Source organism: Centrocercus urophasianus, unplaced genomic scaffold (assembly GCF_019232065.1).
Source record: "Centrocercus urophasianus isolate 14NV4802_14NV808 unplaced genomic scaffold, USGS_Curo_1.0 seq_31, whole genome shotgun sequence".
Taxonomy (NCBI): Eukaryota; Metazoa; Chordata; class Aves; order Galliformes; family Phasianidae; genus Centrocercus; species Centrocercus urophasianus.
This window is the reverse complement of record NW_024884878.1, coordinates 9710621-9778923: the sequence shown is the minus strand read 5'-3', so window position 1 is coordinate 9778923 and position 68303 is coordinate 9710621. Positions and strand designations below refer to the sequence as shown.

Here is a 68303-nt window from a genome sequence, read left to right as displayed (position 1 = left end):
TGAGCCAGAGAAGATGGAGTTGTGCAGCTGTGCCAAGTGTCCACGTTTGGATGACTGTGGGGATCCATGCAGCTAAAAGAATGAAGGCAGTCACTTGCTTCGGAAGTGTCAGAGCAAAAACTTAGCCAGAAATGATTTGTCTGAGGTCTCTGGATCATAGCAAAGCGTGGAAAACGGATGCTATCAGTCAAAGTCACACTTGTAATTTCAGTCGTGGTGCTGCTCCTCTCCTGCAGTTCTGCTGGAACAGAACTATCACCGGTTTCAGCAGCAGTGCATTTCATATCTATATATATTTCCATGGAAACAACAACAGATACAAAGAGCACAATAATACGAGCAAATTCTCGGCTACAAAGAAAACTGTTTTTCTACATTACCTGAATCACGTGGAGGAACTGCTCAGGACACTTTGTTTTGTGGTATGACAGCTGTACGTGGCTGGAACACGGCTTGTATTTCACATTGCTGTCACCACTGCTGAAACACACCGCCCAGCCCCTCGCTGTGCTCACATTTACTGTTTGGGCTCCATAAGTGTTCAGCAAGCATTGATGAATTTCAGTGGGTGCCATTTTTTCTGCATGAAGGAATGCAATCACACAGCTTGGCCCTGTCCACACTTCCGTGCCAGACACCATTCTCTCCGACTGCCCCTTTGCTGCCACCTGTCACAGAGCAACAGCATGAAATGGGATATTGGTGGGAAGGTCCAGCCTCTGCTGCCTCATCTCCAACATCATCTTCTGATGTCATGGGCCACCAGAACAGGAGGTATTACTTTCGGAGCGGCAGCTGTTGTACTTTTTTTTTTTTTAATTAAAGAAGTGCCACACACAAATGAAGAGAAGCAACGTTGTAAAAGTGCCGATTTTCCATCTTTTGACAAGATCAGCAAAGAAGATCAAAATGTAATTCTTCTGCAAATATCTTGCACTTACTTTAATACTCAGGAAAGCATTTTGCAGTACTTAGCATTCTATAATGCCAAAAAACTCCAGTGATAAAATTCTAGGTCTGGTCAAGAAAAAAATCCTTCATTTTTCTAAGGCTCTTGGCTTGGTAGAGGTGTATTCTGTAATTCATTCCAGCTTTGCAGCTAGATGTCCTGAATCTCTTGTAAGCTCATTCAACTCTTCATATCTAGTGAGAGGAAGCATTTCAACCGGTAGAAGACCTTTAAATACAACTCAGAATTGCAGGTTCTGGTACATCACTCCCTACATTCATGGATTAGGATTAGATAAATCTGATGTTCTGTCAACATGAAATCGTATTTTTATTCTTTAAATAATAGAGTAAACTGTATCTGTGCTTTCTTGACAGGCAGAACAATGAAATCCAGTTACCAAACTCTTTTGTGAAGCAAGTTCACGTTTTATGAAGCAAAAATTGTAAGCAAGCTTCCAAGAACTGACAACAAATAACGAGGGAAGATTGCATAAATGCATTTGACAGCAAAGAGTCAAGATTGCCAGTCCTTGTGATTATAACTTCTGATGAAGGAGCAAGACCAAATGCAGCAACCTAAAATAGGTAGAAGGATATTCTTGAAAGAACATGAATTCTCTTGGCTTTGCCATTTCACTGTTTACCAGGAGAGATCCAAACAGCTTCCTCCACTCCCAGAACAGAGGTAGGGACTGCAAGCATCCCAAAAGTCAGGTGTGCTTATCAAATTTCTATTTCTCTGTGAAGTTTTCTTTACATATTGGTGAGATGTGGTGTCCAATGGTGCATCTGCCTCACAGAGGACTTGCGAGCAAAAGTCCTTTCTAAGCTTAGTCGTAGAATCACAGAACAGCCTGAGTTGAAAGGGACACACAAGTGTCATCAAGTCCTGGCCCCACGCAGGACCACGCAATATTGAAACCCTATGGCTGAGAGCACTGTCCAAACTCTGAGAGCATTCTCTAACTTGGACAGGCTGGGTGCCACAACCACTTCCCTGGGGAGCCTATTCCAGTGCCTGACCACCTTCTTGGGCAAGAATCTTTTCCAAATACCCAACCTGAACCTCCCCTCTCCTCTGGGGCTCCATGAAGAAGAGATGACACTTGTTCATGAGGGCTAGGGGAGGGAACAGAAGGGTGCACATAACCATCAACAATCACCAAAAGGATTGCTGATAGCTGGGTGGTCTGACACATGAGCTTAGCTGGATCTAAGAGTATTGCAGAGTTTTGAGAGTTCTGTTGTCTGAATTTCTTTCCCAACCACTGAAATGCATAACATGAAATATCTGTGCAGGTGGAGCAGCAATGTTTTGTCAGATAAAGACTTTTAAATACAGAGCTTTGAATCAATTCTCCTTCGGCAAGCCAGGAGGAAGGAAGAGCTATGGGGTTTTAAGTTTGGTCTGATTTGCTTTGCTTTACATTAATAAGCACGTCAACATTTGGAATTTGAGGAATAATTCAGTAATAACCACTTATGTATGAGCTGCTTGGGGGGAGGGTGCAAAGAAAACAAACTCTTTTCTGAATTGTCCAGTGATAGAACGAGAGTCAGTGGGCACAAACTGAAACATAGGAAGTTCTGTCTCTGCAGAGATCTGAGAGCAGCCTTTCAGTATCTGAGAGGAGAACGTAAGAAAGAAGGCAGACTCTTTAGCAGAGTCTGTTGTGACAGGACAAGGGGAAATGATTTCAAACTATAAGAGAGATTAAGACTGGAGCTTTTTATAAGGGGCGTTAGACACTGGCACAGGCTGCCCAGAAAGGTGGTGGAAGCCTCATTCCTGGAGGCACTCAGGGTCAGGCTGGACAAGGCTCTGAGCACCTGATGGAGCTGTGGATGTCCCTGTTCATTGCAGGGGAGGTGGACTGGGTGACTTTTCAGGATCCTTTCCAGCTCAAATTGTTCTGTGATTTCTAGGCAGGAGAAGTTTCAGATCTGTGGCTTCTTCACCTCTCCATACTCTCAGCTGGCAGTGTCTGAAACAAAAGCAAGTCCTGGTCACTTAAATGAGATAGCAAATTTAATACTGGCTGAGGACACTGACATTTTCTATCCCCATACTTTTCACAGGCATCAAGTGTGTGCAAAAAAAAAAGCACAACACCTCACAACTGGAGAGATCAGGAAAACATTCCTTCATGCACTCCACTGATTGCAATGGCAAGCAAAAGGGAAACACAGCTCTCAGATCTACACTAGAAAGGATTACCAGTACATAGCTAGTATCTAATTAGTTCTCTTTTTGATTTGTAGTAGCTTCTAGTAGCTTTCTTCCAGACAAGAAAGCTTTCAAGGCAATTACACTAACCACACTAGAAATAAAGTAACTGTCCATGAGCAGGAGAAGCAAAAGCACAGATGTGGTAATTTTGGGCACAGTTTCAGTTTATGCTGGTAAGACAGTTGCTATCCATTTTTTTTTACTGTATTCTTAACAAAGCCAAGTTAAGAGATCACAGCTTTTCAGGTATATGTTAAAATAAACATTTTGTCTGTCCTCTTGTACACCACAGAATTATTTCTCACATATATACTGCGTATATAACACTCCACATATAGTGACTTAAATCAGAAGGAAGTGTTATTTGCTTCAGCTGATGCACACCCACCTACTGTGGGAAAAACCTACCAAGATTACATAATTCAGCTTAATTAAAAAAAATCATTATGATCAGTCTGATTACAGAGTCTACCAAAAACATAGGGGTACAAATCGCAGGCAGACAGAACTGCAGAACTCATGCCATATTTTAACATTTACATTTCTTGCTTTTTCAGGAACATCTCTGGTTCTTCTTACAAAATGGCTACTGCTAAAGGGTAAGATATATCACAGAAAAAAGCATGCAACAGCATGGAGAAGTCAGGAGGTTAAAGTTTTATTCCCAGTCTTCTAGCCAATGTGATGATGAACAAGCAAGGCATTTGTGCTGCAGATTGACTAATTTTAACATTTAAGATCTTATTTCCTGCTCTGTTTGGAATACGTGCTAAAATGAACAACTTCCTGATGGAGCTGAGAGGGCAAAACAACTACAGCAACAACCAACCAACCGAAATAACTGAACAACCTAGCATTTAAAATATTTACTGTGAGGGATTGCTAACTGAATTTATTTAAACATGTTTTGTCTCTGGACCTAGGGAACATAAGTAATTCTTATGAATGGAATAGCTAACTGTGCATTTTGAACTGCCAAGTATGCAGAAATACCCACGTGCAACAGCAGCTTACTATTTCTGCTTGGTAAGACTTGAGAATCCAACCAGAACTGGAAAATAAAGATGTTTTGTTTTGAACGTGATTCTTCTGAGATGAACCGTGAAGAATCTGTGTAGCTGATAATGGTCTTTCTTTCTTAAATTGTAACACTCTCTAGATTGACCAACGTGAGCACTGTGCTGACTGGTAAAATAACTTCTTACTTTAACTTAGAAGTTCTCAATCAAAGAGTCACACACTCAATAACTGAAACAGAACATTTTTTAGCAGATCAAAGCTCTCTTCCCTCCCTTCCCCCTTCTCTCCCCCCCTTTTTTTTTTTTGTTCTTTTTGCTTATCTTCTTCTGTGTTCCTCAGTGAATCTCACTAGAATGAGTTCTGCACAGTGCAGTCCAGACTTGATTTAGAGTAAGATGCATACATTGACTATTAGCAAGAAAATCATTCTACTGACTAATTTAGGGTAGGAGAGCTCTCACCAGAGAGGCATCAACAGGCTCCCAGTGTAGCGGGCACAGCCCCAAGCTGCTTGAATTCAAGAAGCATTTGGGCAATGCTGTCAGACAGACACAGGGCTTGGATTCTGGGTGGTCCTGTGTGAAGCCAGGGCTCGGATTCAGTGATCTTTGTAAGTCTCTTTCAACTTGGGATATTCTGTGATTCTATGATCCTAAGTGCTTTAAAGATCAAATATGCACTGAGTAGTTGCTGAAATTAGGCAATTTCTAAATTAGCTTCATATGAAAAAAAAAAAACAAACAACAGCCTTCAACATCTCTTTTCATTGTGTTAGCATTATGTTTAGGTTGAGAAGGCAGACTTCAGAGTGAGATTTTTGGGTGGCTGGTTTGTGAGTGTACCCAGAGCAGAAAGAATCTGAAATGAGGGTGTTACATTAAGGCGTAGCAAACACTCCTTTGTTCAGTTCCATCTGAATGCTTAATCCAGAACTAAGGGTCTGCAGCTCAAAGGAGCTCTTTTGCAAATGCACCAAGCTGAATTTTGCCAGTGTGATTTTAGGGTGGAGCAGTATCAGCAGATGGGACTCTAGTCTGGGATAGCCTGGTTGAGTCATCATTCTTCAGTAACACATTTACAAACTCTCCAGTATGAACTGCTTTCAGGAAGCAGGCGTTTAAGAGAGGATCAGCCTTGATAAATATTGACAGCACCAAGGAATTAAAGCTGGTTGTGCACAGGAGATGTGATCAGAATACAATAGATTTTCAATGGTTTTGTCAATGAAGATATTGCACCAGAAAAATAAAGGAGAATGGGATTTCACTGTTTGAAATTAAGCCTTCAGAGCTTGGTAGCGTTCAAATTAACATTTCATAGTAAGTTCCACTGAGTTGTTTGCTTTCTGCACGACCACAGCTGTGGAAAATGAGGCAATCTGTTCACAGAACAGTAGCAGAGGATTATTCACTCTGGTGGCACCTAGATGTTGCGCTAAGAAAGAGGATGAAAATCTGTTTTTCTATCACCCTCCATCCTTCAGAGAGATGAGTGAGATTTATTTCCGGATGCTCCCTTCTCCTCCTCCTCTTCCGTCTGCAGAAGATAAAAGCAAGATCCTAGCATTTCATGGCTTTACTTCTGCCTGTTCTGGAAGAAAACCTCTGGTACCTTCGGCTGTGACTGAGTAATCGGTCTGATAGTAAAAATTATACTTTGTAAAGAAGGGCTGTACGAGCACTGAAACTAATGACTGCTGGTGGACTAAATATGCATGTAGATTAGTGACACTTAAGGAAAATGAAATACTTGCTTTCTGCTGCTGTCTTTGTATCTTTCATCAATAATGTAGTAGCTCTTACTTGTTATCAGAATAAGACTGCAAATGCTCCATTTAATATTATCCACAATGAGCTCAAAGAACAAATGTTAACACAGAGCCTTTACTAAGGTTAAAAGACATGTGCAGATGTTTTTTTTTTCTTTTTCTTCACCCTCAGAAATTAGCAACCATGGACACACAAAGAAGAGCACTGTCCTGTCCATCACCAAAGTCTTGAGTTGTTTCAGTGGTGCTGCTGTGCCAAGACACTGGGAAAGACAGCTCTTTTCCTCTTCATTTGTTCCTCAGGTGCTCTTCACTTCCCAAATTTTGCACATAAGTCCACAAAGCAAGTCTCTCACCGCAGGGGAGAAGTGTCATTTGAACAGTTTGTAAAAGGGAAAAGTGACAGCGTGCCTCAGCTGGCTGAAATGAGAACAGCCTCACTTACAGCTGTGCATTTGCAGCCCTGCGGATCCGATCAGGCTCAACCCTAGACTGCAAGTTCCCAGTCAGTGAAAAACTACTTCAGTGTTTGTGGAATTAATTACTCTGAATTATTTTACAGCATTTATTCCTAGTATATTAACGCTTGCAGAATCTATCTGGAAGCTTGTTCTTCTTTCTTTGATAACACTGTGATTTATCTATGAATGGCTTCTGGCCCATTTTTCTACCAGTGACCATCATGAATTTCAGCACATTTTCTTTTTGTCTTAGGTTCCCTTCTTTTCTAACATGTTTTTTTCTCAAAGCATTCTCTCGTGACTTGCTCTCACACTCTACATTTGGAAGACCATTTCAAGATGCTTAGTTTTTATACAATCTGAGAGCTATTGACTTCACAATTACCTTAATTCAATTGCAGATGATTCTGAAATCACCCTTGTGTTCTACAGAAAATCTTCACACTTTGTATCAAACTAATTTTCCATAATTTCTACCAGAGTTTCCATCCCAGCTGAGCAGAGCAATGCAGCAGTAATCCAACAAGATTATATTCTATACTAACGTTTCTCTGCAAAGCAGAAGTTATTCTCACATTTGGGGTGAGGCTGTTACCTCTGTCCAGAACTCTGGATTGCTGGAGCCCTTCCTGGGGAAATCCGTTTTGGATACAGAGAAGCTATTACAAATTCATTAATATTTATCCAGAATAGGTAGGCTTTACACTTCCTGTGGAGTCTCAGGCAGTCTTCTCTTTTCATAAGTAGAGTTCTACTCACTCACTGGTGAACTCAGTTATTTTCCAGGCATTGGGCGGAATAATTTTCCCACTGTTTTAAAAGACTACATTGTTGTTTTTACAAAAATGCAAGGCATTTTAGAAACAATATACAAGTTTTTTAAAAAATATCTCTGAAAAAATCTGCATCTAATATTTTGATGGATGGAGGTAGGATTAATGTGGCATGCATCATTCCCCCTGCTTACACGTCCTGAAGCTAAGCATCTGAAGTAAAGCCCATCCTCACAAGACCTGCACAAAGTGCTGAACTTCACCAGAATATGTGATGTCGAAGATTAAACTCATACTGAGCTAACTGCAAATAACCAGGAATATCAACATTTTACATGTTGTGTAGGCCCTGTGTGAATTGAAAACAGCTGAGACTGGACTCTTAATGTGTGGCACAGGGGCCTGTGCTCCAGAGTTTCCTTACCAACTTTGTGCGTTACTTTCATTCTAGTCTTCCTTCACCCCCTTTCAGTTTTTCAGGTAAATAACATCTCTCACTAGTGTCCCTCAGCAAGGTAACTTCAGTGCAACTGCAGTACAAATTAATACCAGCACAGACACAGCCCGTGTACACTGCACGTACACTAACAATTTAAATAATAAATGCTTTGAGTGGGGCTTGTTTTAGAGTGAGCATGCTCAAGAATCTAGTCCAGGTGAAAGCAGAGAAACACACTCTGCTTTCCTCAGCAAATACTTCTGCATTTACTGCAAGTTGTATTGTTGCTCTTAGTAGAGACAGGACTTGTGCTTACATAATGTACAGAGATTTTCTTTCTGATGCTCAGTACAGTGAGTGCAATCTCATCAGAGGTTTTCATCATCCGTTTCGGAAGGAATTCTGCAGAAGTAATACACAGAGTCTAGTTTTAGCAGCATAATGTTGGCAGTCAGGTTGTCCCTTTCTCACCTCCTTTTTCTTCAGTTCCAGTGTCAAGATCGAACAAATGCTTGTATTCCACAAAAGTGCTGAGGGAGTTCTTTGACATTCCACCTGTGAACTTTAGCTGGGAAGTAAAATCACCATCTGAACTCTATTATTACCCCCATTGTCAGCGAGATACAAAGCTCCTGCTAAACCCCGTTTAACCAACAGATGGCATAAGTTAAATCTTTGTTTCGATACTGAAGCTAAAGTGATGTTCAATAAGCGTCAACCACAGCTCAATGAAGAATCATTTAAAGTAAAACACTTAAGAAAATCACTGCCATGATCAGAAACAAATTATAATGCATTTATTAAAATATGCTGGCCACACAGTTTCCTTTAGAGGATGCACAATCATCCTCTGTGTGTGAAGATAGAGAAGCAGCTGGCAGGCCATCACTTGCTTGAATTCCCAGAACTCACTTTGGTGTTTCTAGCAGGATTTCTGAGAGACTCTAGATTCTCACTTTTCAGAGTTGTACTAGCATTGCACAGCAACAATTCAGACAGCTTAAAATGATGTATTACATAAATATGAGTGCGATTTCCTTCATAAGCAGCTATAAAAATCCTATTCTCCGTAACCTGCAAACTTCCACCTCAGCTGCTCTCAAGCTCTGGGTTTTTGGGGTACTAGTGAGAGCTGGATATATTTGAAAATATTAACTCATATCAGTATCAACTCAGAACTCACAGAATGTAGTATGTAATGTGATAAACCCTTAGATGCTGCCTAGGAGAAACGCAGCACTCTGGAACAAACCAATTTGGTCCATTTCAGAAAGCTGAGACAAGCTGGAGGATGCACCCATATAGTGCTACTGATGGACACTTTTTTCAAATGACTACATTGAAAGGCCAACACTTCCGGATCCTCCAGGCTGACAAGCTCTAAATTACTGTCTCCCTTATCCCACTCTTAGCCTAGTTTGAAACAGGTGGCAGCAGTCAGAGGATTGATGCAACATCAGTGATCAGCTGAAGCTGTGGGTGGAATCTGTGCACCACACAAATCTGCCAAATGCTTTATGCAAAGGCTTTCAAGCTGTAATGAGCTGAAAGCTCCCCCGGGAGAACCCCACTTATTTGTAACTTCTTGACAGGATAAGAACAAATGAGATAAGTTTACAGGTGTGACAGTGAAGCCATAGGACCATACAATGATTTGGGTTGAAAGAAATGTTAAAAAAGGATCCTATAGTTCCACCACCGACTAGACCAGCTTGCTCAAAGCCCCATCCAACCTGGTCTTCCTAATGTCCTAACCTAAATCTATCCTCTTTTAATTTAAAATCATTATAAATTATTCCTTTCACTACATTCCCTGATAATGAGTCCCCATCTTTCCTCTAGGCCCATACTAGAAGGCATCAATGATGTCTGCCCAGAGCCTTCTCTTCCCCAGGCTGCACAGCCACAACTCTTTCAGCCTAGACTTACCACGGAGTGGGGCTTCAGCTCTCTGATCATCCTTGTGTTCCTCCTTTGGACCTGCCCTAATAGGTCCATGACTGTCTTGTGATGTAGGCCCCAGAGCTGAACGCAGTATTAGACTATATGTTGGGTCTCATGAGGATGGAGTATAGGGGAAGAATCTCCTACCTTGCCCAACCAACCCCTCATCCTTCAATGTAGCGCAGTGTACTGGCTTCCTAGGCTGCAACGCACGCTACTAGCTCATAGGTTTGTCCACCAATCCATCAAATCAGCTTGAAATTGAACTGATATGATACACTCTGTGAGCCCCTAGCACATCACTTGGTGAATATCTTCAGAGAACGTTCTTCTAGAAGCAATTTGAAGTTAGAACAGCCTCTTGTAAATTGATTTGCCCAACTATGAGGGAAGGACGAAGTACTGACACACAGTTCCTCATGTTAGGAAATTATTTCATGAAAAACTCTGAAAAACAGGAAGTCACGAGCACTGGGACTCCCAGGATTGCAGTATGAAAAGCATGACACTCCTATTTGTGTCCAGCTTGGGTGCAAGAACTGAAGGAAGTTGCTTTTTTATTTTATTTTATTTTATTCTTACCTTTTTTTTTAACTTTAACCCAGATTCAGTACAATGTACAACTGCGCAAGAAAACTGCTGGAGGTCTTTGCAATCTGCTCACAAAACCAAGAATCTATTTCACTAAATATCTTCCATACAAACAATGGGGTTAACCTACTCAACTTCCTAGCAATCTTTGGAGAGAGACAAAACCACAGTCATTAAACTGAACCACATTACCACCAATTCAACTCTGCTAAGAGGAATAACAGCCTCAAACACTCCTTACTGCAAAAGCCAACCTACAATAACCTTCAGAGAGCATTACTATAAACCCTCGAAGGGACAGCCTATCCTTCAATCCCGTCACAGCCTCTGTGTCATTGCACATAACCAGCAGTGTTGCAGAGGCTTCCCTCCCACTGCACGTCTTGGGGCCTCCTCCACATGGAACAGAAATTACAAACCTTGCAGATTTTGACTGAGGGAAGTTAGAGCTGACAAACAGATTACTCATTTTTGTTGCTGACCTGCTATTTCCCACATTTTGTTTCCCCCCCCCCCCGAGATATCTTAGGTCAATTAGATTTTGCAGCAATTGCTCTGGCATTCTAGGCATGAAGGATTTCATCAATCATTCAAAATTTGGTGCCGAGCATAGATCTTATAATTCTGTTTTGTTGGAAACAACAACAAAAAACACAGTCCTTTTCTTTGAAAGGAAGTGGCCGAAGGGTTATTTCCAGAGTTTATCACAACAAAAGGAAATTATATCATTAATATAATTGAAATGTACAAAAATCAAGAATGCTAACAATTAATGCATGGTCCAAAATCCTAAGGAAGGCAGTATGAGGTTTCAAAAGTTCTCCAGCTTCTCCTACTACCAAAATCATCACTATTTTGTAGTGTCCTAAGAAAAACATTGTCTTTCTCTTTCTACTGTCAAATTACAACTATGAACTATTCATTCTGAAAAACTCAGTTTAGTCTATCTCTCCAGCAAAAGAAGATTATGAATAAATGTCCATCTCCATGTCCAAGCCAATCATATATTCTCAAAAGTCTTTGCATTATAAAAGAGAAGAGGGAGGATGTACATTATTCCACGAGATACTTATGCCAAACACAAAGCAAGTCAGCCTGTAAAAGATTTTGAGAGATAACTCAAAAGTACTATGTTTTGTAGATGAGGGGACATCTAGAGGTATAAATACAACAGCAAGTTTAAATACAGAGAGACCCTAAGAAACATAAGTGCACCACTGAAATCAATATCAAGTGTGCCAGAGCCAGGACTGTAGTATTTGGTTAAAAACAAGAATCAGCATATCTTCTTTGCTAGACCCTGAGATCCTGATATTTATTTTCCCTGGTCTACATGTTCCAGCCTGACAGTCTGTAGGCAGGAGGATCTGCCAGTGCAGGTCAGTACGCAGGAAACTATCCCATAAACAATCAGAAGAGCCATCGCTAGCCTTGCACAAGGTGCCAGCAACCCTTCCCAGCAGAGAACAGTGCTTGTTTTTACTCCTTGCGTCACATCATGCACCTTAGATCTGCTTCTCTCCTGCAGCGTCAGCAGGTAGCCCTCTTCGTTCTTCACAAACTTTTTGCAGGGAAAAATAAAACAAAACAGCAACAACAAAACACTGCTGGCCATCTGTTTCTCCTGGTGTTTAGGCAGCAAGTCTCCTTGTCACTACTCTCCAAGATGCTCTCCAGAGACAGGCAAGACATCCAAGCCCTCTTCACACATGTAAGTGATGAGTCCATCTAAGCTCTTTTTATCCATGTAAGGCACAAGTCCCATGTGACTGAACAGCGAGCCTGTGCAGTGCTCCAAGATACAGTTAAACCCTGGGGAATAGCCTGGTCTTCCTTGGATTTAGTTCGTGTCTCAGCTACTCCAGGAACTGACGCAAGACAAGGATTCAGAATGATGCCTGAGAAACACCCAGCGGGGTCTAGTGTCACTCAACCAATCCTGGAACTGAAGTGAGAGGAGGTTCCATAAATCCAGACACTGAGGCTGGTAAGGAGAGGCGTGTACAAAATGGAGATTTAGACAAGATACTGTTAGGAAATCGTGATAAAGCTCAGGGCGGTGAGGCCCTGGCACAGCTGCCCAGAGCAGCTCTGTTGCCCCATCCCTGAAGGTACTCAAGGCCAGAGTGGATGTGCAGCCCCAGGTGGTGGGGGGCAGCCCTACCCACCGCACGGGGTTGGAACTGGGTGGGCTTTAAGGACTCTTCAGACCCAAGCACTTCCGTGATTCTACACGTATCTATGGACCCAGAGCGCTATTTCACCTTAACCCACACCAGGTGGATTTGTGAATCGAAGTCAGACACCCTCCTTGCTAGAAGGACACGACAGTGCAACCCCTACAGACCTTTATTTCCCTCTTTCCTCTTTATCTAATGCTTTCATTACAATTATATGCATTTTAATACGCTTTATACAAGCCCCAAACGCACCCGTTGTATCACAGGCGCGCTGTACACTTAGAAGGGCCCCACATCGGACAGCTGAAGGACGCTGCACTCCTGCATCTCCTTCAGGGCTGCCGTCACCATCGCGGTCAGCCGGGACAGCGAGCTCCTCCCCTCGTGCCGAGGGCTGCGCTCTGTGTGGACGGCGATCCCGAGAGCGCAGCGCCGAGGGGCAGCGGGCGAAAAACGCCGAGCGACTGCAGAAAGCCAGACCCGCCTCACCGACCGGCCGCCCCGGCGAGGGCGGGGGGTAGGCGGGAAGCCTTTCAGGCTGCGGGCGGAGCCGGCCTGCCCCCGCCCCATCCCTCCCGAGGCCGTCGGCAGCGGCGGGGAAGCGGCGGCGCTGCGTTCCTGCGAGCTCCCCGGTGAGTGCGGCGCTCGGTGGGGCCGCCGTGCCCGCCCGTCGCCCTCCCGCTTAGCCGGGGGGGCGCCACGAGCCGCCCGCCCTTCCTCCGTGCGGCGCCGGGCTCTGCTGGTTGCGCTCGGTGGCGGCGCGGATCCGCCCTGGCGGCCGGCGGACGCGGAGCGGCCATCCTGCGGCCCAGGCCGCGCTGAGGGCGGCACGCCGCTGCGGCGCGGCCCTTAACGGCGGCGGGGGTTCGGCCTCGTCTGCTGGCTGGGAGGAGAGGCGGCCGGGGGAAGGCTGCACTCAGGCTGCCTACGGGCGGAGCTGCCCGCGCTCGGCAGCGGGAACGGGGCTGCGGGCGGATCCGCTCCGGCTTTTGGGTTCCGTGTGTCCGCGGTGCTGCTGCCATTGTTCAGTCTGGCTCGTTACCGGTAGTAGAGGAAGACCACCCTAGGGACAAATATTAACACTGGGATGTTTATTTTGTAATGCTTGGCTTGAAAGCAATTGTGCTTGGTCAGAATGTCCTAATAGACTTCTGGGGATTGTTGGTTCTTCAAAGGGCAGAGGGAGAATTTAATGCACACACAGTAGGAAGTGCGGCTGACTCTTATGCCCTCTGGGTTTTTGATGTGTATGAGGAGTTACTCGAAAACTTGTCAGTATTTTATCCTGGGCTTTGTAAGACAGACAGGATTCTCGTTGTAGAGCTTTTCAGTGTGTGGAGGAGTTTGGACGCTCTCTTACAGAGGATGCAGAACTAAAGGCTTGAGGTCTTTCGAACTTCATTTCGAGTCATACGACGTTTTAATTGGACCCCTGCCTCCCTCTGGTTCCTTTGAATTGAGTGTCAGCCATGAATGATGCACCCCCACTTTGATATTTCCAATAAAGTGTTTCTGGTAATTATGCAAGAGCTTATGCAATAATAGCAGAAAACCTGGAATGGAAGAAATATTATTGATATTTAAGTAGTAAATACAGTGGGAAATTTATTTTGCTAGTGTTCTTTAACACATATTCTCACTGTGAGATTTTAATGTGTAAAACTGGAAATTTTCTCCGTGACACAGTTATGATGCGTCAAATTTCTGAAAGGCTTAGAATTGAAGAGTGATCTGTTTCCCTCAGAGGAACAGTGAGAAGGTAAAGATGAGGCTTTTTCTCCAGGTTCCCCTGTTTGCGTGAATAGAAGATAAGAATTTTTCATGGTTATTGCCTTCAGTGTTGCCTGTGGAGTGGCTACTGCTGTAGGTAGGAACATTTCCTCCAGATATTTGGGACGCTGTCATAGGCATCAGGACATAGAATAATTTTAGGGCAAGGACTCCAGGAACTTGCAAAATACTCTCTACTTTTTTTTTTTTTTTTTTTTTTTTTTTTTTCTTTTTTCTTTCTGGTCTTTTTGTGGAAAACTCTGGAAAAGCTGATTAGAAATGTTTTGTTGAAACTTCAGTTGGTTCCTCAGGGATTGTGGCTAGTAAGCGCTTGTAATGGCTGGCTGGAATTGATGAAATGCTATCAGATACTCAGTTGCTCTGCTTGCAAACTGAAACCAGAGGGTTTAAAAGTTGGATTTGTCTGCATGAATGGTCAAATAGTTGCTGAAATTCTAAGTTGGAGATGTATTAATGAGAAATCTCTTGCTATACTTCCAGAGTGCAATTTGCCGTGACCTGAAAAATTAGGACTTCTTCCTGATGGTGCCAGATTTGTTTCACAACATTAATAATTCTTTCTTCAGTTCTTCATCCTTCCACCTACGCATTTGTGATTGTTCTGAAGCAGTGGCAGTTCACACAGAGGGGCTCCAATGGGTGCAGGACCAGAACTTCACAGAACTCAAATGGTGGTTCTGTAATGAGGAGAGGGCTAATTGACAGTATCCCCAATTTGTTTTCCTTCCTCATGCTCTTTTGCTGCCGTCTTGCCAACCTTCACGTGAGGCTTTCGAAACAAAACCAGTAGCAGAATGTTTTTTTAGTCCCCCATAACGAAATGTCTTTTTTAATTCCCCCGTTCTGAAACTGAATTTCAGGCTAAACTTTTCCAGGTTCTTACTGAGATCTGTGTTTCCAGCTCTCTTGCAGTGCTCCCATGTTCACTTATTGTTGGGAACATGCTTCTGCATGTGCCCCTGGATATATGTATATTTTTTGTCCTAACACTGAAAGCTAATTCTTTGTTAAAACTAGTCCATGCTGCATTTTTATTAATGAGTAGTCTAGGACTGCCAAGATGGGGGAAGTGAGTAGCAAGTTTGTACAGTAGTAGGAAAAAGGTTAAAGTTGTTCTTTAAGGGGAAAAAAAATATTGAAAGCTTCAATTTTCAGTGTGCTATAACCTCAGGTAAGCTTTCCTTTATTCTTAAGTGTAATGTTGCTTGTTTTTCTGCAGGAAAAAAAAAAGTCTGGTTTTAACTAGGGCACTCACTGATGAGTCTGCTGACACAGCATTCCCTTAACACTCTTGCCTGCTTAATTAGGATCTGGATTTTGTTAAGTACATGGTTAGATTGTGTTCTGGAGGCTGTTTGAAGATACTGGATAATGTGTACTCACCTGGATCATCAAAAACTGCTGAGATGTGTGCACGGGAAGTGTTTCAATGATCCCTCGAGCAAAAAGCGTGCTTTGTTAGGTGAGGGAGGAGAAGGTCGCTTTCCAGAGGGATGACTTGAGGGAGTTTACTGTCTTGAAACTGGACATATCTGAACTTCCAGCCTGCTTGGAGCTGGAGTTTCTGTAAAAAGGTGAAGGCTTGATTTCACAAACACGGTCTCTACACGGTACTACAGCACTGCTAACGAAGTGAAATCCTCAGAGTGTTTATGATAGCCAGTGAAATATATCATTTATACGAACACATGCTTCATTGTGCTCTGAAAACGTGTGCGCTTTCATGTTGCAGTCAAAGTTTTAGATATTAGGAGGAAGCAATAAAGTCAGCAGTTCAGGGTCTCACTTGCATTCCAGGACAAAGTTCCTTTTGAGCTTTGAGTTGAAATGGGCTCCCTGAAATGTTGTGCGGAGTGTTTTAAATAAACTCCATTACAGATTGCTGTGTTTTCTTCCAATGCACAATAATGCCATGGTTTATACCAGTGGAATAGTTCCTCAGCTGTCATAAAGTTAGTGCACTTCTCTTTAAGGATCTGTGTAGCTATGGGCTTCACTGTGCAATGGAGAAACATATTCTTTCTGAAGGCTCTAATAGTACTCAAGTGTCACTGCTGGTAGTTCACAGCAGGGCAGCACTGCATGGTTCTTATACAGTGGCCTTATCCGTCACAGGTAGAGCAAGTATTAAACAGTAAGAGCTTTTTTAATCAGAACAAGAAACCTGTGTGTTTATTGCAGCTGTAGTTGTACTCATCTGTTCTGTGTGCTTACAGAACTACAGATGTAATTATAATAGCTAGATACAGTACAAAACAAGACTCTGCTTGTTCTACTGGTGGTGTTGAACTTTATCCAAATGCTGGGCTATTTCTTTTTTTGTTTCGTTTTGTTTTCGTTTTTTTGTTTTGTTTTTGCTGTTCTTTTTTTTTTTTTAATAGATGCCAGGATAACAAAAACATTTTTCTTAAGCAACTTGAATTTTTCAGCTGATTCTTTTCTATCACACAACTATCTGTGTTCCCCCTTCACTCCTCAAACTGACATGAATTGTGAATGGATTTACTTACCAGAGTGTTACTACTGCAGATCCCTGACTCATGCTGAAGAAGCTGTCCTTGATATCAAGCATGGAGACTTCTGCCAACATGCTTAAAACGTTCTTTCAAGCAGGATAGGTACATACAGAACGTGTTGCAATTCCAACATGACTGAAGTTTCTTGCCTACTTGACCTGCTAAGGGATCACAGAACCACAAGGTGGTGTGGGATTAAGAGACCTTGAAGATCATCCAGTTCTAACACGGGCAAGAATGCTTTCCTTGCTCTTCCACTTTCCAAATCTTGATTCATGGGTAAGAAATCTGTAACTTAGGTAAACTGAAAATTGAGTTGTCAATGCCTTCAATTAGGGCCATTGGTGAGCAGAATGTGAAACCATACGTAGAGCTGTGTAAATTGCAGACGCTTACTTTCTGTTAAGGAGGAGAGCAGTAAACCTAGGTTTAAGAAGTGCTCTTCAGCCATGCGTGATTCTTACTAATGTCACAAGTGGCATGCTCAGTATTGTCCTGATGGATTTACAACTCAGTAATATGCTGTTCTGTAGCAGCTCCTCTCAGATTTTTACATCCACATATGCACACAAATGTCAACCAGTTGAGTAGGCAAAACTAAGGTAAATAACTGGTGCTGTTGGAGGGGGAACAGTCATCGCAGTGTTGGTACAGATGTGATCAGGTTGAGCATGGGTGGTATGTGCTGCTGCAGCTGTGAGTGATCCATATGTCTTCTGCCTTTTCCCCAGAGCAGTCCTGCCAACTAACCTCTCCTTTCCCCAGTTTTCAGTTGGAAGTTTCTTCATGGATTCCCGTAATCCTTGCAGGTCTAAGTCTTCCACCATTACATTTGGTGGATTTAACCACTCTCGTGTCCTATAAGGTGCTCATTTTAAACTGCCCAATTGGTGATTCTATGCTAACTCATTCCTCCCACTGGTAACAGTCAATTTACAAGCTGCCAAGGGAAAATAACTTCTACTAATTGATGTCTACGTTAGTCAGTCAAACCATTAGGTGTTTAGTTTTATGAGCTGAGGTTTAAAATCTTAGAATCCTGAGATGGCATAGCTCCAAAAGGAGCTTAGATCATGTAGTTCCAACGCCCTTCTGTCAGCAGGGTTGCCAACCACCAGATCAGGCTGCCCAGGGTCCCATCCAGCCTTGCTTTGAACATCTCCAGGTTTGGGGCATACACAGCTTCTGTGATCAACCTGTTCCGGACCTCACCACCCTCTGGATGAAGAATTTCCTCCTAATATCTAATCAGAATCTCCCCTCCTTCAGTTTAAAACTGTTCTACCTTGTCCAATCACTGTCAGACCACGTGAAAATTTGTTCTCCCTCCAGGTTATAAGATGTACTGGAAGGCCACAGCAAGGTCTTGTCAAAGCCTTCTCCAGGCAGAACAAACACAGCTCCTTCAACCTTTCTTAGATGACAGGTGCTCTATCCTTCCTGTTATGTTTGTGGCCCTCCTCTGGACCTATTCCAAGAAATCCATGCCTTTTCTTGTGTTGCTGGTCCTGGGTTTGGATACTTTACTCCAGGTAAGGCCTCACAAGGGCAGAGCAGAGACAGTCACCTTCCTTGCTCTTTTGGACACTCTTGTTTTGATGCAGCCCATGATACAGTGGGCCTTTTGGGCTACAAGCGTGAACTGTTGGCTCTTTTAAAGCTTTTCATAGAATCACAGAAACACCAAGGTTGGAAAAGACCTACAAGCTCATCCAGTCCGACCATAAAATTCTTCCATCACAACCCCCAGGTCATTTTTCCCAGGGTTACTGTCTGTGAGTTCTTCTCCTGACTTATACACATACTTGGGATTGCCCAGACCCAAGTGCAACACCTATCATGTTGCATTATTGGATCTCAGTAAGATCCTGTGGATCCAACCATGTCTAGGTCCCTTTGGATGGCATTCCTTCAATCTGTTTTGTCGAATGCAGCACTCATCTTGATGTCATCAGAAAACTTGCTGAGGATACACTTGATCCCACTGTCTGTACCATTGATTAAGAAGTTGAACTGGGACACCACTCATCACCTGTATCTACCTGGACATAGAGCCATCGACCACAACCCTCTGGCAGCAAGTATCCAACCAATTCTTTACCCATTGAATAACTATCCAAGTCTCTAATTTAGAGATAAGAATGTGGTGTGGGATGGTATTGAAGGCTTTGCACAAGTCTGGACAGATGACATCAGTTGCTCTTCCTTTGTCCACTGATGCTGTGGCTCCGTCATTGGAGGCCTCCAGGTAGATGAGACTCAATCTGACCTCGGTGAAGCCATGCTGGTTGTCTCAGATCACATCCCTGTGTTGCCTTATTGTAGTTTCCAGGAGAATGTTTTCCATGATTTTCCCAAGCACAGTGGTGAGGCTTACCAGCCTGTAGTTCCCCAGGCCTTCCTTTCTCTCTTAAAACTGCAAGGGACTTTTTCCTGTTTCCAGTCACTGGGAACTTCACCTGACATGCATGACTTTTTGAATTTGATGGAGAGTTTTTTGGCAATCACATTGGCTTGCTGGCCAAAATTATTGGCCATACAGTGCAATAACTGAGATATCAAAGATGAAATAAAAGAGGCAGTGGTTTGTTGTGGCTTTACCCAGCAGGCAGCCGAACACCAGCAAACTGTTCTCTCACTTCCTTGCACTGGGATGGGAGAGAAAATCGAGGGGACAATAACTCTTTGGCTGAGATAAAGGCAATTTGATAAAACAGAAAAGGAAGGGAAAGTAATAGTAATAATAGCTATATACTTATAGAAGAAGTAATGCACAATGCAAGTTCTCACCACCTACTGACCAATGCCCGCTCAGTCCTGCAAAATGGCTGCCTGTTCAGCCAATTCCCCACATTTTTTTATGGTTCATCATCAATTTATATGGTGTGGAACGTGCCTTTGACCTCTTTGGATCAGCTGGACTGATTCTGTTGTCCTCCCAGCTCCTTATGCAGCCCCAGCTCCTCGCTGGCAAGGCAGCATGAGAAACAGAAAAGGTTCATTCAGTGCGAGAACCACTCAGCAACAACTAAAACACCAGTGTGGTATCAGTGTTGTTTTTCTCCTAAATCCAAAGCACAGCATCATACCAACCACTGTGAAGAAAAGTAACCCTAGTCCTGCTGAAACCAGGACAGTGTATTGCTGAGATGGTCATCCAGTGCTGTGGTCTACCACAGAGATCTGCATATACATCACGGCCCATTCTCCTGCTAGTCTGTTGTTGCAAGGACATGTCTGATCTATCATGGTGAATAGAGTTTACTGATCGACTCAATAGAGATAGAAGGAGGGTGATGTACACATATTTTGCTAGTGTGGATGCTTTGGTAGAGCGTCACGATAAAAAGTTTTGTTGCTGGAGAGATATGAACCCTCCTATATCATTTCCAATGGTTGTTTAAGGAGCAGCTGTTCTAGCTACGAGTTCATTCTCTGCTTGGAAGGGCAAGTGTTACATGCATGAAAAACAGCTTCCTTGTTTTATATTTGGAAAGTTATGGCCTAGTCCAAATAAATGTTCCCCTCTTGGTATTCATGGTTTCCATGCCTATGCTGAGAATCTTTCTGCACTTTTGCTTCTGTGAGGGAGAGAGTTCTAGAGCTGGGATACAAGAAAGACTGAAAATACTTCTTGTGAGGAGCTGATGTGCAGTCTGTGTGAAAATTCAAAATACACTCCAATGGGATGTGAAGGTGAGTGACAGAGTGCTGAGCAACTGCATTGGCATAGCACTCTGAATGGGTAACTATTAATAGTGAAGGAGTTGAGATTTAAAGATGTTCAGCGTTAATATAAACAAGACCAGTGTTTGCCAATCTGTGTTGGTTGGCACAGGAAACAGTGAAGTAAAATTGTAGTTCATCTTGTTCACTTTATAGAAATCATACAACCTTTGAAAAGGCTAAAGGAATGAGGATTTGTGTCCTGGCAGATGATATTTGAAAGGGACTGTACAAAGGAAGGAATGTTGCTGCTTTAGTAGATTACGATTGAAGAAAGTGAAATTTACCATACTGCAAACAGGCAGATTTGTACAGGTAATGCTTAAAAGCTAAACATCCTTATTCCAGATTCAGCTTCAAGTATGTAGTCACAAAGGCATGGATTTTGTGAGACAGAAGGAAGCTTTTTGAAGACCTAGCAGTATTTACGCAAGTCATTGGGTTTGTGGTGGTCTTCTCTATCATGGTGCTTTCTGTTAACTTCTGTCTTTTTTCTCTACTCCAAAACTTCTCTTGCTAGTTTTCTCTTTTTCTCTGTGTTTGCCTGAAATTATTTTTGCTACAACTTTCACGGAAAATCTGCCCCCCAGTCTTAACATGCTCGTGCTCTGAAATCTGTTTCTGTAAAGTCATCTGTTTTCTTTGCTTTCTGATCCACTGTACATTTATGTAGCCTTAAAGATGCTAAATCGAGTTTAAAATAGTTTTCTTTTGCTCTGCAAAGCAGGCTGAAGGGAAACTTAATTTGCTTCCCTTCTGACCCATTTTCTCAGATGTGAAGCCACTGAAATCATAGGAGAGCATCCAGAATTGTATAGAGGTGAGGGAATGGGTGTCTAGAGTCGGGCTAGTCAGAGACCTGAGTGTAGGCAGCAGTGAATGCTGTCCTCCGGAGCCAGGAGGAGTGTGGCTTGTGTGGGTGACTTGTGGCTCTTAGCATGAGAAAGCTCTTCATTTGCACTTCTGCCTTCCCAAGGGTGTGCATGCAGATCCCCATTTCAGAAGTGACCTCTGTGCAAACAGTGTGGCGGCCATCAGGCAGCAGATCCAGCGCTTTCTTCAGTCTGCATGTTCAGCTGTTGCTGTGACCGTGCGTTGTGACCCCTGCATACTGAGCCAGTGTTTGGCAGGCAGAGCTGGCTAACCTCACTGCGTATTTACATGAAATGAATAAATACTCTGTGTTGCAATCTCGAGTTAATCAGTATCCACTGCAGCGATTACTTCAGACAGTCTGGTGGCCTTCTGTGATGGAATGAGTGGACAAAGGACGTCACCTACTTGGACTTGCGCAAAGCCTTCAGTATGGGCACACACCACATTCTTATCCCTAAGTTGGAGGGATATGCATTTCATGGGTGAGCTGTTTGATGGAGCAGGAATTGGTTGGATAGTCGCAGGCAGAGGACTGTGGTCAATGGCTGTATGTCCAGGTGGATGTTGGTGATGAGTGGAGTCCCCCAGCATTCTGTCTTGGTCCCAGTGGTTTTCAATATCTTCATCAGAGGCCTAGGTAATGTGATGGAGTACCACATCAGCAAGTTGCTTATGACAGAACCTATGAAGAAAGGTTGAGGGAGCTGGGCTTTTTCTTCCTGGAGAAGGCTTTGGAGAGACCTTGCTGTGGCCTTCCAGTGTTAAAGGGAGCTTGTAGGCAGGAAAGAGACTGATTCTTTTACACGGTCTGATAGTGATAGCACAAGAGGGAATCATAAACTGAGAAAGGACGTTTAGAATTAGGTGTTAGGAGGAAACTCTTTGCTCAGAGGGTGGTGAGACCCTGGCACAGTTGCCCAGAGAAGCTGTGGTGCCCCGTCCCTGAAGGCATTCAAAACCAGAATGGATGGGCCCTGGGCAGCTTGATCTAGTGGGTGGCAGCCCTTCCCACAGGAGGTGTTGGAACTACTTGATCTTTAAGGTCCCTTCCAAGTCAAGCTGTTCTAGGATTCATTCTGTGATTGTATGATTTCTTTTTTAGTGGATTTAACCTATGGAGTATTGCTTCCTCACAACTTTTAGGCAGGTCAGCAACTCGAGTGCAGTGCTTTGGCCATTTTGTTTATAGTTTATTTGGAAATAATAGTAGACTGTTTGTGGATTTGTGCCGTGAAATTTGCAGCAATGTTGTTAAGAATTTCGTATTTATTCTCTATACTTCAATTCTTGCTGGGGGCTCCGTGGAGCTTACGAGGTTGTAAGGTTTGTTTGTGTCACTTTGACCAGGTAAGATAAGAGAACATGCACACGAGCCTTGGCGACCTCACAGTTTGGCACCTTTGTTCAGCTAACTGATGATGGCAAAGAAATGGTAGCAAGTCAGTAATGTGTGATTGAATTGCCTCTGTGGGTTGCCAAGACATTGGCTTAAATGAGAAATGTTCCTAGTTCAGTTTGTACTTAGATAAAAGTGTGTCAGCTGAGTACGGTGGAGTCATATGGTCATACTGAAGTAATGATCTTCTGCTTTATCTGTCAGGCTTTTCCATGAAATGAAATGAGTATTCTATAAAATAAAATTCTCGTCTTGGAAGGCAGAAAATAAAACTCATTAGGATCATAGCATGCAATCAGGGAAAGGAAGAAGTTCGTTTCAATCGTGCTCAGTCCAAGAAGCATTGAGGTTGCTTTAGAAGGGGAATACCTGTGTGAGTCATGGTTACCAAAGAAGAGGACGACCAAAATTTGGTGAGATTGTGTGAGGGAGTGGTATCTGCAAAGCTGGGAAAAGGAATCTCAGCAAATGACTTGTAGTTGGGAATGTGAGAGGTGAGATGTCAGTAGCAGCTGGAATTTTAGGGCAATACAGTGCAGAAAGTAAGTGGTCTTTGGTCTTGTGCAAGGACAAAAAAAAAAATATTGCAAAGAAATCAAGGTAAGTTGTCAGTGAATGCTACAGAGTAAGCTTTTGTTTTTCTTTTTTTTTTTTTTTTTTTTTTTTTTTCCCTGAAAGAGGGAAGCTTCTGTGAATTTCCAAGCACAGATTTGTAGTCTTTAGTAAGCGGTGCCTCATTTTAACTTCAGTTGTTTTGATGGTCGCAATCTGTTAATTTTCTTACCTTTCTAATTTGCTTCTAATTAACTTGTTTAGAAGTTTCCCTTGTTTTGTGTGGCAGAATACAGGGCGTTTTCCTTTCTTGTATTTCTTATCTCAATACTTTATTCCTCAGACCTTCAGTTTTCCCTCTCTCTCCATCTGTGTCACCCCTAACTGTTTTTAACTTGAAAATTTGTGAGATGTGATTTGTGCTGGAGTGCTTTAAGAATCCTACACAAGAGATGGAACACCTCTTGCAAGGACAGGCTGAGAGCCTGGAGGAGACAGGGATCTGCGGGGAGACTGAGTGACCGCTCAGTATCTGTGGAGGGGCTGCAAGAAGGAAGGGGGCAGACTCTTCAGCAGGGTCTGCTGTGGCAGGACAAGGGGAAATGATTTCAAACTAAAGGATGGGAAATTGACATTGGATATAAGGAAAAAGTTTGTTATGATAAGAGTGGTGAAGCACTGGAACTGGTTGCCCAGAGATCTAATGACTGCTCCATCCCTGGAGGCACTCAGGGTCAGGCTGGACCAGGCGCTGATGGAGCTGTAGGCGTCCATGCTCATCCAGAGGAGTTGGACTAGATGGCCTTTAAAGGACCCTTTCAACTCAAATGATTCCGTAATTCTCCGTGTATTTGTATTTCCTGAAGAGTCAATGAGGTCCGATGGGTGAAATAAACTAATTCAGCCTTTGGCCTGACGTTAACACAAATCAGTAACACAACACATTACTACTGACAAGTCTTGGTCTTCGTGCAGCCATTTGCACCAGCCTGTCAAGGAAGCTTGTCAAAGTGGTGCATTTCATACTGTTTTTTTGTTCTTGCTTGTTTGAAAAACTGAGACACAAGGAGATAATGTTACTTGAAAGAAGACAGGAACAGTGATGCGTGAAAACTGAGTTTTATCTCTCTTTTTTTTTTTTTTTGTTAAAGAAAAAGATAATCATGTTGCCTGGCAAAGGATGAAAACAGTGTTCTTTTTCTCAAATTGTTGGCTTGTTCCCAGGCATATGTCAGCCTGAAGTGTTCCCAGAAGTGCTTTGGATAGAATTCAGGTGTTAGTGTCCTACAAACTGTTTCAGCAGGCAGTTCACATGCAGCTAAACTTTTCTGAAGATGGAGAGATGTTTCCAGTATGAATTCAGGCCATTTTGTGCCTTGATGTTGGAGATATTCGTGGACACTTTAACTTGTGTGAGTGTTAAAAGTCCTATATCCTAGTGGAATATTCTGCCCATTGAACTGCGAGGATAGCCACAAAAACCATCTGAAGATGTTCATAGTAGAGTCAGCCTTAATTTTCTTTTTGTGGGGACTGAGATATTGCTGATGGCAAGATGACTCCTTGATTCTCAAATATTCGGATAGGGTTGGTAATCTTACTGTGTCACTCTTTCTAGCTTGAGTAAAATCATCATGTTTGTGTTTGGTTGAATTATGTTAATTTTTAATTTTGAATGCGAATGACTTTCTGTTTAGCTTTCAACAAGATTGCATTGTTGTAGTTACTGCATCACAGGGGCTCAGGGGGCTGTCCAGAAATAGCCCAAAGAAGACAGTAGTGCAAGCAATGTCAGTTCAGACATTAAACTTGTTTTGTAAGTCATGTGATGCCTCTTAAATTTTTACAATGCTCTTATCTTCCTGCACAGCTTTTATCTCTGAGGACATGTTACAAGCGGATTGCAGGGAAAGGGCACTACTAATACAGGCTTTGCTGTGCCTTTTTGTCTTGCATGGGCTTTGCACATACATGGAACAGACATTTTGTGGGGTTATGGAGTGTGTCTTTTGCACGTGGGACACATGCTGTGAAGACAGTGCTAATTCTTTTTCTTTTGTATTTTAGGGACACGAGGTGTCTTTAATAACCATGAGCAACCCTTTTGTACGGATTGTGGAGCCACTAGATGCTACACAGCCTCAGAAGAAGTTCTTTAATCTGAGCAAATTGGAAGACGTGAGATATGGTACGTTGACAACATAGGGGAAGCATTTGATTAGCTTTGATGGACAGTACCAGAGGCACTGCAGCATGGGGTGATAATGAATCTGTGACTGTACAGTCATGGAGAGGATTATGAGTTCAGAAGATATTTCTTGAAAACAGAAAAGCAGAGTTTATTTCTGGAAACTTAGAATTATGGAAGTACCAGCAGTTTGATAGTGTTATTTTTCTCATCATGTTGTGCATGCAAACTGCATGTTGCAGTTGTGTTTTTCCAAAATGAATAAGGAGGGCTAGCCAGATCCAAGTTTTTACTCCACAGCTGTGAAAGGCTGGAAATGACCTGACTGATATAGATAAGTCATCCAGAAAAATTGTTCAAATATAAGAGGAACAATGAATGGAGGTGAGAAATGTTTCCGAAGATGCTTTTTCTCACTGGCAATTCCTGAATATTCTTAGGCAACTTCTGTTTGTCAGTGTTAAAAACCTTACAACCCATGCCACTGACCTAGAAAGCCAGTATCTATAGCTTATAGCTGCCCATGTGGAGTGTTCCTCTTCCTTCAAAGAGAAAACAAGTGATTAGGAAGAATTCAGGAAACAAGCTTGGAAGAGAAGGAACATTTTGTTTGAATGTTAAATGCATTGCAAGCTCAGATACTGTGTAAATGAGGAATGAACTAACTGTGGACCTGGTCTCTGGAAAGCAGAGATGAGTCTTAAGAGACAGGCAGATGCATGTATGCTATTAGCAGTTGTCTTATTTCAAAATCTCAAGAGGAATAAGCTGCATGTTCTGTAAAGAAAAAAACAAAAGGTGAAATTCTCACAGTCCAGCAGAGAGATGGAGTAATGCACCAACTGACTGTGGCGGTGGTGGTGAATTACCAACCAACAAAAAAACCACAAGTGCAAGTGATTCTAAGTGATTAAATGACTTCTGTGTCTCTGGGACCCTGGATAGAACTTTACAACAGACTTCTCAGGTTTTTTTTTTGAATTGAAATATTTAAAGAGAGGATCTCAAACATCCATTATTGCAGATAAGCTTTTATCTTTTCTTCATACCCATTACTTATGGTAGGGCTGTCAAGGCTATTCTAATCTTTGGTAACATCTCACATGCATGAGGATTAAGCCAAAGGTAATGCTTCCTACATTGCTGACTCATTATATCAGGGAAAGATGCTGGTAATATGGCAGTAGAGGTTGAATCTTCCCGCCAATTTTCTCTTACATTTTGTTGTCATGCAATGAATGGCAGCAGAGGGGTGTTCTGACAGAAGGGTGTCTGGCATGGAAGTGCAGATGAAGCAGAGGTGTGTCATTGAATTCCTCCCTGTGGAAAACACTGCATCCATTGACATTCATTGATGCTCTTTGAATGGTTATGGACACCAAATGGTGGACATGAGCACTGCGAGGTGGTGAGTGATGTGTTTCAGCAGTTGCAGCAGTGAAAGACAAGCTATGTTCTGAATGGCCTTGCATGGCTGTCACACCGTGAAATGAAGAGCATCTCGATCAGGTCATCCATGTGAACTGGGGGGATTGCAACCAGGGAGCTGTGTACAGAGCTGAATATCTTCACTGATACATTGGAGATAATGGTGGCAGTGTTGGAATATCACAGGTTTGTGACAGGCAGGTCCCAGGATTACTCAGACAGGAATGGAGAGAACACTGTAAGCAGATCTGTCAGGACCTATTTAACCAGTATGAAGATGAAAGTAACTGTGTCCTGGTTAATAAGCCATAGTCAAAATGGCAGTCCATAGAGGGGTGGCGTGAATGGCCAAAAAAGTTCAAGATGCAGCCCTCAGCAGGTAAAGTGATGTGTGCTGGTGTTTGGAAAAGGAAAGGTTCCAGGATTTCCTGGAACGTGGACATACCGTCAACTCTGTCCACGTTGTGGTGGTGAATAAGCTGAAGGCTCAAGTTTCTACAGTCAGGCCAGAGAGAAGACAGCTTTCTCCTGCAATGGTGTTATTGTTCTCTTTGTATCTGTTGTAGTTTCTGTGGAAATAATTAGGAGGCATTACTTTTGGAGTGGCCTACTTATTTCTGTCTTGAAGTAAAAGTTTAGCAGATGCACAAATTCTGCGGTTCACTTTCATTCTCCATCTCTTGAGGACAAGAAAACGGTTAAATCATCTAAACTGTTTTCAGTCATTCAAGGTAGAAAATTGTATTTTTCCATTGTGTTTATAACCTCTTTATTACCTCCTGCCCATGCAGCACGCCTTCCATTTTCTATTCGAGTCCTCTTGGAAGCAGCAATCCGAAACTGTGATGAGTTCCTAGTGAAGAAGCAAGATGTTGAGAATATTCTCAACTGGAAAGTGGTGCAACACAAGAATGTTGAAGTGCCATTTAAGCCTGCTCGAGTTATTCTGCAAGATTTCACGTGAGTCTGATGCTCTCCACAGCTAGCAAGAGTGGTTTTTGAATCTGCAGGAGTACTACTCAGCTTGGGATGGAGGGGATGAGCTGAGAGAAGCAATAGCAGTGAAATGCTGGGAGTGACTGTGTTCAGCTTTCCTGGATATTAGTGTGCAGACAGCTCTTGGGGAGGCAAATGCTGGTAATAAAAGTGTAGGTGAAGTACCTCTGAGATTCAGAAATAAATATCTTCATGAAGTTCCCCAAAAAAGGAGAGAAAGTAAGATGGATGTGTTTGCGTGCAAATGGAGAAATTTGAAATAGGAGATTTTGCTGGTTTCTTTTTTTTTTTCCTTGTTTTTGGAGAGGCTCTAGCTTTTAATATTGTACACTTCTCAGTCCTCATTTATTAGCCCCACCATTGCTTTCTGTTCTAAATCACTATTATTGCAAGTGTATATTTTTAAAGACTTCTGAAAAAATGCCTACTTTTCCCCAAAAATGTCAGTTGAGATTCCTACCTGATGGACTCTGAGACTGGGCCCATTTATTGCAGTGGTGGTAATACCCATATGTTAGTAAGTCCCTGTTAGATGTGCAAAGTAAATTTTCAGGTGAAACAGTAACTCCTAACTGTTTTTAATAGGGCTTTTGACATGAAAGTCCACGTTACTTTGAACTTTTGTCCTGTACCTTTGTACAGAGCAGAGATCTCAGTTCTTCTGTGGTAAGCCCCGTGCTGCTACTAAGCTGTCACTTTATTTTATTGTTCAGGAGTGTAATGTGTCTTGCCTGTTGTACCTCCTGGTTTGCATTTCCCCATATGGTGGCCACTGGATGGGGGCCCAATACAGCTCAACTTTTGAAGATGTTTGGAAAACTAACAGAGCTTCAATTGAAAAAAAAAAAAAAAGTATTGCTTTCCTAGATACTCATTTTTGTCTGTTGGCTGTTGCAAACCTTAAAAAAAAAAAAAGAGTATGAAGGCAACCAGTTTATAAGCAAGCTTTGTTCCCTTTGTTACTGCTTTTCTTACTCCTTTCTTTCTAGCTGAGTTGTAAAAGTTTTGCTTTAAGTCTGCAGAGCACCTGTATTCAAAAACATGTTCCTGAGTGGGAGCTTTTAGAAAATGGAGCTTTTGGTAGCCTTACAGAAGCCACATAACAATTACATCCATAGATCGTGGATTAGGATTATTGAATTTACTAGATTTCACTGTTCTGCAGGTATGCTGAGTTCCTCTGAGTATATAGATGAGTATTATCTCTGCTTCTTTTCAGTTGCATGAGGTTTGTAAATTGGTAAATGAATCTTCATCTCGCCTTCTTCCACCCCTGCCCTCCCTCAGATCCATCCATAATGCGGCATCAGCTTCTTTCCACAATGTATGCATATTCTGGGGGAAAAACAAAACCAACAACCTGCTTCAAGCTACTGAACATCAACAGCTGGTAGTGCTGAATGCTAGATAATGTGGAGCCTTTTTTGCATGGAGAAAAGAAGGCTCGGGGCAGGGGGTGGGGAGTGGCAGCTCTTACCAGTTTGTTAAAGTACTTGCATGGAGGGTGGAAAGAGAATGAAGTGAGGCTCCTTCAGTGGTGCCAGTGACAGACAGACAAAAAGCAATGGGTTCAAACTGAAAAACAGGAGGTCCCCTCTGAACGTGAGGAAATGCTTTCTTACTTTCTTGAGGGAGGAGAAGCATTGGCACAGATTGCCAGGAGACATTGCAGAGATTCTGTCCTTGGAGATATGTGTAAGCATGGGCAATCTGCTGTAGATGGCCCTGCTTAGGAAGGGTGGCTGGACCAGAGGACCTCCAGATGTTCCTGACACCTCAACCATGATTCTTCCTGCAGGGCTTCTGCTATATTTTAAAATTTTAACAGCATTCTTATAATCAGGAGTTCATAACAAATTCTTGCTACCACATGCTACTCTTGCAGAAGCTCGTTCTTTGTGGGATACTGAATGGTATTAAATCATTACAGACACATCACGGACAACATTTTTGTCTCAGCAAGTAGCACGGTAGGATATATTGATATGCAAGAGGGTTTCCCAAATGAAATCCACTTCTGAAAATAGAGGTGTTCTGTAGTCAGGTCCTTTGTTCTTTAGGAAGTCTTGAATACCTTGCTCTACCCGTAAAACTAGCGGAGGCATGGAAGGCACTTTTCACAGAATCACAGAATGACAGAATTGTAGGGGTTGGAAGGGACCTCCAGAGCTCATCGAGTCCAACCCCCTGCCAAAGCAGGTTCCCTACAGCAGGTCGCACAGGTCGGCATCCAGGCAGGTCTTGAACATCTCCAGAGAAGGAGACTCCCCCCCTCCTCCCTGCAGCCTGTTCCAGTGCTCCTCACCTCACTGTGCAGAAGTTCCTTCGCACATTGGTGCAGAACTTCCTGTGCTGCAGTTTCCAGCTGTTTCCCCTTGTCCTGTCTCCACTCACCACTGAAAAGAGTCCGGCCTCGCCATTCTGCCCCCCACACCTCAGATATTTACAGACCTGGATCAGGTCCCCTCTCAGCCTTCTTTTCTCCAGGCTGAATAGACCCAGTTCACTCAGCCTTTCCTCATTGCAGAGATGCTCCAGGCCCCTCACCATCTTCGTGGCCCTCCACTGGACTCTTTCCAAGAGATCCCTGTCTGTTTTGTACTGGGGAGCCCAGAACTGGACGCAGTGCTCCAGATGAGGCCTCACCAGGGCAGAGCAGAGGGGCAGGATCACCTCCCTCGACCTGCTGGCCACGCTCTTTTAATGCACCCCAGGATGCCATTGGCCCTCTTGGCCACAAGGGCACACTGCTGGCTCATGGCCGACCTGTCGTCCACCAGGACACCCAGGTCCCTCTCTGCAGAGCTCCCCTCCAGCAGCTCATCCCCCAACCTGTACTGGTGCATGCAATTATTCCTCCCCACATGCAAGTCTCTACACTTGCTGTTGTTAAACCTCATCCGGTTTTTTTCTGCCCAGCTCTCAGCCTGTCCAGGTCTCACTGAATGGCAGCACAGCCTTCAGGCTGTCAGCCAATCCTCCCAGCTTCGTATCATCACAAACTTGCTGAGGGTGGCCACCATCCCCTCATCAAGGTCATTGATGAAGATGTTGAACAAGGCCGGACCCAGCACAGACCCCTGAGGAACACCGCTGCTTACAGGCCTCCAACCAGACTCTGCACCGCCAACGACGACCCTCTGCGCTCTGCCAGTCAGCCAGTTCTCAACCCACCTCACTGTCCACTCATCTATCCCACACTTCCTCAGCTTTGTTATAAGGATGTCGTGGGGGACAGTATCAAATGCCTTGCTGAAATCAAGGTAGACTACATCCACTGCTCTCCCCCCATCCACCCAGCCAGAGACAACATCATAGAAGGCTACCAGGTTGGTCAAGCACGACCTCCCCCTGGTGAACCCGTGCTGACTGCTCCTGATCACCTCCTTTTCTTCCAGTTGTCTGGAGATGGCATCCAGCACAGCTGTTCCATCACCTTTCCAGGGACAGAGGTGAGGCTGACTGGCCTATAATTGCCTGGATCTTCCTTCTTGCCCTTTTTGCAGACCGCAGTGACACTGGCTCTCCTCCAGTCTTCAGGCACCTCCCCCGTCCTCCAAGACCTCTCAAAGATAATAGAAAGCGGTTCAGCAATCACCTCTGCCAGCTCCCTCAGCTCCCATGGATGCACCCCATCGGGTCCCATGGATTGGTGAACATTGGTGCTGCCTAGGCGCTCCTGGACCACCTCTTCCCTGACAGAAGGGAGGTCTTCCATTCCCCAGACCCTCTCACTCACCTCCAGGGTCTCGGATTCCCGAGGGGGAGCTTTTTCACTGAAGACAGAAGCAAAGAAGGCATTCAGTATCTCTGCCTTCTCAGCATCCCCTGTTACCAGCACACCCCCGTCACTTAGCAGGGGAGCCACATTGTCCCTACTCTTCCTTTTACTGTTAACGTACTTAAAAAAGCCTTTTTTATTATCCTTTGTCCCCTTTGCCAGATTCAATTCCAGGCGGGCTTTAGCCTTCCTCGTCGCATCCCTGCAGGCCCTGACAACATTCCTGTATTCTTCCCATGTGCTCTGACCCTTTTTCCACATTTCATGGCCTTCTTCTTTCCTTTGAGTTTGTGCACGAGCTCCTTGCTCATCCACACAGCTCTCCTGCCACCCTTCCCCGATTTCTTCCTCACAGGGACACACTGATCTTGAGCTTGGAAGAAGAGCTGCTTAAATGCCGACCAGCTCTCACAGGCCCCCTTCCCTTCTAACACCCTAGCCCACAGGATAGCTCCAAGTAGGTCCAGGAAGAGATCGAAGTTGGCTCTCCTGAAATCCAGGCTAGCAATCCTACTTTTTGCTTTACTTCTTCCACTCAGGATCTTGAACTCCTCCATCTCGTGGTCACTACAACCCAAGCTGCCCCCGACCTTTACTTTCCTGACAAGCCCTTCTCTATTAGTGAGAATAAGGTCCAGCAGTACCCCTCTCCTCGTCGATTCCTCAACCACCTGCGTCAGGAAGTTGTTATCAACACATTGCAGGAACCGTCTGGACCGTGCGTGCCTGGCCACATTGCTTTTCCAGCAAATATCTGCATAATTGAAGTCCCCCAGGGACTTCAGTCCTCCAATCAGGAAGAAGATTCTCATGCATTTTACAAACCTTGGAAGAGATGGCCTTTGCCCTGAAATCAGCTGATAAACATAGCAGAGAATGGAAAGAAGGACACAGTTGTTTTTTTGCTCTGCCTGCCCCAAATTTTTTGTTTTGTTTTTGTTTTTCTTTAAAGCGTACTGGGAAGGAGAGCAGAACAGAGCAAAAGAAGAGAAACAAATTCAAGGACCCAAAGGAATGCTGAATTGAACTATTTTTTCTAGAGTCCCAGCCATATTAATCTCCCTGATGAACTTTGATGAGTTTTGGTTTTAGTTTTTCATTGTTACAGCACTCAGAATGCAGATACAGTTCAGTCTCTCCTGTTCTTCTGAATTCATCTGTCTAAGAATAGAATCATAGAATCACCAAGGTTGGAAAAGACCTCAAAGCTCATCCAGTCCAACTGTTCACCTATTCCCAATAGCTCCCACTGAACCATGTCCCTCAGCACAACATCCAGCCTTTCCTTGAACACCCCCAGGCTCGGTGACTCCACCACCTCCCTGGGCATCCATTGCAGTGCCTGACCACCCTTTCTGAAAAGTAATACTTCCTCATGTCCAGCCTGAATCTCCCCTGCCGTAGCTTGAAGCCATTCCCCCTGGTCCTATCACTGATGACACGAGAGAAGAGGCCGACCCCCAGCTCACTGCAGCCTCCCTTCAGGCAGTCATAGAGAGCAATGAGGTCTCCCCTGAGCCTCCTCTTCTCCAGGCTGAACATTCCCAGCTCCTTCAGCCTCTCCTCATCAGCCCTGTGTTCCAGACCCCTCACCAGCTTTGTTGCCCTCCTTTGAACACGTTCCAGGGCCTCAATATCTTTCTTGCAGTGAGGGGCCCAAAACTGGACACAGTACAGAGAATACTGTCTCTGAAGCAGAGTAATGATCCCAAGACTTAGGGTGAGACCATAGTTTGCTTCCTGTGTGGCTTCAGGTATCTCTTCTGAGTTTCAGGACTTTGGCTGAGTTTGTTTTGCCTTTTTTTTTCCTCCTTTCACATTGCCTAATTATCTTCTATTGTAGTGGGGTACCTGCTGTTGTTGACTTTGCTGCAATGCGTGATGCTGTGAAGAAACTTGGTGGGGACCCTGAAAAAATCAATCCTATCTGTCCTGCTGATCTAGTGATAGATCACTCCATCCAGGTTGATTTTAACAGGCGGTAAGAATCTCAAAACATCTCTTACTTCTTGATATTAGGAAGCTGGTAATGCAATTGGTGATATTCTAAGCATTTGAACGTTGTAGAACTTGAGAAATGATGAAGTCAAAGTGTTGCATCAGTTGCTGTGAACAAAATAGAAATGTTATTCTTTCTGTGATGCCTTTCTCAGCCACACAAGCCTGGACTGAATGTCAGTAGAAACAGGCTCAGTCCAGACCTCTGGTGATCACAGTTTTCCATAATAATACTGCATTATTATTAGTTGTTCAGAAATAGCTTTTTTCCACTTGCACTTTTTGACCTTTGGGGCTTCGTGGAAAGGAGAGGCAAGATTGTCTCCTTTCTTCCTTATTTGTGTAACAGCAGACCTGAGCTGCCCTGACCAGCTGTTTGCTGGTTCTCTGCCTCCACAGGGAAGAGCACAAGATATTGATTAATATGTCTGGTAAAAGTATAGGAAAGAAACATAATGCAGGCTGATCCTGAATGTGCTGCAGGCAGACAGATGCTCGTAGACTCACAGTTAAATCTAAGACCTTTACAGAGGGTTCCTTTTACCTTGATATGTAAACACGAGTCTACCAAAATACTCTTTGGAACAGATCTTGCCAGTGCGTGTTTCTTTGTGGTTTCCTTCTGTGTACCAAACTTCTGAAGTTTGTTGGTCTGCAATTGCCTTGCCTGCAGAAATGCTCTGTATTTATTGCCCTCTGTAAGAGATAGTTTTGAAGCAGGCCTCTTAAATTACAGAAAAAAAAAAAAAAAAGAATAAAAAGCAGAAATAAAAGAACGTTTTAGCAGCGCCAATATTTCAGGGGCTCTGCTAAGCAAAAATAATGAACTTCTGAGCAGAGATGTAACATAGAGCTTATTTCAGAGCGGAATGTTGATGGAAAGTTTTAAATGTAACCATTTTCTTCCTTCCTTTTTTTTTTTTTTTTTAAATATTTTTGGCTAAAGGCTTATAGAGGCACGAGCTCACTGCTTCGGTTTCATAACTGATGGGAGAAAAAAGGCAAAATATTTTGACATACACTCCTGTCAAAAATAAGCTGCCTTCAAATTTTTGTGGAGGTTATTGTGAATCTTAACACTGAAGAATTTAGAAACAGTCACAAAATTAAAAATGAGACTTACCAGTGAGTTTAGTGGGTGTTTTAGCAGCGGTTAAATAAACTAGAAGCCTAACATTTTAAAACTTGTAAATGACATCTGCATCAGTTTTATGAGATCTTTGGAAAATAGTACAATTTTTTTTTCCCCCCACTTTCCCACTGTTTTGATCACTTTTCCTGTCTACTTTAATAACTTTCATCTTATCAGTCCTACTCAGGACTTTACTTAGATAATTTTTGGCTGATAGTTACTTTTTGTCCCAGCGTTGTTCTGATTCTACTAGGACCTTGTAGGTGTGGAGAGAATATTGGCCAGTTCTGGGCGTTAGTTCTTTCAAACTCTTCAGCCCTAGGTTAGGGAGCTGGTATAAGTGGAAAGTTTGTTAACCCTTTCTGTCTTAAAGCATGGGGGTAGCTACTGCTTAATTTAAACTGCAAGGTAGTTGTGTTCCAGTTCGCCTTTCTGCTTTTCTGGTTTCCTTGTATTTATCAAGGCTTTGAAAACTTCACATTGCTCTGATGCAGATGTAGTCTCCCTTTTCCCAAAATACAAGATTCAAGCCAACCATCTGTATGATATGCAGACCAGTGCTCAGATTTAAACTAAACTTCTTAAATAAGCAATATTGCTTACCTTACAAGCAATTTTGATTACCTTCGTTTTGCTGCTGTGATGACATTAAAAGCTGAGATTGATCAGCATTAAAATTAACTAATAACTCTTCTTTCACCATTTTGGCGTATTTGACCACACATATCAGGTGGATCCTTTTGATTGTGACAGATGATTATTTTCACTTGCAGATCAGACAGCTTGCAAAAGAATCAGGATTTGGAATTTGAAAGGAACAAAGAAAGGTTTGAGTTCTTAAAGGTACTGAAGTAGTTAATCTTATTTGCATGACCGAAGATGGAACAGACATAAATTCTTGCAGTGCTCACGTGTGTTAAAAACTTTTGACTCTACTTTTTGTTTCAGTGGGGCTCTCAGGCTTTTAAAAACATGAGGATTATTCCACCAGGCTCCGGGATCATCCACCAAGTGAACCTGGAATACTTAGCAAGAGTGGTGATGGATCAGGATGGCTACTACTATCCCGACAGCGTGGTGGGCACTGACTCACACACCACCATGGTTGATGGCTTGGGAGTACTTGGCTGGGGTATGTGCAGTAGCTCATAGTGAATAGTCTGTTGGCAGAATAGTCTGTATGCTTCAAAATTATGGAATCATAGAATAGTTTGGGTTAGGAATGGATCTTAAGGATAAGCTAGTTCCTACCCAATTCCGTGGGCAGGGAACAACCTACATCTTTGAGTAGAGTAAACTTTCCTTCCTGTAAAACGACTTGTCTGCTTTTGATTGATAACCAGTAGTTACTGTACATTTCACAAACAGCACACCAATGTTCTGTGCCCTGTGAGGGGTTTTGTTCTTTGCTTATTCATGGCATGTTTATGTCTTTAAATGAAACTTTTGCTTGCTCACTGTGAAATCCAAGTTCTGAGTGAATTACTTAGATTTATCTAATATCCCATCTGATGGCCGAGGATCAAGGCTAGAAATATGGAACTAAAGCTTAACCTTGCAAAAAAAAACAGCCTTGCAAAAACTGAAGACAAACATCTGTCAGAGAGGTCTCAGCCGTGTTTTACTGTGTGCCTTCTCAACTTAAGTCAACATAAAATAGTTACCTCGTAGGTTTATTTGACTCTTGTGTGTCTTTCGGATAGTCTGATGGTTTAGTTCTGTTGCTTCCAGGTGTTGGTGGCATTGAAGCAGAAGCAGTGATGTTGGGCCAACCGATCAGCATGGTGCTTCCAGAAGTGGTTGGCTATAAGCTGCTAGGAAACCCTCAGCCCCTGGTAACATCCACTGACATAGTGCTCACCATTACCAAGGTAATGAACATGCCTTTTTTTTTTGGTCATTACTGCTGAAAATGTGCTGTGTACTTAGGATCCCTGTGTACACTTCCATGTAGTTGTTTTGATGCTTCAGACTTATTGCTCTGTGGATTGGAATCAACTACCCAAATTTGTTATGCAAATCTGTTTCCCAAAATGTAGATAAAATAGAGCAGAGTGCTGGTGCCTAAAGGCCTGTTTAATTCCTCACATGTAGGCCCATTTTGGAGCAGCACTGTACAAAGTTCTCAATTCTTTATCATCTCAAAATAAACAGAATGGCTCTCTTTTGAAGGCCACGCTTAGAATGAGGCAATGTAGAAGCTGAAAACAGTAAGTTCTACAGTCTGAGGTCTTTGATTTATGGGCATTTTGCTCACATGCTCATAATATGTTTATTCACTCTGTGGCTTGTGACTGAATTGAGAGTATTAACTGAGTCAGCGGTAATGTTGAGTTGAAGCTCAGCAGTCTGGTAGATACGTTCATCATGGGTTGCTGGCTCTAGAGAGAACCTCCAGCTGGGGAAAGTTAATTTTTTTTTTTAAGTCCATCCAAATGTTGTGTTTTCTAACATTTGCAGTTTGATTCTTGTGGGGATAGCTATTCTTGTTCCCCTGCCTGCAGGAGTTCACTGGCAAAACAGTGCGCGCTGTTTTCTCCTTAGAGAGAGAAGTTAGGATAAATGCAGTTATTCGAAGATAGACACTAATTTAAGTGAGAGGCAGAGTATTTCAGAAGGAGCACCACATGCCTGTGTTTTATCTTCTTGGGAATTTGCAGCTCTCTGCCTTTTTTTTCCTAATGTAGTTTACTATACATAGTTTCCTGCTTTAAAATGTGTGTAGAATTTTTACTCAAGTCTCCTGATACCTATTGATGATGTAGTCACTGTATTTTTATAACAGCACCTTCGCCAAGTTGGAGTTGTGGGTAAATTTGTGGAGTTTTTTGGTCCTGGTGTAGCCCAGCTGTCAATTGCTGACCGAGCCACCATTGCCAATATGTGTCCAGAGTACGGAGCAACAGCTGCCTATTTCCCAGTGGATGATATCAGCATTGGATACCTGGTGCAAACAGGTTAGTTACAGGAAGAGACATGGATCAAAGGCCAAAGTGAATAGAAGCCCAAAGTGTTTATGGTGAAGCCTTGTTAGCTCGAAGCTTTTATCATGTATTTTTATCATGTATTTGCTTATTCAGCTTGTTTCTTGCTTTTAGTGTTAGAAGCCATATTTAGGAAGAGCAGAATTGTAGGTTGTCTTGTATCTGTCTGCTGCTAAGGCCTCCTTGAACACGGGCTGTCCAGATTACAGAAGCAGGAACCTAGGCTGCTTTTGTTCTGCAGAAGCCACTGTCTGCTCAATTAATCTCCTTCTAGGGAGTCCCTAGTACATGTGTTGAAAGAGTCCTTTTGTGCACAGTGCAGTGTGGAATAGTGTTCACAACAGTGTGAAATAGCCTGTTTTGCTTTCTGTCAAATAGTTGTTCCTCAGGTCCACTTGTGTTTTTGTTTTTTTTCCTGTATCTGGCTTTTGCCACAGGCCGTGATAAAGAGAAAGTTCTGTGCACCAAAAAGTATCTTGAGGCTGTGGGAATGCTGAGAGATTTCAAGAACTCCTCTCAGGATCCAGACTTCACACAGGTTAGAAATTACTGTGTTTTGGCTCCTTTTTTTTATGCCCTGCCCTATTTTAATGTGACTGTTGTCTCTTTTTTAAAGTAACTAAAACTAATCAGAGTACTCCTCCTTCTGTTCCTTTGACTTTATCTGTACAGCTGTCTTATTCCACTGAGTTCTGAATTGAGCCAGCTAGCTGAGTCTCCAGATGTGAAAATTTGGTCATCAGTATAGACTGTCAGCTGAACTTTACCTGCTGCAGATAGCATGGCTGGTTCCATGTATTTTTGAGAACTCTGGTCCAGAAATGAACAGAGCTCTTGAAGATAATGCAGATGTGTTCTCTGTAGGCCTTGTCTCATGTTTTTCCCTTGCATGTTCAGCAACTTACTTGACTGCATGATAAGGAGACTCCAAAGCTTTGTTTGCTAACTGGATACCGAACAAGCTTTTTTCTGTGCAACAAAATCAAGATCATAGTCTATATCTAGGTGACTCAAGATTAGTTCAATTTTTTAACTTATGTTAAGTTTTGCATGCTTATTAAAAAAAAAAAATAAAATAGAAAGAAACACTATAAAGACAAAGTTGAAACGTGGGTGGGGAATAAGAAACTATGATAGTATCTTTGTTTTCCTCATAGTTCTCTGAATATTTTCCCTAGGGTACACATAAGTACTCTGTTCTGCTTGATGCCAGTATCAGAATTCCTCCACAGCATTGTTTTCTGAAAAGGATCCTGTTACTAGTATGTGAAAGGATGTAATTCTCTACACCGTCTACATTGTTCAGATGATTCCATCACACATTGAGCTTTCAATGATTGGGCTACTTCTGGGAGCCACACCTGGGAGTGAGCAGGGTCTTAGTGTAGAACTGTTCCTGCTCTTCTGATCTTTCCCTTCTCATATGTCTCTGATGATTCTTACAAACATAACAATGTGCAGGCTTAGCATTAATTCAGCAATGAAGCAAAGCTCACGTGTGACTTAAGTGGCTTCAGCTTGTCATAAGTGCTGAATCCCTCTCTGCTGTTCTTACTGAATAGGTTGTTGAGTTGGATCTTCATACTGTTGTGCCTTGCTGCAGCGGACCGAAAAGACCCCAGGACAAAGTTGCTGTGTCAGATATGAAGAAGGACTTTGAGACTTGTCTGGGAGCAAAGGTGACTGGGAAGATATGTGTCTACAAACTACCGTATGCTTCTGAAATAGTTTAGGAACTACATTCTGGGATTGACTAGTTTGTTCCTTGCTTTGCTGTTGAGAAGTGAGTGAAAGTGCTTGATTGGTGTTTGAAGGCAGGATAGAAAATGATGTCAGTGTTCCTTTTGAACGTTCTTTCACCTGGAACTGTTGGCTGTCTTACTGAAGTAGAGTTCCTTCCGATTTTAGGCCAGTCTTAGGCCTAATGCAGGTTTGTTGTGTGATTGGGATCTCTAAAAAAAAGCTACGTTGGGTACTGTTGTAGTTTGGACAAAGTAGCTGCTGCACTGACCTGTGTGATGGCTGGCCAGCTCCACATCAGGGCTTTCAAAGTGTGTTAAGCCTTGAGATCTGCAAGGTATTTTTGCATTCTCTACTCAAGTTAGGTTCAGCAGTTCAAAGCTAATTCTGTCTATGACTCTTTCACATTGATGTTAGTGACAGAATAAAAGACATTTAGAGAATATTGTGACTTCTCTCTACATCATCCAATGAAAAATTGTCATTGAAAGAAAAGCAAGATTTTAGTTCAAAATATTATGCCCAAACTTGTAAACTTACAAAATCAGTTTGAATCTTTACTTGATATGGTACCCCTCCCTGATAACCTCATAGAATAACTCTACCTGCTAAATAGCAGTGCAGCACTTTAGTGATTTAAATCAAGAAGTTTTAACTGCAGTGATTTGTTACGTTTCTAATTGCACTAAAGGACCTTATCATTCTAAATCTCTAAAATTACTGCTTTATGCTGCCAACAGTGTCTTCTTGCTTTTTATCAACTGTCTCAAATCATTTTGCAACATATGTTTGTGTTTTTTGATTTTTGCAGCTTAAAAGTTGTCCATATTATGCCTAAAATCTCAGACTAGGCTGTGTAGCAAGACTATCTTGGGGAATCTTTGCTTTCCAGTATGTGATCAGGAATCCAGAGCAAGTAGGTCAGAAGCACCTGAGCGTACTAAAGGGGAATACATTCATGCAGGAAGAAAACCCAAACACTTTTGCTTTGAAGACTGTTTTACCAGTAAAAAGAGAATGGAATATAGAGCAATGGAAATTATTTTAGTCCACCACTTTGACCAAAGATGCAAACCTCCAGCACAGTGCAAGCACTGGTGTGACTGCACACACTTCTCATTCAGGAAGTTTGCGGCTGATTTCCAGTCAAATTATTAACATTGGAGGCATCCTTTTTGATTCTTTCTTTTTCCTCTTATAGCAAGGATTCAAAGGATTCCAGATTGCCCCAGATCGACACAACAGCATAGTCAAATTTAACTTTGAGGGCTGTGACTTCGAGCTGTCCCATGGTTCAGTAGTGATTGCTGCCATTACAAGCTGTACTAATACCAGTAACCCCTCAGTCATGCTGGGAGCAGGTAAGTATATCTGCTCGGTTTTATGTGCAGTAGTCTTTCTATGGCTCTGGCTGTGTGTTGTGAAGACAAAGACAACCCTAACTCTGTTTTCATCATTTGGCATGCTAGAATTGAGAGTAGTCCTGAAGGAGTAGCAGAAGAAATTCTGGACATAGTAGCTGGAAATATGGGTTGAAGTTTTTCCTGCACTGTTTTCTCTCCAGGTCAAACTGGAGCTGAATTAACCAGCACCTCTGACACTTGATTAGATGCACAAAAACAGCTCTGTAGATCTGTGATAGAAGCTGAGGAGGGACTACTGAAAGTCAGCACTGCAGGGAAAGGGTCTGTTGGCTTAAATCTGGAGGTGCTCTTATCTATCAGCGGAGTATGAAGCATATGCTTAGCTGTCTGAACAATTGTCTGAGAGTAGGTAAGGACACATAAATGAGGAAAAATGTCCTCTCTGGAATTTCTGTCCCCCAGAGCCTTGTCGTTTTCACTTGAACTGTATCCAAGAAATGGTCCTAAGTGAATTTTTTTCTCCCACTCTCTTGTTTATCACCATTGAAATACTGTCATATAATACAGTTGGTGTGAATGTGAATAGATGAAATTTGAGCTAAGGTAGTTGTACCAAACAAGTTGCCTTATACATTTGTCTGTCAGTAAGATACAGCTCGTGTTTCAACAATGTCCTGTTTCTCTAAGGTGATCTTCAGATGTATTGAAGAGAAGTATTGAAATGATTGAATGTATGGGAAAGATTCCCACCAGTAGGGATCAGCAGTGCCATAGTATAACTCATGGTTGATAGCAGTGTGAATCAGAAAGTATCACTTAAAAGAGTTCATAAGGGAAGCTATCTCTTGAAATCAATAGTATTTGGTTGTTGTTGTTATTTATTTATATGTCTCTACTGCTAAGAATCTAGAAATTGACTCTTACAGAAAGCCGTTCAGTTGATGTTAGAATCATTGCTTCTACTTCCTCTTGAGAGGCAAAACACAAATTCAACCTGAGGTTTCACTATCAAATAAATTAATGAAAGCGTGACTAAAAGGACATGGCAGGTGAAGCCCTTTCATTATTTCACTTTCAGAACCATTAAATAAATAAATTAAAAGGACATGGTGACTGAGAAGGTATATTACTCACACATCTAATTTCCAGAACTATGAATTAGTAACTTAGGAACTTGTAATAGCGTGGCTGTCCCCACTGTTTTCACTGAGGTGCAGGCTCATTACCTGTGTCTGCCCTGTTGGAGCTGCAGGTGCAAGTTGAGCAGTGCTGGGTTGCCCAGGGCTGCCAGGCAGGTGGCATAAGAATGGCAGCTGCCCGCATTGCAAAAGGATTGATTAAGGAAGGACAGGGTGGCCCAGGGAGCTTGCAGCTGTGGTGCTTGTGGGAGCTGGAGAAGCTCCAACGGTGATGGGCCAGTTGTAAAACTGTGTGCTGTGAAAGACAGAGCACTGTGAGGTGGAGGAGCAGGAATAGCAGCCAAGGTCTGGCTGCTGCTTGGTGGCAGCAGGGAGGGGGCTGGTACTTTTCCCTCCCTGCTGCAGCAGCAGGGTTTGGCAGGGTTGGAGTGGTGCTGTATGGGGCTCAGGTGGTGGCTTTCTTGGAGCACTTGAGTGGTGGGGGACCAATGTGTACCACATTGTCCGTGTGCCTTCTTCCTTTTCTGCCACCAGCAGGCTCCTTTTGTGCTCTGCTCTGCTCCCTGTGTGGGGTGGGTACCTGCGCTGCTCCTCAGGTGGTTTGTGTTCAGATCTCTCTGCAAGGCAGACTCAGCCAGGGCATCTCTCTTCTGGGCAACTCTTGGCTTGCGGTGTTCAAGTAGTTGTGGATAATCTCTCTTGAAGCACGGCTTATAGTAGAAGAGTAACTAAAAAATGCAAAGTAGAAGAGCTGCTATCATTTTGAGGTTGACAGACAGCAAGATACAGGAACTAAAACAGATTTCTAAAGACAGGTATTGGTATTAGAGTGTCTGTTGGTCAGTGTAATGCTACACCTTAGGCTGACTAAAACAAGATATGTTGCAGATATATGTGAATAAACAGGCTAATCATATCCTGATTTTTCTATCTTTGATATATTTGATACGACTCAAATATATTTTATCCGTGTTTCTACTACTCAGCAATGCTAGCTACCTTTAAATACCTGAAAACAGACAGAAAGAAATAAAGACCAGAATGTTTTCTGTTGTCCTCATCTCCGATGTTGCCAAGACTTACATTATTGGACCTGCCATCCCTCCCACCAGAATACTGTGGTTCATTTAGGAGCAAGTGATGTACCTTAGTATGAGCAGCAAGTGCTTCTTCCTCTGCTGGAGATTCAGGAAGTGAGGGATGCCTTTTGCAGTCATGTTTTATTTTGGTGAATCTGTGCAGATTAAATCAAGGAATCGAGCTTTTCTTGGTTTCAGTCTGAAAAACTCTCAAAGGTCCTTTCCTACCCAGTACTTCTACCTTAGACATTTATTCAAAGATTGCAGCATAGTAAGTAAGTAAGGCTATCCAGTGGTCTTAAATTCCTCACTTTCAACCAGTAGCCAGAGATTCTGTGAAAAGCTGATGGCTGAGAAGATACTTCATTTGCCAGAGCTCTCCTCAGAAGAAACATGAGGTAAACATTTGTTATCCTCTTCATCTGTAAAAATTTGTGATCTATTTTCTCCCACCTTCAATGCTCCAGCAGCACCACAAGCCATCTCTGTGTCCTGCACCTTTGAGAGGAACAAGGTTAGTGTTTCCCAGTTCACTTGCCCTTAACAGGACAACTGGATCAGGTCCATCCTGATAATGATCACAACTGTTGAGCTGTGTTTCTTCTGAGGATTGAGAAGTGGTTTTCCTGCAGGCAGACCATCTTTGCTCAGTTTTTTTCCTTTAGTTCTAGCTGGGTGTATCCTTCAGTTGTTCCACCAATGCAGCATAGTTTCCCCAAACCTTTAGCTTCCAGGCTAATGGTATGCATTTTACTTCTCTTTGCTGCGGTGTGGAGATTCTGGTCTTTCGGCCTAATTAGCTTACTAGCTTAAATTTGATGCTTAAATTTGAGTTTGATGCACAGAAGTCTCTGCAGTTGCTATCAAGTTAGTGCTCTGAATGCATTCACTGCAGCGTAATACACAGCAGCCTGAAAAATGCAGTGCCAAGGATCTCAGCACACTCACTCAGATTCAGTAGCAGCTGTAACCTTTGCTGCCTTGCTCTTTGGCCTTGTCTAGCAGGGAAAGAATAATTCTCTCGTTCTCTGTTAACTGTTTATACGCTACCTTGTTGAGAACCCTCAGAGATACCCGCAGGAAAGATGATGATTTCTTATTCAAAGTGGAGTTTTAAATAAAACGTACAGTGCTAAAAGAAATCCAAAATACGGACAGTTATTTCAATCTACAGAAGTATGTTCTGTGCTCTAAATGGTATGGGGGGGCTGTATGTTTGTGTGGGCAGTGTGCATATGCTGTAGTAGCCTTGACAGCCTAATCTGATTTTGTGAGAGTTGGATTAAGATTTCTCTGAGTAACTGAAGTTCTGTCATTTCCTTGCCTGGTTTAGAGCTTGATTTTGTGTTTCAGAGCTGATATTTGCAGGAAAGCAGAAGCCAGAGCTTTCAGAGGGGCTGTCAGCCTCTCAGATCTTAGTGTGATCATTTGTTCATGTTTACCGAGTATGCAGGAACTCCAGTTTACAACAGCTGTCTCTGACAGCTAGGTGGCCTCAGCCATTTCAAGAATGGGGCTACTTTTTGATATATAATCTACTGCTAGGCCTCCAAGTCTAATGGTCTGGGCCTTCTCACAAGGTACTCTAAGGGGAGTTCTCCATGGCATGTCTAGTAGTACCGAACAGCTGACAAAAAGCCAATTAGTGTGATGATTATCTTTCTGCTGGAGCTCCTGCTGGATCAAAGCAGAGCTCACGTATACTTTCTCATGCAAGTAGGTGTGTTTTGGAAAAAAAATTACCATTTACAATTGAAAAAAGGTAAAAATTACTTGTTGGGCATTGCCAGCACATATGAACTACTCATTTAAGCGGAAGAAGGTCAGAATCAATACGTGTCTGGCAACATGTCTATTCCACTAGATCATCTCCATGCACATTGCAAATAAGGACTGGTAAAATAGCACTTTAATAATGAATTGTGATGATGACAGCTGCTGCACTCGGAAGCAATTTGTGTGAGTGCACCAATAGGTTGGTTGTTATTTCAGCACTAAGCTGCCAGAGGTGGGAAGGTAACAATCCTTCATTTTTGGTGAGATGTTTGTCTTATGGCTGTTCTTTGTTTAACCATTGGAGTTCTGAATGTCTGCATGCCACTGCTGTGTGAGTGCATTTTGTTGAGTGTAATTTCCCATGAGAAACAGAAATTGCAGACTGGGTTTACAGTTCAACAGTGCGTCTAGCCGGTTACTCTGTAATCAGTGCTGTAGTCCTTTTCGGCTCTCCAGTTATTTAATGACACTGCTGTTAACCTGTTGATCCACCAAACTATTCCACGTCCAGGAAAAACTGCAACTATCCTTTGCATTTTTCAGGATTGCTTGCCAAGAAAGCTGTTGAAGCTGGTTTGACGGTGAAGCCTTACATCAAAACTAGCCTGTCCCCAGGAAGTGGCGTTGTCACTTACTATCTGAGAGAGAGTGGAGTCATGAGTTACCTTTCTCAGCTGGGGTAAGTAAGCCTTTCTTACTGTTGTCCAGTGTGTAACTGTAAGCACTGCCAAGTGTTGCAATGGAATAACTCTTTTTCTGCACAGATTAAAAGATATGGCAGATGCCCTACAACATGCTCCTGCGTGAATTAGGGCATTGCTGTTGTGCTGGCTGACTTAGTTCCAAGCAGGGAAAGGCTTGCTGCCTTCTTGAAGACTCATGTTCCTATACAGGAGAATGGATTCTTTTTCAAGAATAATTGCTTTAAAATAGCATAAATGGCAATATATTGTTGTTCATCTTGCTGGATAGCAGTTTCCCAGCTCTTTGCTCTGTATACATGGAGTGTCACTGCAGTAATAAAAAGTGGTCATTCTGGAAAATGCTGTTTTCAGCAGCAACGGATTTGTTAAAACAGTACATCTTCTGAAAGTAAGCTAAGGAGTTAATTGTGAAGGTGTTAAACACCTAACTCCAAAATAGTTTTTTAATTTCTTGATGATTTCCGTGCTCTGTCTAGGTTTGATGTCGTGGGTTATGGCTGTATGACTTGCATTGGCAATAGCGGACCCCTGCCAGACTCCGTTGTTGAAGCCATCTTACAGGTATGCATCAGTCAGATTTCCATGTGCATTCTATATAGGTAAGTTATTCTCTGTGCAGTATTGAGCTTAACCTTGTCAGGAGTGTACGAAGTAAATGCAGTTTTCTTTGGGAGGTATTTGGGAATCAGTTGGAAGGAGACAGTTCTTTGTCATCTTACTGATGTTGCAGCATGATGCAACTCTGCAAACCTGCTGCACCAGCTTCCTTGTCTCAAACTCTTGCAGGGAGACCTCGTAGCAGTGGGTGTTTTGTCTGGCAACAGGAACTTTGAAGGCCGTGTGCATCCCAACACCCGTGCTAACTACCTAGCCTCCCCACTGCTGGTCATAGCCTACGCAATTGCAGGAACTGTCCGGATTGACTTTGAGAAAGAGCCTTTGGGTAAGACATGGGGTGCTTCTTCTCATACCTCATAAATGGAACTAGTTGGAATTGAGCTCTTAAGAGACGTTTGTCCCAAGGAGATACTCCAAATGTGTGAGCACGTCTGGGATACTAAGCATGCAGTTGTCAAGCAGGAGAGCAAAAATTGGTCTATGTGTTGGAGGGAGGGGAAAACCATGTTTGCCTTATGTTCTAATTCCATGGGAGACATTTTGATTACATATGGGTGGTGGTTTTTCATGAGCAGCCTGATCTAATAGACTTTCTTTGAGTAGGCAATTCAACCTGACGAAGTTTGTAGTCCTTTCTAACCTAAATTATTGTACAAATATTCTGAAAGACCAATAGAGATCACAAAAGTAGGCATATGTACAGGCATCAAGCTCGTGAAGCTATCATCTGTCAGATCCTTGTAGTTGAAAAAGGGTGTTTCTCATGAGTTTTTATTGGGTTAGAAGGAATGCACAGCTGGAAGGCACACTTTTATTTTTCTTAATGGAACATGTATGTAACATGTATATAACATTATCAATTTATACAGGAATAAATGCTTCAGGCAAGAAGATTTTCCTGCAAGACATCTGGCCAACACGAAATGAGATACAGGCTGTTGAGCGTCAGTTTGTTATTCCTGGGATGTTCAAGGAGGTCTACCAAAAAATAGAGGCAAGTTAATCCTTTGGGAAGTGGTTTTATTTATGTGCTGTACCATTCTGAAGATGTTAAGTGAATAGGTTTAGACAGTGAAAAGAATCTTTTCCTTCTGTTTCTGTTGCTCTGGTTGTGGCAATATTCAAGTGAGGTTTTATTTATTATTGCAAATGACTCCTAGCTGTGTAATTAGTTCTTATGGCTGGTCATGTCCTAAATATTGCAGATTATGGGCTTTAAACAATTATTTTAGGCTGAGATGTTCCAGCCTCACAGATATTTTTCTTCAGATGACATAAAATTCATCTGCATTACTTGATAGCATTAATGGCAGAGAAAAACTTGTACTTGGTAAGGTATTCCTGTAAGTCTTCCTCAGGTACTGAAACAAAATGTTCTTGGGGTTTAAGTGGTGGAAAAGTTTCTTTGGGAGTTATAAAATGTTATCTGCCTTCATAACATAGATAAATGCTAGAAAAGTGGGTGAGTAGCTCTTCTTCTGCAATGAAGGGAGTGAGCTTGCATTTCCTTACCCGTTCTTCTAATAGGTAGAGTCATTAAAACAAAGCAAAAAAGAATAGAGTGGCACAAGAACTTCCCAAAAGCCTGAAAAAATACAAGGCTTTTGCAGAAATCAAATCTGTTGCTTCTGCAAACTTAGAGATGGAATGTTTATGTGTTTTTCAGACAGTAAATGAATCTTGGAATGCCTTGGATGCTCCCTCCGACAAGCTGTATACTTGGAATCCAAAGTCAACATACATCAAGTCTCCGCCTTTCTTTGATGGTCTGGTAAGTGTGCACTCCCCCTTTGAATCAGGCCAAACACTACAGCAACCATGACTAACCTGGAAGGTGAAGCAGGGGCGCATCAGGGCGCCCAGAAGCATCCATGATAGCCTGCTGAGACTTCATTTCTGAGCTGTTATCACACTCACTCTATTCATTTTAATACACAGGCACAAGCCACTCTAAAAATTGCAAGGATTCTCTGCTGCTTCAAGATTTTTGAAAATTCCCCTTTCTTGTTAAGCTGGGATAGTTTTAAGTAGTAACAAATGAAGGAAAAAGAAAGGGACCCATATATATTCTTGCCTGCATTTTGCACTAATTAGTTCAGCACTTAGATGCAGTTTCAGCACTGTTTAAAGGAAAATGCAGATTTCAGTGCATGCAGATGTCCAGGAATCGTGGATTTTCCTCTGTGTTCATGCATGTGCTGTTGAAGCCCTCAGCTAGCTTTTTTGCCTCATGCATTTTGTACATATATGAATTTGCTGACAGACAGCCAGGACGTCATACTTGGTTTAAGAATGACTGTATCTTTCATACCATTTTTTTCTTTATCCTAACTTACATGAAAAGGGAGGCTCTATTTTGCAGATTTCTTCTACATATTTTGTCTTTTTGAGAAAGGTAAGGGAATTGTGTACCATTTTAAAATCATGTTCTTTGTACTTGTGGTGGCTTAGACTTTGGCTCTGCAGACGCCCAGAACTATAGAAGATGCTTATGTCCTGTTGAATTTTGGAGATTCTGTGACAACGGACCACATATCTCCAGCTGGGAATATAGCAAGGAATAGTCCTGCAGCCCGTTATTTGACCAGCAGAGGGTAAGTAGTACATTCTTGTTCCTGTTGCAGATTGGGAAGAGGAAACGAGCCACAGTTACTATGCCATGTTATGGACACACATCAGCTGTCTGTTCACAGACGCTTGTGTACCTTGGATGATGCTTGGAGAATACGTAAAAGAAGAAGAGAAAGCATTCCTGTGTTGTTTCAGCATTTGGCACTGGTTCTGAAAGCTTGTGTAGGGTATGCAGATGTATTCAGCTTGAGAACTGAAGATGTTTGTATGGAATATGATGGTTCAGAATGGTCACAGTCCTTGGGGTCAAAAACTGGTTCTGCACTCACTTATAGCACGTACAGCAATTTCATACAGCTAGGATATCACAAACTACAGAGTTTTGGATTTCAGTGCAGCTGCAATGACTGGCACAGCTATTGCCTTCAGCCTAGAAGCTGTTGTAAACTGCTCCTTTGCTGTGGACAGCCTGTCAGTTCAGTACTGTGGGTTCAATGTAAGACAAAACCAGGCCTTACTGAGTCTCCCTATTCACTCTTCAATGTAATGTGATAAGTTGTTTATTCACTGGTTTAGCTTTGCTTACAAATTCTGTGGAGCTTTGAGGAACAGTACTGACAGCTTAGAAATTAAGTATTTTCACTAGATTTAATAAATTTGGAGAGAAAATTGGTTAAAACTGTGCAGTCCACTGGCGATTAACTGTTTTGGCTTCTTTGGCCCACTTTGAAATCTAAATTGGACATGAGGAAGTATTACTTTTCAGAAAGGGTGGTCAGGCACTGCAATGGATGCCCAGGGAGGTGGTGGAGTCACCGAGCCTGGGGGTGTTCAAGGAAAGGCTGGATGTTGTGTTGAGGGACATGGTTTAGTAGGAGCTATTGGGAATAGGTGAACGGTTGGACTGGGTGATCTTTTAGGTCTTTTCCAACCTTGATGATTCTATGATTCTATGATAAATAGCTCCCTTCTGAGTATAGTCCAATATAAACAGTTCAATTTTATGTCATATTGTTGTGATTTTTTTTTCTTTACTGATCGGGGTAAAGTCTCCTTTAATTCCCACATCCATATTTTTAAACATAGTTTTTCTCCCTCAGGTCTCACTTCCAGCAAAGATTCTCTCTTTGCCCTATAGGTATTTATCACAGTGGTGTCTCTACCTCTAGATGCTGTGGTAGTACAAATAACCATGACAAATTTCAGTAGCCAGCTATTGAGTGAAGCTGAGAAAAGCTGCTTCATGATTCGTAAGGAAGGATTGTATTGCTTCTTCTGACCCAACATAGCAGTATCTCTGCATTACTGTCAGATACGTTTTGTAGGGCACAGGATGAGAATACCAGTACAGCTGCTTTCTATGTCCAGGCTAAGTAGGCCTGTTCTTTTTTCTTCTTTATTTTTTTATTTTTCTGTTCTTTTTTTCTTCTTTAAATAACCACAGAAACACCAGAGAACTGGGTGCTGCTGCCCTGATGGGAGCGATCCATAGCTGCTTCAGGGACACTAGCTCGTGACTGCATTTAAACCAACAGCCCTGCTTTTCTTTTTCATTAATAGCTTGACTCCTCGAGAGTTCAATTCCTATGGTTCTCGCAGAGGGAATGATGCCGTAATGGCCAGAGGAACATTTGCAAACATTCGTCTGGTGAACAAATTTATTGATAAACAGGGACCTCAGACTGTCCATTTCCCTTCAGGAGAAACAGTAAGTATACACGCCGCTTTAAAATGAGGCTCCTTGGCAGTAGGTGGGATTAGCATTAGATTTGTTTCGTACAGCTTACATCATTAATTTCAGCACTTTTTAAGGAAAGCTGAGGAGGAGTCTGAAGATTTCATAGACTCAGGGCAGCAGGTCACACATACCTGCGTAAGGTGGTGCTCTGAGGCTCAGCAATGGAGAGCAGAACCTTGTGGTGAGAATGGAAAGTGTGGGCTGTGGTAGAAATGCGTTCAGGCTGGGAGTCACAAAGCACCATGTAACTTAACGTGGAGTTAAGTGGCATAAAGTGTGGGCTTCAGCTCTCAATGTGAAAGCACGATTTTCTTATTTCTGCAGAAGTGTATTTCCACCCACAATAGTATATAAAGTGTTTTGTATTTTCATTGCAGCTGGATGTGTTCGATGCTGCAGAAAGATACAAGCAGGCTGGCCATCCTTTGATTGTGCTGGCTGGGAAGGAATATGGTGCAGGAAGCTCAAGAGACTGGGCGGCCAAAGGGCCGTTCCTCTTGGTAAGTAACTCAAGTAATGTAGGAGGAGGATAATACTTAGAAGTTTGTTCATTTCTTCAGGAAGAGTAGCTTACAGCATTATCTTAGGTAGCTTATTCTCATTCTGGATATCAGAAGCTATTCTGAAGTACAAGCTGAGTCCAAGAGCCACGGTACGTTTGCAAATATATTCAAGTATTCGTAGAGCCCATTCAGGCAGGAAGACATGACAGAACTTCAGCTAGCTTTCCATACACCAGAAAGGCCATTTTCTTTAATCTTGCATCATACAGCCCAATAAACCTTGGGTCTGCTTCAGGCTGCTTTCTTCAGCTCGCTTATCAGAGAAGATATAAAGTGTAATAAGTGAAGTATTAGTGAACTTTAAATTTAGCATTGCTTCACCATGCAGGTTTCAGGAAGTCCTATCAGTATTGTTATTGGATCATGGTGTAAATCCAGGTACAGTGGAACATCTGTCATTCTGTATGCTGTCCTACATTATTCAGCAGCCAAGGTGGTTCAAGTTTTCTTGGTATGCAGTTTTTGAATGCAACAGTTGTGTGCATTTTTAAGCAACGAATTAAGAGGGTTAGTGTTTAGGGTTACGTCTGCCTAAGTTTTTAAAATTACTGTTGCAGTGGTGAAGTTTGTGTAAACTGTATTTGCACATGGACATGTAAAGATCAATAACACTGCACCCTGGAATATGCAGGGTAGGAGAACACTGAAGTAGCAAAAATTACAAAAATAACTACTGGTACTCTACGTGTGACACAAAGAAGTCTACAAAAAACACACAGGAAAATTACACAGAATTCCCAGAAAAGTGCGTGCAGTTTTTTGGCAATCTTTCTTCTTAAGATGTTTAGAAGTTGACATATAATCAAGTTACTGTGGGCAATCCACTGGTTAGCAGTACCTACTGACCAGCAACAGTCAGTAAATGAAGGGTGGGCACCTCAAACATCCCAGTTCTATTCCTGTGAGAGCAGAAGGTCTATCCTGAGCCATCTGGATAAGCACACCCATTGTGTACTTCTCAGGGTGTCAAGGCTGTGCTTGCTGAAAGCTATGAGAGGATTCATCGGAGCAACCTTGTGGGGATGGGAGTGATTCCTCTGCAGTATTTACCTGGGGAGGATGCAAGGACTTTAGGACTCACTGGAAGAGAACGTTACACCATTATAATTCCTGAAAGTCTAAAACCACAGATGAATATCGAGATCAAGGTATGAAATGCCTGAGGGCTGCCACGGTTTCTCTTGAATTAACTGTCTCTTCAAACTGTGTCTTTTCCAGTAATCTCTTTTTTCAGGAAGGTAAAAGAATTGAGGGCAGGGGATTGGACTAGATGATCTTTTGATGTCCCTTCCAATCCCTGGCATTCTGTTATTGTGAGGAAGCAGTAATTCTGAAAGCAGTGATGGGAGATAAAAGCAGCATTCCCAAACAGCTTAATTCAGCACGAAGCAGTCCTGTATTGTGGAGTAGCCTACAAATGTTGTCTACGTATGCCCAATTAATGTCCTGAAACTGGGAGAGCATAGATCCCAGTGAATTCATCACTTTATTGTAAAGTCACTGATGAGAACAGCTTTCAGCAAAACTGACGTAGTTTGATTCGCTTCCCGCTCCTGTCTTTCTGCTTTTCTTCTTCCCATACAGAGCTCCAGTGAAAGCTAATGCAATTAGTGTTACTGTTGTACCTAAGCCAGGAGAATGACTGCACAGAAAAACATGAACAGTTATTGTAACCACTTGATTTGGTGGTCAGCTTACATGCAGCTTACATACTAGGCTTGTGTCGACCTTAAATCAGTTAGAGACAGTAAGTGCAGTGCAAGGAGTCTCCATGTTGTTTCAAGCCAACTTGCTCTGAAGATGTTGGCTGTGGTCTGGTGTGGCCCCTTGTCTTAAAAAAAAAAGCACTGGTGTCCACTTGCTGTTCATCTGAGCTATTCAGATTAGAAAACTATCATCATAGCCTGTATTTTACTATCGTGTAGTAAGTTCTGCTGCTTGAACGACTCTCTTTAACCTCAACAGCTGGATACTGGGAAAACCTTTCATGCCATCATGAGGTTTGACACGGACGTGGAGCTCACTTACTTCCACAATGGAGGCATTCTGAACTACATGATTCGTAAAATGGCGTCCTAATCAAAAATGCTGGGCGCAGGCCTGCTTCTGGTGAGCACGGCAAAACTAATCAGTAACAATGAAGTGAGAAGAGCGAACCGTACAGTGAACAGCGGCGTCTTGGATTTGATTTGTTCTTTTAAACAAGCCTTTTGAAAGGCTTGTTGACCATGCTGAATGATTCTGTGCATCAGGAAACTTGTCACTTTTGCCCATTAAAGAAAACAACTTTTCATTAGTTTTGAATGGCAACTGAAAATTGTAGTTGGCTTGACTTACCTTAGAACATGGTGCAAAGGTCATTAAAATGCTGACAGAATCTGTGGAACTATTGAAGATCATATGCTGTTTTTTGTATTTGGTCCATTTCCTTTGACTGCTAAGTTCAGTTCTGCGTTATATTTAGTGGTCCAAAAACTAACTGACGGCATACATCTAGTTTTTATTCCTTCCTGATTATCTGATATTGACTTCCTTTCTTATTCAGCTGACCAGATTCTGAATCTAATACTGAAATTAATCATCTAGCTGTTTATTAATTCAAAAGAAGATGTGAACTCTGTTCCTTTAAAATCTAAGCCTTTGTGGAAAGGTGGACCTATGGGGATAATATTTCTAATGGATAAAATTAAACTTATTTTCAAAGAGTTCAGTGTGCTGTTTCATGTTATCCTAGGTACTAAGATACAGAAGAAAGCTTCAGCCTTATTTTCTCGCTGTCCCTAACTGGATCAGGACCCCACCAATTGTATCCTGTTGTATTTTAATTCTCACTTGTTTCTTTGGACAGTTAACATAAGACAGGATGACAACGAAAACTGTCCAACGCCAACAATCTTCTGTAGTTCAGCGTGATACTGCTGATTTAATTCCCTCTCCTGCTTTGTGTCCTCAAGAAAATAATTTACCACACTTCCAAGATGTACATCAGCAAGTTTATGACAGTGAGCACCCAGTAATAGTAATATGGTCGCTGAAGTCATACCCATGTACAGTGATAACAAATACCTTCTTACTCGGAGATAAACAAGGTGATAGCACTAACTCTTATTCCTAACTGTATGTGGAGCAACTGCCAAAACAATTAACAGGAGAGAAATTCTTTCAGAGCAATCTCTTATTACTTATATTTTCAGTGCACTTTGCTCCTGCTCTGTTGGTGTGGGGTGCAGTGCAGTTAGTTTTGAAAGGACTGGAGGAGGGGACAGAGATTACATTGTACCTGCAACAGCCTACTGATGACAGCAGCACTGCTGAGGCTGCACCTGACGTAGTAACATCTCTAGTTATGGAATCCCTGAGAGAAAGAAAGGCCCGGGTCTGTTCAGCTTAGGGAAGGCTTAGGGCCAGCTGAGCAACCTGTGTGCACAAATACCAAAGGGACAGCACACAGAAGATGGACGCAGGCTGCTGTGGGTGCAGCAGCAGGACTGGAACCAATGGGCACACATTGAAACACAGGAGGTTCTGGCTGAAGATCAAGAAACACTTTCTCACCGATGGTGACTGCGCACGTTCACAGGTTGCCCTGAGGGGTTCTGGGTGCTCCGTCCTTGGTGGCATCCAAAAGGCATATGAACTTGATGCTGGGCATCTTGCTGCAGGTAGGAGGCTCTGCCTGAGCAGAGACTTTGGGCAAGATGACCTCAGGAGATTCCTTCTAACCTCTGCCATTCTGTGAAACGTCTTGAGAGCTGTTAATGTGGTCATCGTTTTCAGCACTGTTTGGTAAGAAATACACAGCTTTTGGTTCAAACTATGAAAAAATAAATCATCTGACAGGCCAGTCTTCTTCAAAGTCTTTATTCCTAATATTGTTGAAAGGGAGGTATTATCATATTGTAAATCATCCATTCTTCCGTGTTTCTTTTTGGAAGCAGCTGCATGAACAAATTTACTGGGTTAAAAACAATGCCCAGAAGAAAGAACTCATTGTAGGACTGAATTGCTGACTTCCTGTACAGTGCATACAGCTTTCACAACAAAGGATAGAGACCAGGACACAACGCAATAGTGCTTAGAAGTTTATTGGTTTTAATGCCGTATGTAGTGGTTAAAGGAGGACTTGAGATCTCACTGACTAGGATCTAGCTAGTGAAAGTAACTTTTGGACTCTGAGTTAAGTTTATTGTTCAAGGTGCTTCTTCCTTCAGAGTTAAGTGTTTAAGATCATAATTCTTCCACATATATACATTGCTGCACTGTTACTGGGGGCTGGATTTGCTGACCTCTTGAGGTCCTTTCCAACTCCTGCAGGTCTGTGATGAACCATGGAAAGTAATCTGTCATTTTGGTTCCAGAAGCATTGAAGATTAAGTGCTTTGAAGTGTACAGGTTTAGCTTTCCTCTGAAGCAACTTCTGTTTTTCTTAGCAAAAACTGGGACAGAGGTGGGGAGAAGGGATTTAAACACTGATAGTTAGACTCAAATCTGATTCTGTGTGAGCTCTGACAGGAGACCTGCAGAATTCCTATCAGTATCTTGAGTGATACCAAATACCAACACGTGAGGGCAGCAGGATAGCAGTGTAAGTACTAATCACCGTTGAAATTAAGCCTCCACCTATCTTACAGGGCACTGCCTTTTCTCCCATGGGGCTGATTAAGGTGACTTGAGGTGTCCCTTTTGCACCTTCAGCAACAGCAAAGTGACAGACCTGCAGTGATGGAAGAAAACAGTGCTGTCACTGCAGTACAGAAGATGCCTCCCCCAGGCATCCTGAAGCCATGCCCTTTGTTGGCTGAACCGTGCCACTTTCCTTAAAGGTGGATTCAAAAGATGCTCGCTCTTAGGTAACTTAGTGGACATTTCCCTCTCAATCGTTGCTGCACCACCATGTCTACATTAAAACATTTTAAAAATACTTAAGAGTCTTCCAAAGATCCCTAAAAGCAGCTGAAGTAGTCCTGTTGAATTGTTGAACATCCCATTAGTGGACCCAATGGGTCAGCTTCCCAAGCTTGTCCTGGTCACTTTTGTTGGCATCCCTTCCTTCTGTTGCACCACTCAGCTTAGTATAATCATCCACCTTGCTGAGGGTGCACTCAATTCCACCATCTGTGTCATTAATAAAGGCGTTAAACGGGACGGATCCCAGTATGGAACCAGTCATTCATCACTGGCTTTCACCTGGACATAGAGCAATTTACAGCAACCCTTTGTCTGTGGCCACCCAGCCGAAATTGTTCAGCACATCTACTTACAGGAATGAAAGGAATAATTTTAATAAACTGGATGTATTTACCTTCAGTTTGATAAAACAGGTACAGGAAAACCTGTCTCTGGTCAGTTTTATCCATGTGATTGGATTGCAAATGGCTGCTGAGCTCCTTATCTCCTTTCATTCCAATTTCAGCACTGTGGGATATTTAAAGAATAGAGCAGAAACAGATCTTGTTTGAAGTAATCTTACTTATATTGTAGCCTTGCCAAGGAATTAGCAGCAAGCCTCTAAGGAATGTGGTTGGCATCTGGTACATGGCTCAACTGAAAATGCAGCAGATTGAATACTAGTCACCTTATGAATAAATTACTCTTGTGTGTATTTATGACCTACTACACCTGTTGTTAGAACTCTGCCTCCTGAGCAGAAGCTTTATTTACAGTTCTGATTCTCATCCAGAGTGACCAAAGATGAACACTGAGAGGTAGATGTATAAAATAATGCCTGGCTGATTGAATAACTGAATCAGCATTCATATTTAAACTACCTACATCACTCATGGTCCCTTCAGGACCTTTCTGTAGTTACTACAAGTATTAATGTGTTGCCTTAAAGAACCAAGGCAAATTGTAAATCCTGGCTTTACTAGCCTGAGAACTTTGCATCAGCACTCTCTGATCTTAAAAGTACTGGAGCAAAATCTTCTTACGCATCACAGAGCTTGCAGACAGCAACAAGTTATTTTTAACAATCTGGCAGAAAAACAGTGTGAAAAAGATAGATGTATGGACTAAAATAGTAACATGATGCTGCTTCAGACTTCATTTGTTGCTAAGACAGATGTTTAGTGACTCAATTTTTTTTCACAGCTGTCCCCCCTTGCTCATGCTGTCACAGCAAGTCTTTACATGTTGTGACAGTGACTGCAAACAGAAAAAAAATCTCATTTCTGTGAAATGAGACTAACATTGCCGGTCAGTATGTCGAATCACTGGTTTAACTCGACTGTAACTCCACTACTGCACATCAAATTCAGTGTCAGTGAAGCTAGTGAAAAATAACATTCCCAAATCCAGAAATCAGAAAATTGAATGGAGTCAAAGTAGAAAACCTTTATGACGGTGAGGTGGAGTAGGTTTCGTACCTGTAACAAATGCATAATGATGTCTTGAGATAGCAGCTCAGACTTGATCTACATTTTGCTGCTGGATGCACGTTCTGTAACGTGTCTGCTGCAAGTCCTGGACCTGGACATGACAATCCCTGTGCTGCACCTCCAGCACAATGCTCGAAATGGCCAGTGCTTAAAATTGGTGATGCAGTTTTAAGTACCTGCTTCAGACAAGCATGTGTCTTTCAGTGGCTGGAGAGTCTTTGTGTTATCAGTAAAGGAACACTTGATTTTCTGCAGTAACTGCAGATTTTTCAGTGTAGTTACCAATCTCTGTTTCCACTCCAAGCCTTGGAGCCTGCTCTACTTTAAGTTTTACCATTCTTTTCACACCCCGACCTTTATGCCACCCGATCCTAGGTTCACGCTCTTACTCTTCCCTTTTATGCCTTTGAAAATTGAATACAGCTGTCAATACATGGCTTTGTGTTGCAGAAGCAATGACAGAAGTATCTGAATGGAGTGAACAACCAGGAGGGGGAATGTGCTACAGGTACTGCTTTCAGAAACACCCTTTTCTTGACATGAAACCTTACATTGCTGAATATGGAAAGCTGTGTTTAATGTCTCTACTGGGACTTACACAGACCATTTCTACACAATAAACCCCTGGTCTCTGATCAAACTGTCAAACTGTACACAACCAACTTCAGTGAAAAGGAAGAAATCAGCTCCAATGGAATCTCAAACGGCTCAAATGTTGGCAGCAAACACAACGAAATGCGGGATTATTTTGCAAATTAATGAATTGAGGCACGACTACTCAGCACTGGATATAAAGTTACTTAAAGATTCCAGTTTTGCTCTGGGATTGGGTGTTTTTACAGTAATTCTAACCTTTGGCCACAGCCTATACAACTAGGGGTTTATATTTTATTAGACGTTCCCCCGCAAACTTTACTTCATTTTCTCAGGGAAGAAGAGTACTAACTCCCCTTTGTTAGATGTTCCCATCCATCAAATGACACCTAAAGGAGGATTTTGAGGGTGGTGGGACACTGGCACAGGTTGCCCAGAGATGCTGTAGATGCCCCCTACCTGGAGGCACTCAAGGCCAGTCAGGATGGGGCTGTGAACAACCCGGTCTACAGAGAGGTGTCCATGCCTACAGCAGGGGGTTGGAACTGGGTGATCTTAATGGTCCCTTCCAACCCAAACCATTCTGTGATTCTGTGGTACGAAAAATGATGTAACAGTGAAACTTCAAGTAACTTCATGCACGTGAAAGCATAGATGAATAATCATAGAGTCACAGAATGACAGCATAGTTTGAGCTTATAGATCTTATAGACCATGCATCTTCCCTCTGCAATGGGCAGGGATACCTCCCTCTAGAGCAGATTGCCCAGGCCAACCCAGCCTGGCCTTGAGCATTTTCAGGGATGGAAATTGCTTAAGATAACTCTTAATTTGAGGAAGATTTTAAAATAATTGGTATATGTTATAATTGCTTCCTTTGTAGTAGGGGATTATATGACAAAAAATAATGTGCCGTTACTGACAGAAGGGACATAAGCAATGTACCTCGTTGCTCTGCCACTACGATGTGTGCAGAGTTTTAATGGCTCTTGTCTTGGCTCTGTATAACACATCCGAAACAGCTCCATCCCACATTGAAGCTTTTAGCCATCTTCATCACTATGTAATAGTCATTTCCTGAAAATAAAGGTCAGAACTGTGGGAAGTCTTGGCTTACATTAAGGGAGAATTCAGAAGTGGTTGCAGTTAATTACTCCTTACGTCCGTGTCCTCCTGACCATCTTTACATGGATGTACTCCATGTATGAGAGAAATATTTATATAAATATAATATAAATATAAATATAATTGCCAGGGCAATTTTATTAACACTGATTGGCAGAACTTTCCTCATTAAATCTCAATAGTTCAACTGTCCTGAGCATCAGCTAATTCATGTTTATGAATCACAGCATTATATACAAAATAATGTAGCATCCATTGCTTCTAGTCATGCTTCTTTAGCTCGCAGTCTTTCTTCTTTAATCAAATGTGAAACTTTCAACAAATGTCATTTCTGCCTTTGAGTAACCTTGACCTTCCTGTTTCTGTTTAGCAAGATGGAGTATTCCACTCCCACCTACAGGGACAACACCAAAGAGGCATCTGTCCTCACAGTTTACTCAACAGCATTTCCCTCTAACACTTGAAATGGTGGAAGTTGGAGAATCATTTGGCCATGCCCTCTGATCTAATTTAGCTCAGTGCCATGAATGCCAGCTAAACTAGACTGAATGAGAGATAGCAGAGAAGCTTTCTTAATAAAATTAGCATCTTTCTAATAGGAAACGAAAAGACCTAATGAAAGCTTTGTCCTGTGTATGATGTACTCTTCCTTCTCACCTGTGTACTGTTCTGACCTTCTGTGAGTATCTAGTTACTTCCCTTGTTAATGAAAGGAAGCCTGACCCTACTGACTGAGAAACGAGGAAGTTAGGTTTTCAATTTGATGCTGAGATGGACGCTGGCTGTCAGAAGAAAACAATCTTACTTTGATGGCATGTTTGATCTCTTGTCCTCTTTACCACCCTCTGTCCTCCAGCAGCAGAGATTTCTGAAGAAGGTGGCTCAGAATTTCAGGTACTTCAACAGTTGTCTATGGATAGAAAATGGGATGAGTGTTTTCCGCAGCAGCTGCAGACAAAATCAAACAGAGACACGGGCAGATTCCTCTGTGCACTCCCATCAGTGAAGATTGTGGTAGCAAGGACTTGTGCCTTTTTCCAACCTGCAGATGTCTTTTTCTGGTGGGGTGCCCCACTCTTCTGCTGTGAGGGGGAGCTGTAAAACACTGCAGAAAGTTTTGATGAAGAAATTGATACCAACAGAGATAATAATAGTGCACAGATGAAAGGCCGACTCAATTTCCCCATGGAAAACCTGGCAGATGCTTATGGTGTAAAGTACTGTGGAGCGCCATAGGAATGGTGCACTAAAATTTCCTCCCATTTTGAAACCAGTTACATTTGTTTTTTTTTCCTTCAAATTAACCTTTCCTCCATGTGTGGAGGAACATGTGTGTGAACTGCAATTCATGTAACAAAATCTGATGTGTCACACTGAAGCAATTTGTCACTCATCTCGGTGACCCGAGTAACACAGATTTTCAGGTTGATAGCACGCCTCATTGCATGGAGTGAGCATGGATCCAGCTGTGTATGAGTACAGGGTTCCAATACTGCAAATCACTGCTACACAGTTCAGCAAGAATTCAGACATACACGGTTAATTATACAGTCATTTACATAATTCTTGTTAGGTTTTAAAATTAACAGCTCTCCCTATTGAGGGCTGTGAAGATGAGTGCGTTTCGCGCGATTTTTTACAGGACATTTTCTGATGTCAGCTTGGTGTCAGTTGCCCCTTTTGTGAACTCGTGACTGACTCAAGACTGAGCTGCACTCCTCAGGGTGCTGAAGAAGCAATAAGAGCCCAGCATCTGTGCAGCTGATAGCTGCACTCCATTCTCACCCACTGCCGCGTCAGTCAAACACAGCCAAGTTCGTGTGCTGTTCTCCCCTGGTGAATCGGAGCACCTGTGAGCTGTATGACAGATTGCACTAAATGATTTGCATACAGTAATTTGTGCCTTTGTGCTGACTTCCTCTCTTGTGCCTCTTTAATTCCATTCATTTTGCACTTATTCTTGATACACGTTTAAAATGAGAATGATTCCCAGTGTCTTTGTGCCATATCTTCACCTGGTGAATATTCAGCTAATATTTTCAAATGTTTTGATAGCTGGAAAACAATAAACATATTCTGCATGTAATGCTGGCAGTGCTGTGTTTTATTTCTGCTATTTTAGGGACTCTGAGTTGTATCGATGCCAGCTCCAGTCAGCTCATAGAGGAGCATAATCATCTTAATTTTTAGTGATGATAAATAATAAATAATGCTGTTTTGCTCGTTGGCTAGAAGCAGTAACAGTTCTTCCCTCGAATGCAAGTGAATCTATATTTGTCCCACAGTAAGGCTCTCGACAGCCTGCTTTCTGGTCACAGGATGCACAAAAACAGAGCACTGCTTTGGGGGAAGTTAGGGGTTTTCTGGCCAAGTAATGGCACCCACTAGAAGGTGACAGAATTCCAGGTGACCTCAGCTGGAGTTACCTTCTGGTTTGGTCAGGAATCTTGGGGAGTGCAAAGGATCCAAGAAGATCTTGAATGTCATTTTTTGCGTGTGTCAGTAAGGCTGAAAACAGACACTGCACTGACACCTGTGCAGTAGAAATTTGTAGCACCAATGAACGTTGATTTGTATGAAAATGTTCGAAAGAATGCGGCTGTCTTTCCTTCCATTTTTGAAAGGCAAGTGCATGAGACCAAAGGATTTCCCTGAATTTTCTAAGAGTGTTTAATGATGTCATTAACTTTACTTAAATAATAGAAAAGGAATACTCATTTTAACATTAAATCAGCGATAGCTCAGAAGGATCAAACTGTCTTCTCACTCTACAGAACACCATATATGGCTTGCCTTCAGCACAGTTACACCACTTCTGTTTCAAGTCCGCTTAAACAGCCTCACTGGGAGGACTGAAAAGTGACAGACATCAGAAAGATTGAGCTTCAATTTATTCGCAGCCCTCCTTCAGTGTACGTCAAGGAGAGATGCAGGAAGTTCCGCTATCCAGTGTTTCCAGATTTAGTGCTTCTTATTATGAAGTAGCAATAACTCACAGCTGATAGGAAGAAAGGCACTGTAGCCTCAGGTGGATCACTGCCCCTTGGGATTCAGCATAATTGATATGAGAATGAATGATTTTTCTTTGTGAAAAGCTGCCTTCATGCTGGAGTAAGTAGCAGTCTGCAAGTCTGATATTTTGTACTACTAAAAGCCCTGGCGAATATCAGGATAAAAAAGGACAGTTAAGTGGTAAAGAAATTTAAGAGCATTTCTGTAAAATCTAGAGACACTTTTTTCAGCTTCTTCAGAAACCTGTTTGTTCTCCTTTAGTTTGCTTAGTATCATGCTTCTGTCACTTTTTTGTGCTACTTTGATATTCTGATATGATATTCTGATGTTCAGTGTTGGTTGTTGGGTTTTTTGTTGCTGTTGTTTTTTTTTTTCTTATGGTTAATATGACTTTAGAACTGTATTAGAAGTGTCATTAGAGTGTCTTAAAAGTCTTGAAAACGTCTTAAAACCAAGGCTTCTGTGGAGGCAAAGTCACACTAACGGCAGGATACAAAGGGAAATAACAACCCTCAACTGCCCAAGTCCTCCTCCTTCCCCAGATTATGTAGTTATAGAGGCTGCCTGGGCTGTAGTGACATCTACACTGGAGTTCCATCTTGAGAGACACGGGACAGACAGAGGGTAAAATCTTTGTAAGATCTAAGAGAACACTGAACCTTAGGAAAGCCAACTTCCAGCTCCTTGGGGAGCTAGTCAACAAACCCACCTGGGGAATTGCCCTCAAAGACAAGGGAGCAGAGCAGGGCAGGCAGATGTCTGAGGAAGCCTTCCTTAGTGCACAAGAGCTCTCCATCTCCAGGTGCAGGAAGTCAGGAAAGGAAGGTCAGAGACAGGCGTGGCTGAACTGGGACCTGCTGGGCTAAGCAGAGAGCAAGAAGGAAATGCACAGGCAGTGGAAGCAGGGACAGCTGTCCTGCAGGTAGTAAAGGGGTGCTGCCAGGCTGTGCAGAATGTGGTCAGCTGGAGCTGGACTTGAAAAGGGATGCAAAAGAACAAGAAAGGCTTCTACAGGTGTATCAACCAGGAAACAATCCCAAGAGAAGGAGGCAGCTCTCTACAGGAGGGGCAATAGAAGGATATTAGAGGAGTGTACAGAATAATCCTGAGCTCACAAGGTTTTGCTGTATACAAATTTCAATATGCATCACGTGGGCTGATCCATCTTCTACACTGTTTCTGAGAAGAATTACTGTCAGCATGATAGCTGTGTCATTGCTTGTGGAAGGTAATCACAGCACAGGGATTTTGAAACACCTGTCCAAATTCTTTGTAGGTTACTGCAGAGTAAAATGGGACAAACCACAATACCCATAACTGGAAAAGCAACAGGCCTCCAGTCTGATGTACACTATATATATATATGTATATATATAAATATATATATATATGCCTGCACTATCTTGGCTAGGAAATCAAATCAAGTGAAACCATTTGCTGCTCTTTGCACTGTAAAATAGATCAAAAAAAAAAAAAAAAAAAAAAGAGGGATCACTAATCACAGGTGTAGAAAAACAGTGAAATGACATCTGCACTTACATAAATACCTGAGTAAGTGAATGAATGGATGAATAAATCAATCAGTCACATTCAGTGATCTGAAATGATACTGAAATTTGTATGAATAATGTTTTGTAAACACGGCAATTCATGGGAAACGCTTGGATTTAACATGTAATCAACGAGGAATGCTGGTTAGCATCTTTGCTTTCTTACTAGGTGTCATCTTTCCACGAATGATCTGCACCCAAGATGAGCCCAGTGGTAACAGTGAGGTCATAGTTAAAGTAGATTAATTAAAGAGAGCAGATTACCATGCCTAGTTTGATAACTCTGGTCAAATTCTCCCCAGTTTTTGTTCCTTCCTAATGCTGTAAGTGCATCCTCAGAGAAGTCATTAGCAGTAACTTAGACTTAAATATCAGTTTAATTCCTCGCACGTATATAGATTCTGTTTTACTTTCAACGATTTTGTTCCTCACAAGTGTAGCTGGAGCCGAGTCCTGATGGTAATGAAATAAAGAGGCTCCCAGCACTGCATGACCAGGAGGCAGCTGCAGCTGGGCGCTGTGCTGGGCGTAACAGCAGCACTCCCAGTTGGAGCAGGCAGCCACAAGATGGTGTGCTGACACCAGCAACCAGCTGCCATCCGTCAGGCAGGCATCAACTGGGGAAGCGAGAAATGAATCTTTCATACTGCCTGTGAGAGCAGTGTGTATTGCATTCAAACTTACAAGTATCTTCTGGAACATGTATGGCAGATGTCTTGCATGCTGTTACTGTGTCATCCTTAACATCTACTTGCAATGCTGGTTTTGACTTCTGAGTGTGAATCTATAACAACTATTGAAAAATGCTCTGCTGAGATCCCAGAGCCAGAAGCTGCCACTCCAAGGAGAGCTGACTTGAGCACTTTGGATTTGAGCTGTCTCTCCAAAGACAGCTGACTCGACCCCTGGGTAAGCACTGAAAAGGGGCCATCATCGCCACGGTCACCGCTGCTGTCGTCAACAGAGACACGATGCCTGACCACTCGCCACTACTGAAGATCAATGGCTGAACCACGAACCACGCTGGATCCACGGTGGTGACAACCTCCCTCTTGCTTCCCATAAAGACTCCTTGCTTCTTCTTTCCTAGCTTTTCTATCGCCCTCCCTCCCTTCCCCATTTCCCTCATTCACAGCAGCATCCATCCTCCCCTTCCCCATCTCCCTGACTAAGATTTGTAATAAACTGGTCGGACCAGCGTTTGAAGCGTTGTTTCTTCATCTCACGCCGGGTACACAGATATTAAAGAGCCTCCTCTGCCTGCTGTGGATCGGAGCAAGACATTGATGTAAGGCGCAGCTGAAGGCAGGACACCCACTGTGAGAGCGCTGTCCTTCCAATGCAGTTTGACAGGTTTCTGTGTGCACCTCCTGGAGCTGCAAGCAGCCACATTTTGGAAAGCTTCAACGTGAGTTTTCAGGCCAGCTTCCCTAACCGTAACGGGATCCATTAACAAATATCCTTGGAAGGCTGCAGACACCCCGAGAAAGGAATATGAAATCAGCACGTGCTGGATTGTTCCCTCATTTTTAGCCACGTGAACACAGCCCAACAAGGGCAACTTGGTGCCTTTTTGTCTTTTACATAAGATCCCCGTGGGATCTTGACAACACAGAAAGGCTGAACGCTGATTTTAGCCATTTGTTCTTTGTGACAGAAATACTGCAGATTTGGTCATGCTAGAATACTGAATGTACCTCTTGATTACACTTTTTGGATGCAGTAGTGCTATGTGTTGTGTTGCTGTGGGTGTGGGTGGTGATTGATGTCAGTCCTCAGATCTGTCAAACTTCACAGCTGGGTTCAGAGGTTTTACAGCTCATCCTGGCTTACTGGCACTCCCTGCACAGTGATACCACTCCTTCCGACCCCTTCTTTCACCCCTTTTCACCAAACTGATTATGACTTGCATGCAACTCTTCCACAGTGTTTCCAAATTCCTGACAAACTGGGGAATGAATCAAGGGACCCATCTAATATCTGTTAGAAGTGGCCACAAATGAAATCTATCAAAAAGCCTTTGGCACTGATGCTTGTCAGTGTCACACCAGCCCAGGAGTTCCATCCAAAACATGGTTGCTGCTCAGTGCCTAAGTTTTGGTAAGAGGTGTATATGTTTCTGGGATGACCTCTCTGATGGTTTGTACTGAGGGTGTCCTGTAAGAAGACTTGAACCTGCCAAACTAGGATTTATATCTCTCAACACTTGAATTGCTTTGGAAATGCTCACATAGATAGTTCTCAAGACAGAAAAGCATCTTACAAAACATCCCGTGGCGAGTCCACACACTGTCAAACTGGACTGGCTTTTGGTGCAGTAACTGCAGTGCAAGGTTGTATGGCTATTCATGAACACCACAGCCTGTACTGAAGAATTCCATCCGGATCCTGGCTTACACTGGGACTTCCTGGGTGTGGAAAGCAGCTGACACAAAGAGCTCAGTTTGCTTTATCTGTTTGCTATTGTTGGTTATTGTTAGAGGAATGGTCACTGCCAGATGTGAGGTTGTCTCTTTTCACTTTCTACCTTCTATTCCTTACGTAACATCCATGTCAATGCTCCTCAAGAGTCACCTTGAGGTCTGTGGCAAATTGCTGTCTAAAAATGGAATGATAACGAAGAAGTTGCTGAACAAATTGCCCATGGGTGAAACGTACCCTGTATGCTGCTGCAACTCTTACGTTTGTTCCTTGTATGATGCCAGGTTTTATTCAATTTGTGCAACGTCTTGGACCCTCCGTACTCTGTAACCACTTCTACTGATGGACAAGTCCAACAATCAGGGCAACATTTCTAGCCAAGATCAAGAAATCTTTTGTAGTAACTGTGTGACCATCAGCTTATGTTCTCCCCCTCCTCCTCCCCTCCTGGCTGTTTGCTTCTTTATTTTCTCCCTTTTCTTCCCTCACCTCCATAAGTGGAGGTCACTTACGCTTTGTTTGAAGCAATCTTTGAGCCACGGGGGGTGTGATTAATGATTTGAGGGAAGTACAAGTGGCTGTAAATCCTGGATGCATGTCTTCATGGCAACCATTGGGATTACTGATGGAAAGGTCTCAAAGCCCTCTGCTAACGGAGATGTATGACTGCACAACCAGATCACATGAAACACACATCTGATGGCAAAAAGGGTGTGTGAGCAAAGAAAGAATTTCCAGCATCTGCAGAAGTGTATTTACTTCTTCTATTCACTCAGTGGAATGTGTGTGCATTTATGCATATTCATATATAAAAACCCTCTCATCTTAAACTGCTTCTTTACTAAACTGTCTTGGAATGAATAATGCAGTTTTGACCTCTTAGGTTTAAACAACCCGCCTAGGGTTCAGCTGGAAATGGCACACAGCTTTTGATCTAAAACACAGTGAGGCACCAATCACAGGCTACCTGCTGCAATGTGTGCCGTCAGTCGGTTCACTCCTGCACATCCTGCAGTAATAAGACTGCTCTGTGTGAGCTGTGTTCACATGATGGACGGGCAGTTCTACCAGCTGTACTCTTGCAGGCAGTGACAGCGCAAGCTACAGGCAAAGATGAAAAGTGCACGAGTACATCTAAGAGGCAGCCCATCTACCTCAGCTGGCAAATGGAACGGTTCTGTAGCCATGCAGCACAGCACACACCGAGTGAAGGAACAGAAGGAACAGAAGAAATGATGTCTTCCCTCTTGCCCTTTCTGCAGATCGCAGTGACACTGGCTCTCCTCCAGTCTTCAGGCACCTCCCCAGTCCTCCAAGACCTCTCAAAGATGCCCGAAAGCGGTTCAGCAATCACCTCTGCCAGCTCCCTCAGCTCCCATGGATGCACCCCATCGGGTCCCATGGATTGGTGAACATTGGTGCTGCCTAGGCGCTCCTGGACCACCTCTTCCCTGACAGAAGGGAGGTCTTCCATTCCCCAGACCCTCTCACTCACCTCCAGGGTCTCGGATTCCCGAGGGGGAGCTTTTTCACTGAAGACAGAAGCAAAGAAGGCATTCAGTATCTCTGCCTTCTCAGCATCCCCTGTTACCAGCACACCCCCGTCACTTAGCAGGGGAGCCACATTCTCCCTACTCTTCCTTTTACTGTTAACGTACTTAAACAAGCCTTTTTTATTATCCTTTGTCCCCTTTGCCAGATTTAATTCCAGGCGGGCTTTAGCCTTCCTCGTTGCACACACAGAATCATAGAATCATAGAATCTTAGAAACACAGAATCATAGAAGTTTGTCATCACATGAAGCTGTGGACCAGTGCTCCTGGAGAAGCTGGCAGCCCGCGGCTTGCACAGAGGCACTCTTTGCTGGGTAAAGAACTGGCTGGATGGCCAGGCCCAGAGATCAGTGGTAAATGGAGTCACGTCCAGATGCTGCCTGGTCACAAGTTGGGTTCCCCAGGGGTCTGACGGCGCAGAGGCCTGTCCTACATCTTCATTGATGACCTGGATGAAGGCACTGAGTGCACCCTCAGTGAGTTTGCAGTTGACATGAAGTTGGAAGAAGTGTCATTCTGCCTGTAGGAAGGCCCTGCACAGGGATTTGGACAGGTTGGACAGACAGACAGAGACACACACACAGACACAGACCCCAAAAATACACCGCAGTCCCCCCGCCTTTTTTTTTTTGCCTTTTTGTTTTCCCAATTTTTTGAG

The 68303-nt window shown here is 42.8% G+C and overlaps 1 protein-coding gene across 2 annotated transcripts; it reads left to right on the top strand.

Annotated features, from left to right (window-relative positions):
* The first annotated feature begins 12888 nt into the window (after window positions 1-12888).
* Window positions 12889-53718, top strand: ACO1 (aconitase 1). 2 transcript variants are annotated; one of them, XM_042829382.1, is made up of 21 exons: window positions 12889-12989; window positions 25282-25402; window positions 27622-27790; window positions 33451-33588; window positions 35511-35580; window positions 35686-35869; window positions 36469-36608; window positions 37523-37694; window positions 38159-38259; window positions 39284-39400; window positions 40663-40822; window positions 45363-45498; window positions 46000-46084; window positions 46310-46466; window positions 47011-47135; window positions 47808-47912; window positions 48593-48735; window positions 50273-50420; window positions 50828-50950; window positions 51976-52161; window positions 52979-53718. In XM_042829382.1, exons 2-21 carry the CDS (start codon window positions 25306-25308, stop codon window positions 53090-53092), a joined length of 2670 nt encoding a protein of 889 aa, XP_042685316.1. In that variant the 5' UTR covers window positions 12889-12989; window positions 25282-25305; the 3' UTR covers window positions 53093-53718. The 2 variants fall into 2 exon arrangements, with proteins under 2 accessions (XP_042685316.1, XP_042685315.1); XM_042829381.1 differs by lacking the exon at window positions 12889-12989 and adding an exon at window positions 22922-23075.
* Window positions 53719-68303: the final 14585 nt, after the last annotated feature.

What these genes read in the sequence shown, in the direction of transcription:
- ACO1 (XM_042829381.1), top strand. Translation starts at nt 23,043, where the DNA reads ATGGTTACCAAAGAAGAGGACGACCAAAATTTG. An exon ending in CTTGGGAGTACTTGGCTGGG is followed by an intron (nt 35,870 to 36,468) that starts GTATGTGCAGTA and finishes TGTTGCTTCCAG; the next exon opens with GTGTTGGTGGCATTGAAGCA. An exon ending in AGTTACCTTTCTCAGCTGGG is followed by an intron (nt 45,499 to 45,999) that starts GTAAGTAAGCCT and finishes TGCTCTGTCTAG; the next exon opens with GTTTGATGTCGTGGGTTATG.